General features: G+C 31.4%; 3 protein-coding genes and 1 long non-coding RNA gene across 41 annotated transcripts; 2 read left to right on the top strand and 2 right to left on the bottom strand.

Moving 5' to 3' along the window:
• The first annotated feature begins 11479 nt into the window (after positions 1 to 11479).
• LOC112274228 (microtubule-associated protein 70-1) lies at positions 11480 to 16607 on the top strand. 2 transcript variants are annotated; one of them, XM_090245601.1, is made up of 11 exons: positions 11480 to 12169; positions 12621 to 12706; positions 12901 to 12966; positions 13062 to 13232; positions 13627 to 13797; positions 13963 to 14118; positions 14506 to 14652; positions 14902 to 14973; positions 15083 to 15757; positions 15862 to 16055; positions 16168 to 16607. In XM_090245601.1, the coding sequence occupies exons 1-11, from the start codon at positions 11857 to 11859 to the stop codon at positions 16175 to 16177; spliced, it is 2061 nt and encodes a 686-aa protein (XP_090101727.1). In that variant the 5' UTR covers positions 11480 to 11856; the 3' UTR covers positions 16178 to 16607. The 2 variants fall into 2 exon arrangements, with proteins under 2 accessions (XP_090101727.1, XP_024359278.1); XM_024503510.3 differs by having other exon boundaries at positions 16163 to 16607.
• A 4273-nt stretch (positions 16608 to 20880) lies between these two features.
• LOC141045059 (uncharacterized) lies at positions 20881 to 54535 on the bottom strand. The gene is made up of 3 exons (XM_090245725.1): positions 54387 to 54535; positions 21350 to 21591; positions 20881 to 21201 (listed from the first exon to the last, which is right to left on the bottom strand). The coding sequence occupies exons 1-3, from the start codon at positions 54533 to 54535 to the stop codon at positions 21020 to 21022; spliced, it is 573 nt and encodes a 190-aa protein (XP_090101851.1). The 3' UTR covers positions 20881 to 21019.
• A 659-nt stretch (positions 54536 to 55194) lies between these two features.
• LOC112274206 (microtubule-associated protein 70-1) lies at positions 55195 to 60810 on the top strand. 2 transcript variants are annotated; one of them, XM_090245650.1, is made up of 11 exons: positions 55195 to 55762; positions 56159 to 56244; positions 56443 to 56508; positions 56644 to 56814; positions 57113 to 57283; positions 57449 to 57604; positions 57992 to 58138; positions 58388 to 58459; positions 58569 to 59243; positions 59348 to 59541; positions 59654 to 60810. In XM_090245650.1, exons 1-11 carry the CDS (start codon positions 55471 to 55473, stop codon positions 59661 to 59663), a joined length of 2040 nt encoding a protein of 679 aa, XP_090101776.1. In that variant the 5' UTR covers positions 55195 to 55470; the 3' UTR covers positions 59664 to 60810. The 2 variants fall into 2 exon arrangements, with proteins under 2 accessions (XP_090101776.1, XP_024359240.2); XM_024503472.3 differs by having other exon boundaries at positions 59649 to 60810.
• A 1359-nt stretch (positions 60811 to 62169) lies between these two features.
• Positions 62170 to 64909, bottom strand: LOC149986772 (uncharacterized). 36 transcript variants are annotated; one of them, XR_016499843.1, is made up of 5 exons: positions 64345 to 64770; positions 64096 to 64108; positions 63888 to 63970; positions 63536 to 63610; positions 62170 to 63413 (listed from the first exon to the last, which is right to left on the bottom strand). It is a non-coding gene; the product is annotated as an uncharacterized LOC149986772 (long non-coding RNA). The 36 variants fall into 36 exon arrangements; XR_016499844.1 differs by having other exon boundaries at positions 63381 to 63413; positions 63536 to 63629; positions 63911 to 63970; positions 64345 to 64909; XR_016499840.1 differs by having other exon boundaries at positions 62170 to 63629; positions 64345 to 64909.
• Between the last annotated feature and the right edge of the window lie 7180 nt (positions 64910 to 72089).

The following is a 72089-nucleotide window of genomic DNA, read 5'->3' as shown; positions in this document are numbered from 1 at the left end:
ACAAGATGAAAGATTTGAAGAGAGAATAGGACCTTTATTAGATATTGTACATGATTTCAGTTGCACAATCTCTATGATAGCTAAAAAAATTTGTTTTTTGACACATTATCTTCTTTGGCAATCATGCTCCTCATTTTATAATTGCTTTACTTCTTTGGACAATATTGAGCAATGTGTTTGGCTTTACCACAATATAAGCACAAACCTACTTAATGACGTCAAGTCTTTTTTTGTTCAATAAAGAATTTAATATGTATCATGTTAATTTGTATTGATTCTAGCTTTAATAAATAAGTTTTTGAAAACTTACAAGCTACCATCATTATTTGTCTTATTCTTCTTCCACCAAGTTTTTGTTCATGATGCCTTTCAAATAATCAGTTGTGGCATACAATGGCTTGAACAATAAATTATTCTAAAGTTTTTGCTTTTGATATTATTAATAACAAATCTTTGATATTATTCTTTAATCCATTTCAAAATTAATTGATGGGAGCTTTGTTATTCTAGTTCATGTCACACTGAAGATTTTGGAATTTCATAGTATATATAATAGTTGATCGTGATCTTTGTTGTAAATATAAGTGCTTAGACTTTGCTACTCTATTTTATCATTATCTCCAAATATAGTTGTGAATATTTTTAAGAATGAATTCAAATCATAAAAGAGTTGTGAATCCTTTTTCATTAATGGTACAAACCAAAAGAGAGCACTTTCAGATAAAAGTGAGCTTATGAATCCAAATTGAGTAAATCCATTAGAATATTGAAAGGAATGTAATCTTAGATAGAGCTTGACTTATTGGAAAAATCTTCAAAATTTTGATCTTCTTCCATCAAATTTATCCTACATACTAATCTGTATCTCCATCATACTTTATAAAAGAAAAACTTCCTAGATTTGATTGTAAGATCAATCTACTTGCTTCTTTCAACTACATAACTTCTTGATATAGATATTGAACGTCTTCCATAGGCATAGGATTAGCATTTCTTTAGTTGATGCTAGTGATGCATGAAATTTTTATTCTAAGAATGTTAAAAAGTTTATAAAGATTTGCAATAGTTATAAATCTATTCACACTTCTAATAAGTGTAGAATCTATGATTTTTTTCTTCTATTTCAAATGACTTAATAAATCCATGACTCAAATTAAAGGAAGATAATTCACAACTTCTAATATTAAATAAAAATTTCTAAAAAAAAGGATAATCTGCTCTGTTTAAAGAAAAAAAAAAAAAAAAAAAAAAAAAAAGTGTTAGAAAACTAAACAGTTTGTTCAAAGATCGGTAATTCAAAACCTTCATAGTATAATAATAGAAGTGGAATAATCCATTCACTTCTAAAATAAGACAAGAATAATAACTTAGAACTCTTGTCAAAATATTAAAGATATGAACTTCAAAGAATTAAAATGTCAATACATTCTTGTGTCACTTAAAAAGACTAAAAAATCACTTAAAGTTGATATAGTATTAAATTAGAATAGCTATTGTAAAAGAAAAAAAGACTAAAAAGTCTTAAAATAAGACTAAGGACTAAAAAGACATTGAAAGCTTTACTCTTGCCTTCATATATACTGTTAACTAGAAGCTATGTAGTGATGTCCCATAGGACTTGCAAAACATGTTGACTTTTCAATACACATATCTTAACTTATAAGACAAGTTTTTTATATGTATGCTAGATAGCTTGTTCCATAAGCTACCAACACATGGTTAATTTGTTGACAAATTTTTTAACCTACCAATCAACTACAAATACATGTAAAGTCAAAGTAGTACCTATGAAGCTTCTAAGAAGTATCTCTAAAACATATTATGAAATAAATCTACTTTTATTTACTTCTATTTAATTATATAAGTAAATATTAGAATAAGTATGTAGGTTGGTGACAATTAAAAGAAAACAATTATATCTTATTTGCACACAACCTACCTTAAGAATAAAAGATGATAGAATTGTATGGACATCAACTCTTGGTCTGATTAGGATTTTTAAAGACAATGCATAAAAATGCTCAAAATTATAATACATGCAAGGTGGTATTGCATTAACATGTCTATGAAATAATTCCATGTACTTTCATATAATCTATGTGCCTTAAGTCAAGACTACAATCATCTTTATAGTCAAAGTGCACATGTTGAATTTTTGATCCACTGCTCACCACGACTTTAATATCTCTAACAATGTATCATGTTCTAATAACCATGCAAACTTGGCTTGTGGTTTATTGAATATTGAAATTAGAGCAAGATCCATAGCAATTGTTATTTCTATTTACAGAACTTTCTTGTTTTTTTTTTGTACCACTCTAGCACCTCATCTATTGCTTATTTCTTGCCTAGTATAATATATATAGCAGCATGTTATAGCCACACAAGGACGTGCATGTTTTCTATAGTCTTATTAGAAGAATTTCTTATACTACAATGTCGTATTAAGTGAAGTTTGACTTAAGAATATACTAGACATTTGGTTGTGGAAGATAAAAAAAAAAAAATTGTAACAAGTTCTAAGAACTCTAATAATTTCTTAAACAAATTATAATTAAAGATTAGAAAATATCATCAAATATCAATCAAATTCAATTAAAATTTCAAAAGAATTATACAAGAAACACAAAGAATTCTTGAAGCTCCTTTAAAAAAATCATAAAGAAATAATATAGAAATTTTTTTAAATATATATATATATATATATATTAAAATAAAAACCTTAATTAAATCATAGTCAAAATCTAATCAAATCTTAATCTAATCCTAGTCAAACCTTAGTCAAACCTTAGTCAAATCCTAAATGGTCCTAATCAAATCCTAGACAAATCCTAATCAAATCCTAGTCAGACCCTAAACAAATCCTAAATAAATTCTAGTCAAATCCTAAATAAATTCTAATCAATTCTAAATAAATCTTAAATAAATCATAACCAAATTCTAGTCAAATCCTAAATAAATTCTAATCAAATCCTAAACAAATCCTAATCAAATCCTAATTGAATCCTTAACAAACCCTAACCAAATCCTAAATAATTCCAAATAATTCCTACATTAGATTTAAACCTCAATAACTAATGAATGAACTATTGATTTTAACTCAAATTTTGCACACTTCTTAACAATTAAATTGACAATAAGCACAAATTTTTTGAAGAAGATCAAACTCACTAAAAAGAAGATCGACCCTAATATTTGCTTGGATATTGGTCGGCCTCCTTCTCCAATCTAAATGTTGAATTTCTAGCGCTGATATCTCCTTATCGAACCATTCATTTGATCTCAAATTTTTCAAATATGTAGAAAAATAATTCTACTATCCACACATATAATTTTCACTCCAATCCAATTAATAGATTGTAAGAAATCTTAGAAATCCTTATTAGATCTAAACTCTACTTTCCGAGATCCCGACCCATTTAAACCTCAATAATCCTTGATCCATCCATTTAATCAAGCTCAAACTCATAACATATATTGAACACATATAAATCCACAAACTTCTAAAATTTCATCTATAGATCTACATCCAAACTTATGAAATTTTCCAAAAAGTATCTCCCCTTTTATTTTACAAATCCAAAGTCACCCAAAACAAATCCTCACTTTTCAAAACTCTGACAAAGTTGATACAAATCCAAATCACAAAAAACCAATGGTTAAAAAAATCTACCAAATCAACTCCTAGATACTATCCTTTGATCTCCAAAATAATCCCAGAATTGTCGTTGAAGCTTGGTTTTGTGCCTTGGAGTCTGACTTCAAATATGGTTTATAACCAGCCCTCTCCAAGTATCAATATTTAGTTTTTTTTAGGTAATTTTTGCTAGAATTTACTCTTAAATTCATCCTTAAGATCCCTATATCATTTATTTTTCCAATCTATTTTGCTTTGCCTTATTTATGGCCCTACAAAATAATTAGAAGTCACTTTTCTAAAAAGATAGCATTACTACTAAAAGTTTTACTATGTTCCTATCTTTTATCCATATTTTTTTACTTTATCTTTTAACTTGGCTCTTCTATAATAAGATCGTTATTATCATCTTTCACCATATAGCCATGTTACAACATGACAACGATATATTATGCCATTCAGCAGAGAAGAATGGTACTTGATGATCATTCTAAGTTATCAATTTATGTTCATAGTTGAAGATAGCATGTCCAAATTCCAACTGCATTCTTTTGTAATTGATCTAAGTTTAAAAAATATATTTATATTTATTGTGGACTTTAAAAACAACTTACCATCATCTATAGAAAAACATCACGGAGAAAGGAGAGTGATAGGATAGTGATACAAAGAGAGAAGAGTAGCAAAGAAGTGACAAAATTTAAGGGCTAAGAGAGCAAAGTGGCTCTTCTTATAAAGGAAGGGAAGGCCAACTCAACCCTCATCTCAATAGGAAGCAAAAAAATGAGATAAATTTGTGGCAAATCCCTCCTTCTTTTAAACAAATAATTAAGGTTCTATAATTAAAGACTACCTCAGGTATCATTGTAGATGGCAGCAATGAAGATTTGATTATCATGATTGTAGATGAGTGTACTTTTTTTTTATTGGTTGTGGATCTAATGGTAGAAAATTGAAACTAAATTATTATTCTCTTATGTATATTAAAAAATATATATTTTTATTTTATAAGATTCAAACTTTTTGATATTTTTTAAGAATCGCTAATTAATTTTTTTGGTTATATGAAATATTTGGTCACCAATAATTGTCTTCTATTCCATTCATCTAATCTCAAATATACAATGAGTAACTTCAATGGATACCAAAATGTCTAAGAAGTATATCAAAATATCTATGTTTTTTATTAATATTTCAAAAATTAATTTTTTTATATATATTAATAGATTTTATGATACAAAATATACTATTATTTTTAATAAATAATCTACTACTATAAAAAAAAATATATCATATAAAATTAAAAAAAGACTTGTGATGAAGTCATTTAGAATAAATGATCAAGGTTGGTTTGGAATAGATTAAAGTTGGAAAAGTCTATAGAATTGATATTGTAGAGTCTTTGCTTAATGATTCATATCACAAGATTAATTAAATTCTTTAAAACATTTTTACATTTGAAGCCACCAAAATCACTTTAAATAAGCTTTAAAGATTTAATCTATCTAAAATGTCATATTGCTAAAAAATTGTGTTGTGCTTACAGTATATATATATATACATACATACTTAATCTTTTGGATTATATAAATATCTTTATTATAAAAAATGTTACTATTAAAATTAAAAATTTTAAAGCTTAAAAAATGTTATTTCTAACAAGAAGAATAAGAAGGATTACTAAATATACTTGAAAAAACTTCATGAAGGAAATTAGTATTAAATAAGATTTTTGACTTAATAGTCTAAAGCCACAAGAGATTTGATTTTAGAAGATCAATTTTTTTTAATCATCTGCTAAATTTTGTTCTTTTTTATAAGATAAAAATGTCCAAACAAGAAATTTAATATATATATTTTTTAAGTTGATATGAAAGATTAAATAAATTTTTTAATAAATATATATATTCTAATAAGCTTGAAAATGATCTAAGTCATATTTTAATATGAAATACTCAAATTTCTTATCATTATTAAAAACTTTATTTGGATTAAATTTTTTTTAGATAATATTACTATTCTAAAAGTTAATCCACATAAGTAAGAAGTTCTTTATTATAGATCTTATAATTAACCTTGATTATTGAAACTATTTTGAAACAAAAAAAATGGAATGAAGCCTATTATCTATATCCATATGTGTTTGAAATTTATTTGATGCTAAATATAATGCATGTATTTTTATAAAATCTAAGTAAAAGAAATAGAAGTTATAATGAAAGTCATTTTTAAACCTTAAAATATTATTTTTGCATCTCAATTCTATTTTAATTTATCTTTTTAGATTAATTTTATTAAAAAAGTAGCAAAATTTGATAGTTTGTACTTTTTAAAAATCTAATTGCAAAATAATATTTGAAATAATATATTTCAAAAATTCCACTTGAATTGTGTAAAATATTTGATTTATTATCTAGACATATAGTCTCATACTTCTAAGTTTATGCAAAATAAGACATACATGTTGATTACATTTTTTATATTATAAAAATAAATAAGAATATTATCCAATAAATTTACAATAGAACAATCTATTAATTTATGAAATACATTGTTTATCAAAGATTAGAAAGTAGTTGGTACATTTGTTAGTCTAAAAGATATAATATTATATTTAAAATATTCAAATCTAATTTAAAATATAGTGTTCAATTCATCCCTTTTTTTAATATATATCAAATTATAAGCTTTTTATAAATCTATCTTAATGTAGATCTTAACCTTACAATGTTTATCAAAAAGTGTTAGTATTTAAGTCAAAATATCACAAGTTTTGATAATAAATTTAATAAAATCATCACAATTTCTACACATTTGTAAGAATCTATTTCTTTTCTTTACAAAAAAGATTTGCACACTTGTAGTAGATTTTGAATGTTGAATAAATTTCTTTACAATATTTTCATCAGTACAGTCTTTTAAAAAAATAAGTTTATTTTGGAAAAAGTTATAAATTGGTCCATATAATAGTTGAGAGTCTTCTAGTAGTATAAATGAAAGTAGAATGTAAAATATACATATAAATATACATAAAGTTTTAGAGAAAAAGGGAATATATACACATAAATACTACATTTGTACATATATATATATATATATATATATATATATATGTCTCTTTTAGTTGTAAGAATGAAAGGAAAATGTAATCTTTATTATAATTTTAAGTTTTATACATACATATATATATATATATATATATATATATATATATACATTTAGTTTTGCCAAAATGTTAAATATTTTTATCAATTTCATCCTAACTGCTTTAATATTGACTATTGTTTTAGAAATACATCTATAACAATGACACAAATTGAACCAAGATAATGCTAATAAAAAAAAAGTGCCTATAAGTTTCACTCAAAAGAATTTAATAGAATAGCTTAAAGATTCAATCTTTAAAATAATTGATTCTACTTAATAAATCTTAAATGTTTCTAATTAATCCAAAATAAAAATTATATAATAATTTATACTTACTTTGTTAGTTTTCAACAATTTTTCCAAAAATATTTTTATGGCCTTTTATATTCTCTTCTTTTTCTTACTTACAAATCTTGTAATTATTATTTTGACTTGTTCAAAACATCTTTAAGATTTTGTAGTCATTACCATATAGTTGGACTTTGTGAAAATCTTTTGTCACTATAAGTTATTTAGAATTGCAATAATTCACTTAAGTTTCTTTGATTCAATAAACTAATGATTACTTTGTATGGATGCAAATCTTGATTGAAGATTCAATTATAAGAAAGAAAAAATAATTTTTATTAATTTTTATTAATTAATTTAATTTATTTCAAAAAAATTTAAAAATAATATATTTTTAAAGAATATAATTTACAGCCTCTCAGAAAAAATAATTTGGAAGTTTTTTAATAATTTCAATTATTAAATAAAATACTCAATAACTTATATAATTTATACTCTTTGAAAAGATCAAAACAGATTTCTAAAAAACTCAAAAAAAACTCTACAAATAGGAAATAAAAAAAAAGATTAAGAGATAAGAAAGATATCTTCTAGAAAAAATTAAGAGATAAGAAATATATCTTCTAGTAAAACCAAATTATCCATTGTCTTACCTTTTTATTTAAAATTGTATTTTTTAATGGTTTTTTAAATTTTTCCTAGAATCACAAAATAATATGTCACAAAGATTTTATATATTTTTATTTTATTTTATTAATTAAATAAATCAATTAATCTGAAATAAGAACAAACAGAAGTATATAGCACATATTGCCTATAGATCCATATTACAACTTGGAAAAATCTCAACAAGAATATCATGTGCAACTATACAAGTTATCTAATATAATTCCAATTAAATAAATTTACTATCAAACTCAATCATATAATTGCACATGACATAATTGAACCACCAAAATACAATAAAAAGTTAATCAATATGTTATATATATATATATATATATATATATATATATATATAATAATTAAATATATTCCTATAAAATTATAAAATTTCTAAATATGTAATTAGATAATACAATAAAATTTCTAAATTTAAAATTAAAATTTTATATTTAATTTCGTAATTTATTAGTATAGCAAGTTTAATTTATTTTAAATTTATAATTTATTAATAAATTTAATTTTTATATATATTTAATTTTATAATTTATAATTTTATTAGTACAATAAATTTATAAAAAATAATTAGATAATACAATAAATTTTCTAAATTTAAAAATTATAAATTTACTCCTATGTTAGAAAAATCTTCAACATAAGAAAATTTTGATATAAATTTTATTTTTTCTTATTTGAACTTCATAAAAAAATTATGTAACCGTTATGTATACTTGTGGCTAATTCTAAGGTTTGTTTATGAACTTCTTTATAGTCTTTTATTATGTTCGAAACTCTGTCAAACATGTCTTTGTTTGAATCAAATAGATTTATTCATAAGCATATGTACATGTGTATGTGTATACACATACATATAATCCTTGCTTGTAAAAAAAAGTACAAATGATGTCTACATATTAATTACGTGTGACTAAACAGATCTTTACAATGTGAAATCTATTATCATTTTTATTAACTCAACACAATAATATTATTACATTCATATAATAAAATATCAAAACCAACATGCTTTGTTATTTGGAATGGTGCAGTTGTTCAAGATTTGACGAAAGTCGTCCATCCTCTGGGTGATCTCATTCATCCGCTTCCCAGTGGCGGGTTCAAGGGCGCCGCGGTTGCCATGAAATCGATGGGGGTAGTTCAAATTTCGCAGATGTACAGCCAAGAGTTTTGTGAAAGGCTTGCAGAAGTGGAGTGCCCACGTTGCTGAAGGGGGAATTCGCATCGTCCTTTTCTTCAATCAGCGATAGATTCATAGACGCCGATGCACAAATCTACAGCACCTGCGCTACGCCTTCTGATCTATCGCCTTAGTTCTGGAGGAGGATGCTCATGGCTCAACAATGGGAATGCGTCGAGGAATGGTATAATTGACTGAGGCAGGTTCGAAGCTCTACCCCTGATTTAAACTAAGCCAGTGTCGTTGTGTATCAAATCGTTAAAAAAGCTTCTCAGTTCTCTTCAATTTCACTGTCGATTTAGCTACAGTTTTTGTCTGTCACTTGTGATCTAGTTTCATGGTAATCGCTGCACATTGTTAAGATGTGGCGCTCCTCGAGGTTCCTGATCTCTGTCAGCACTCGTCCACTTCTTCTTCCTCTGCTAACTCTCCTAGTCCCGTCATCATTCCGACTTCGCATTCATTTATCAGACTTTGCAAAGTCAAATACTCTTCGTATTTGACTTTTTAAAGCCAGCATTAGTTTAATCTTCGTTAAATTCCATCAAAAAGAAATAAAATTTTGAATTCTTTTAAAAAAAGAAAAAAAAAGAAAGAAAAAAAGAAAGAAATGAAGTGACACACAAATATATTCATGGATTTATATATATATATATATATATATGCAAATATATTAAACCATTTTTTTATAAAAGATATATTATTGTTGAATAAATATTGTACTTTAACTTCCTTTTTGTCTCTTATTATTTAAATATTATATTTATCAACAAAAAAATTATTGCATAATTCCAAAATAATTACTTGAATCATTAGTAACTAAACTTCTAATATCTTTGATATGAAGTAGGCCTGTTTATTGATAGAAAACACTAGAATAAATTATATATATATATATATATACATATACATATACACATATCAATAAATATATGTTATGTTTGCAAGCTAACCTCACAAATTTTATAAATCTAAATTCGTAATTTAAAAAAAAAAAAAAAATTCTAATGTCTTAATACTTTCATATTTCATACATGTATCATAAGATTTTATGAATTGTCTTACAAAACTTACATTTGCAGCCACTAATATTTTTCATCTGTTAATTTTGTTATTTTGCTAGAGCTAAAATGGTATGACGTAGAAAAATCGTAACATCTTTAGCCAATACAAGAGTATACAATTCTTAGAGGTTTTTACAGTAATATCTTTAAATGGAGTATTCACAAATTTTATTTTTAATAATTTTGTACTGAAGCGTTTTGATATGTGTATATATATAAGTATATAATTTTATCTGTGGTACCTTAAAAATGAATATTTTATTATTATTATTATTATTATCAAACATTAATACCAATAGTATGTATGAATTCATTTGTGTTTTCAGTATTTTTGGTATTTTTCTGTTCTTTATTTCAATGTTAAAGTTTCATAAAATAAACTATTTTTTTTTAAAAAACTTAGTTTAAAACGTACATTTTTATATATTTTTATATATTTTTATGTTAATTCAAAAAATATATCACTCCTGGGTAAACAACTAATTTAAAGGTAGGCAATTCATAAATTCTTTATTGTAGAGAGGAAATGGGAGATTTACGCACCTACAGAAAACAAACACACAATGCAATTACGTAATCAGAGCGTAGAGACAGACACACCATTCCCCAGCTCTGGGTACCCGAAGGGTGGTGCGCGTGCTCTGCCATTACTGGTGCTGCTGGTGCTGCTGATGCCCGGCACGGCACGGCACTCTCTGCTGCTACCTTGGCTTTGCCTTAGCTTAGCCTAGCCTTAGCGTGAACCTGGTAGCTACAGTAGTAGCCAGCTAGCTTCCAAACGCTCGCTGCCACGGCGCCTCCCTAACTCACTCTCACACTCCTCCATCAGCCCAGGCTCATGCACGCACTCGCACTCTCACTCACTCACTCTCCCGAGCCTGCAACCCCCCCCCCCCCCCCCCCGCCCCATGTCCTCGTGCGCATCGCGGTCGCTTCCTCTGCTATAACTCGCCTGCCTACAGCCTGAACACTGAGAGAGAGAGAGGGAGCGAGAGAGAGATAGAGCACAAGGGGGAGCGAGAGAGAGAGGGGCTTGCTGTTGTTGTAGGACTTGGGGGTTGAGCGCTTCGACGCGGCCTACCCATCGCTTATCACACCTTTCATCACCCTACTTCTGGCTTCGTTAGTGACTGAAAGAGACGCTCGGAGACCACCCACAGTCTGCTTACGCCCTCGAGGGGCGTAGTTGGTTCCGATCGTGGTTTGGGTTTGCGGGCTGTTGCGGTGGTGGTCTTGTAGGGTGTTGGGGTCTGGAGATGGGGTATGACGTGGGAGGGAGGGGGGACTAGGGTGGTGTTGCATCCATGGTGATGTGGGTATGATGTTATGTTTGTCGTTTCCCAAGTTGCATCTGAAATGGCGCTTTGTGGCAGATAAGTTGCATTGGAGATCGCTTTTGCTTGGGTGGTAGCTAGGTGTAGGGTTGCTTCTGGTGGGCATTTGATTCGCATCTCGACGCTGACTCAGAAGGAGGTCGGAGCTGAGCTGATGAGAGTATTTGCGAACGAAAGCGAGGGTTAGGGGCAGATGGGAGGCGCATCGGAGGGTATAGCTGGCCAGGGAGGAAGGGCATTAATCTATCCGTGCTGGTTGGTTGGTTGGGTGTCGGGAGGGAGTTTGTGCAAGTTCTGATGAACCAAGATAAGCAAGTTTAGGAAAAAAAGGAGTTATTTGAGGAGCGGCATGCCAATGCTCGAAGTGTAGGGGAAACAGGATAGAGCGGGATGACGATGAAGTTTTGTGCTTCGGCGTACGGTTGGGGTGTTTGCAGGCGCAGCCGTGTCCGCCTCGGCTGCGTCCAATGCTGTGAGGTGTGAGCAGGTGGAATTTGGGGCCAGAGGCAGTGAGGGTGAAAAAACATGACTTCTAGGGTGCCCAGGAAGTTGGTGGGAAGGGCAATGATGGATTCGATGAGTAGTAGCGTAGATGACGACGACAACTCCCTCGATGGGCGCAGTAGCTCGCATGGTGAAAGGAGACAGAGTCTTGACTACTCGAATGCGTATCACTCTCCTATCGTTCCGTCTCATTCTCCTACCGTGCCGAAGACGGACGAGAAGCCTAGACGCAGAAGCACTCGGCCAGTTTATGCCAGTGGGGATTTGATGAACCATTTTAATGGTTCGGATCCAGTACGATTGGAGCTGACGCGCCTTGAAAACGAAGTAAGGGGTAAGGTATCTAGACTAATGCTATCGAGTCCTCGGCAGCGTGCCAGAATATGCTGGGTACTCGACCATATGCAGGCTGACCTTAGGTCATCGGATGAGAACAGTACAGCCATTGTAGGTCGACCCTCCTTCACGAGATAGGAAATTTAAACGTTGTCTTTCTCGAATAGCTTGTTGCACGGAGGGCTATGCATGTGGAGAGATTGTTCTCCTTATCACATCCTCATCTCCCTGTCTAATAAGTTTTAACCTCCTAAATTGTACTAGATCTGTCGTAGTAATCTTACTGAACGAACCCGCCCAACTCCGCGATCGGGGTAATATTTGGAGATCTTGTAATTATAGCCCGGTGATGAATTGCTCAGTGTTTTTTTTGGTTTTCCTTTTCTTTTTCTGGGGAAGGTGGAGTTCCTGGAAACACAATCGAAATAACCTTGGTGTCATTTCATTAGATAAAAGTCGCGTATTGGCGGAAGCCCAAGCAGAGATCAAATCTCTCCGACTATCGGACCGTCAGAAACAAAAAGCAGTGGATGAGGTACATATTCAGTTGGTTGTGTCGACGCTTTTACAGAGTATTGTGAAATGTCATGTTCTTAGATTGTCACTTGGGTGGGCTTGTTTGACCGCCTGCTAATGATACGAGTGCCAAGATAATTGTCAAATCTTGAATTCTCCAAGAGAGTTTACCTCTGTAAAAAAAAACTGATTTTGTATGACTGTCATGTCCAGCTCTCTGATAAGCTAGAGAAAGTGGACGAGAAATTGAAAGGCACCTTGATTCTTCTTGACAACAAGGTACTCTTCTCGCTGCTTTATTTCATTTTTATAATCCTTTGAACTTTTATTTGTGTGTTCGCAATTAATGGTCATAAGTGTCCTGTGATTGGCAGAATCTAGAGATGAAGAAACTGAATGATGAAAGGAAAGCAGCCTTGGCCGCTCAGACTGCTGCAGAGGCAACTCTCCGAAGGGTACACGCATCACAGAAAGACAACGACATGCCTTCGCTGGAGGTTATCTTGGCTCCCTTGGAGGCTGAGTTGAAAATCGCACGTCAAGAGGCATGTCTGAAAAACTTTCTTCCAATATCTTATCCCTACCCCAAACTGGGTTCGTCGAATGCTCCTCTGTAGCGGTCCAAAAACAAGTACTAGGTTGTCAAAAACACGCCCAAAGCTTAGATCTCACCTTATCTACTGTTGCTCCACGCATCCTCAAAATACGAAACAACGTCTCAGGAAAAATTACATTACCGAAATTAAAATAAGAATAACATTGTTAACTCCGTTGCACTTCGCGCGGTTGCAAATCTGGGCCTAACATTCTTAAAAAATTCATCCCCTATCAGCTGTCACCTAGTTTACAACGGGTAGCACTCCTGAATCTAGTCCAAACTCTGTCATGTATCTGTGTGCAGCGGAAGGTGATAGTGCTGTGGTGGTTGTGACGTTGCAGATTTCAAAGCTACAAGAAACGAACAGAGCTCTGGACCGGTTGACGAAGTCGAAGGAGGCGGCCCTTATCGAGTCCGAAAGGGTGATCAAAGCAGCCGAGGCTAAGGCCTCTATGGTGGACGATTTGCAGAACCGGAACCAAGAGCTGCTGAAGCAGATCGAGATCTGCCAGGTACGTGGGCGTGAGCGGGGTCGATGCACGTATTGGTTGGTGCATGGAAGGTTGGTATTGTGGCAGAGTCGCACACATGTGATGTGCATGTGGATAGTTTGTCCGGAAAGTGTTGGGCGGGGGCCGAGGTGAGAGGCGTGAATCTAAGAGTCGGGGTGTTGGCAGGAAGAGAACAAAATCCTGGATAAGATGCACAGGAGCAAAGTGAACGAGGTGGAGAAGCTGAGCGCAACGGTTCGCGATCTGGAGGAGGCGGTTCTAGCTGGAGGGGCTGCGGTGAACGCTGCTCGGGACTACCAGCGGCAAGTGCATGAATTGATGGTGAGGAGGCGAAGGAAGGGGTTGTGTGTGTTTGCGTGGATGTGGGGTGGAGTGCAAAAGTGTATGTTAGGGGTGTTGACGAGTGGAGTCGCAGAGTAATGGGTGGGAGGTAGATTTGGAGGATGCGAGGGTTTGCGAAGGCGTGGTGCATGGACGGTGGAGTATAGCGAGGTGGAGCGTGGTTAGGTCCAGTGTACAGGAGGGGTGGGTGCAAATGAAGAAGCAGTGAGGGTAACATGGGATGAGGTGTGAGACGAGCGGATGGCAGGCGTGAGTGTTTGGGTGTGGGTGGGTATTGAGTGTGAGGAGAGGGAGGTGGAGCGGAGGTGGCGGTGAGTAGTTTGGAAGGGAGCGTGTGGCAGCGGAATAACATGGTTGGTGTGGCAGGAAATAAAGCGGACGTTGGAGCGTGAACTGGCACGAGCGAAGATCAGTGCGAACAGAGTGGCTACGGTGGTTGCGAACGACTGGAAAGACGAAAGCGAGAAAGTGATGCCGGTGAAGCAGTGGCTGGAAGAGCGGCGGTTTTTGCAGGTAGTGGGGTGAAGCAGTAGCGTGGGGTGAATGGTGGTGGGTGGGAGTCGGGGGTGTGGGGTGAGTCGGTGTTATGTTGTGGGGAAGGGGGAGGTTTGGGTAGGAGATGCAGATGATGGTGTGGGAAGCAGGGTGGGTGGATGGGTGGTAGGGGGTGGGAAGTGAATGAGGTGTTGTTGAGATAGAAATGTGCGTGGAGAAGTGGTGGTGTGTGGGAAGGTGACGGAGTGGGTGTATGTGTGGGGACAGGGTGAGATGCAGCAACTGCGCGAGAAGCTGGCGTCGGCGGAGAGAACGTGCAAGAGCGAAGCGCAGCTGAAGGTGCGGATGATGTGGGTGTGTGGTAGCAGTTGCAGTTGGAGAGGTGAGGATGGTGAGGGTGAGGGTGGAGAATGGGATGGTAACGGCGGGTGTTGGGGGTGAGGTGCAGGAGAAGGTGCAGCTCCGGCTGAAGGTGCTGGAGGAGGGGTTGAAGTCCGGGAACGGGACGGTGCGGCGTGGTGCGGGTGCGGGTGGGACGGTGGAAGCAAAGCGAAGCTCGAGCGTGACGAGCAACGGAAGCGTGCGGAAGGGGAGCGGGAGCGAAGAAGGAGCAAAAGTGCTTGCGAACGGTTCCCGAGCTCGGCGGTCTGCGGTAAGCCAGCTGAGGGCGATGGGTGGGCCGTTGGTGAAGAACGGGCGGTTGACGTCGAAGTCTTTCGATGGTGGTGGCGGGGGTCGGAGTAGCAGCGGGGGCTCGTACGACGCGGGGGGTATGGCGGCGCTGAAGCCATTCACGAACGGGTTTGAGGAGCTGCGGGCAGGGATAAAGACGGAGAGCAGGAGCTGCAGCGGCGAAGCGGGTGCAAGTCCCGAAGGCGCGAGCGCGCAGGGCGAGGAGGGTAGCGAGGGCGCGAAGGAGGAGGGAGGGGAAGGCAAGGCGGCAGCGGAATGCGGTGGTGCAGGAGGAGTGGGACGCAGCGGTGCAGCAGGGGATGCGGGAGAAGGAGCGGGCGACACGGTGTCGGGGGTGCTGTACGATATGTTGCAGAAGGAAGTGATATCGCTGAGAAGAGCTTCGCAGGAGAAGGACCAAAGCCTGAAGGACAAGGACAATGCGATAGAGGTGCGGTAGTTTGGGAATGGCGGGGAACAGGGGCAGAGCAGGAGGGGAGAGTGGAGGTGGGCGTGGATGGATGCGGTGCTGACGGTGGCATTTGTGGGATGCAGATGCTGTCGAAGAAGGTGGACACGCTGGGGAAAGCGATGGAGGTGGAGGCGAAGAAGATGCGGCGAGAAGTGACAGTGATGGAGAAAGAGGTGGCATCGATGAGGGTGGACAAGGATCAGGAACGGAGAATGAGGCGGCTGAGCATGATGAAGGAACCTGTAAATAGTTCACAGCGGCTTTCTCTTTCTGGAAGGTATGGTGGCGGAAGGCGGGTGGGGGTTTTGTGGTGTTGGGTGGCAGATGGGGAGGGTTGTGATTGGGTTGAAGGAACGTGCTGAGAGGTGGGTTGGTGGCGTGCAGAGCAGCGAACGGTAGCCTGAGGCAGGGACCGTGAGGAGCGGCGACATGGAGTGGGTTGCTGGACTAGACATTGATTATGCAAACCATGCAAAATGCAGAGACTAGAGAAGTCTACAGAAGGCAGGCGTGATGCTGGCGCGTGTTTTACGATAGCGGGATTGCTGCGTCATGGTTGGTGCGGTTGTGAATGAAGATAGAAAAGTGCGGGTGCTGTGGACATTCCAGAGACCCCAAGATTTATACAGCAGCAAGATTTCCGTGCGCCCGTAGGTTACCAGCATGAATGTACTGCTCGGAACAGCTATGTCCCTCTGATTAGCCAGCATTGCGTAGATTCTTTGAATGCCGTGCTGGTGAGATGTGGACGTTCTGGTGGGTTTGTGTCGAACTTTTTGCTGGAAATTGTGGGACCTCGAGTTCCTTGCACTTGGTTGCAGTTGATTTATTTTTCAGCCTGGAATATACAGACTACCTCTTGTTGTTGGGGATAGAATGGGTTTTTGTTGGCTGCTAGGTGTTTAGTTATTGGGTTTTCGAGGGGGCGTTTCTCGTCTGCTTGTATCAGTGATTTTCATATGGTGAAGGAGAGTGGTTTGTGCCAGGAGCCGAGTGTGTTAATTGTTATCGGATTCGTGCTGGTGTTTGCTTCGCTATTGGTATCTTGGTGGCATCAATTGTGTCTCCTCCAGCTTAGGTTCTATGAAGGAGTATTTGGATTTTCCTTAAGCTTTGCTCCACACTTCGGACTTGGTAGGGATGCTAGGAGGAGCAGTGATAATTGCGACCGTGCCCTTGAGTTATGTAGGATTTTACGAGGTCGTTGAGTTAGTATCATTTTTCCTTCTTTGTGGATCATGTACATGTACCGTAGATACTTTGTATGAACATAATATGGTTTTTCCTTTCTTTTCTCGTTTTTTCCTTTTAAGTACAGTTTGATAATGTTTATTTAGATTAGATCATGGACGTACATGGTTCTTTATTGGATTGATTTTACGTTATTTTGAGTGTGGTTAAGCTTGAATTAACACTGTGATCTGAGTCATGCTATTTGTTCCATTAGAGAACTTCAGTTTCTCGTTTTGCTCAATGTTCGAGTACACTGCCTGTACCTGTGAGCTCATTAGAGATTCTCGGTCCACTAGCGGTGCCTTGGTTGTGGTTTAGGCTGAAATGGTGTTATGTGAGACTTCCACTAGTTACTGCAGATTCCTACCAAGTTACCATGGTCCCAACAATGTTGAGTTTACCAGCACAATTTAACTACTTTTGGATACATCTTTCAGATTGAGATTCCCTACTTTGCTGCGTCTGATTTTTCTGGTGCATTTCACATAATGTGAGTTGCCAGTATGAGAGGCAATATACTGAAAGACAGAAATATACTGAAATCTGTAGTAGTGGCAGCACCTTGAATGTGCTTTTGCTTTCGTGCTGGATGTGAAGGTCCTTAGTGAAACCGCTAGATCGGCCTTGCTGTGCTTTACATCTCGGCAATGTACGTTGCTGTAAGTTGATGCAGCAAGTATGGTCACTGGTCGTTTTAGATCGGAATCAAAACAAATTACGACAAGTTGCGATGTTCTGTGTCATGTAATTGCAGATTATTTCATTATAAGTCTACTCTGACGAAAGCTTTTGCTTGATGCTGGTCATGAGCATGATAATTATAATAGTGACAGAGGGCAGCAGCTCCTTAGAAAACTTGAGCTTTTGACGTATGTTCCTATGTACTTGATTTGAATCCAAGGTTCGTAAATTATGCTCTTAAGGTATTTATCAGGTTTAAAATTTGAGGTTATAAAATCTGTTTGTATCTGCTTGGGATATACGCAAGCAACAACGAATGGAGAAAGGTTCATATTCGGGTGGAGGACCATGAGCGGTGCAGAGGCAACACTTGTGGAAGGATTGGAGCAATGGAGGTCCTAATGACTTGATTGGAGTAGTTAGCGAGGACGCCGAACTTAAATGGACCCTAAGTATGATTATGTATTATCTTGAGCCCTTTGTTAAACAAGCTGTTTGTTACTCATGTTTTTTTTTTTAAAAAATTGCTTTGGATATCGGTAGTTAGCAAGTTTCCACAAGTTTTCATTTTCGTCTCGAGCTCTTTTTCTTTTTCTTTTTTGTCTTTTTTGTCTTTATTTAAAAATATTAAATCCTCTAATTTTGCATTTAATACTCGGAAAACTGCCTTACCTAGCATCTGAACTTGATGTGTAACGTCTTGACGGAGATACAATAAAGTGGTATATGGATTTTCAGAAAATTGTGTGTTTAGTACATTGAACGTGCTTTTTAAAAAAAAAAAATCTTATTAACAATCTAACAGAATTGTTGATTACGATAGCATGCGTACGTCATGAATGTACAGTATCTTCCTATATGCATCTGGGTTAGGGAACTGCACTTGTGGTTATGATTTCTGCTTTTTCTTTGTCGTGTTGAGAAATCAGTCTGGAAATGACCTATTCTCATTGCCTCGAACTTTTTATAAGCTCCCTTCGTTAGTTCCAAGTTGGTATCACTATGATCGTCAACTCGCGGGGTGCCGATCGCCTCTTGTGATGGTTTTATCGCACAACTCCTTGGAAGTTACGCATGCTTGTTTGTGGGGTTGCCTACCTGCACTTACTCTAGTGAGCAGCCTCCCGCACCTAGTTACTCTTGCTACTGCAACTTGGAACAACAGAAGCCTGATTTTGGCTCTGCACCGAGAGATGTTGCATTGTGGTGGTAGCTATTGTCAGACCATCACCCTTGATGTTAGCCTCACGTACCAGCAGAGTAGGCAAGACCCCATGTTAGTTTCATCGTTCAGTAAACCGTGTGGCTTGTTGCATGTGTTACCATTTAACCATGATCCTTTTTTTCATGCAATATTTTCACGTGAGTTTATATCTGTAGTACGTTTAATTCCCTCATACTGAAGCACCTTGTAGAGGATGATACCCTGATGGCACATACACTGATTGCCTGTTGTCCAAACTGTCTTGGTGTTGAAGCACTCCTCCGATGATGAGACAGGATCATAGGTCTTTGTGTTTTTTGTGTTGTAATAACCTTTGTGGAGGATTACTACCCATACTGAAAGGGTGATTGTGGCTCAACTGATAGCAGACATAATACCATGAATCATCATAATAATCCATTTATCAACGCCAACCTAAGTGTCCATTTATGTGCTACATGATTGCAGATACGTTTAGGGTATTGCTAATGTCACCACAGTTTATTGTGCTACTGCCACCCTAACCTGCCATTTTGTAATATTTGTCACAATCACAGTTTAGCTCATAGTGATTGCAGGAGGTGTTAGAAAGCTTTATCACAATTATGTAACTTACATCATGGCTTGTAAAGGTGCTAACAATGTCGAGCTCCATGAAAGAAATAAACATCATTCAAAAAGCAAAAGTTGTGAAGAGAACGGTGAACACGTTGCATGCAAGAGAAGCGTATGAGAACATACAAGAGGAGCGTATGAGGAACATACAAGAAGAGCGTTTCAGATTATGAGGGACCATCAAATTATAGTGGCAAATTACAGTGACAGTAGCAAAATTTGTAGTGACATAAACAATTAACAATACCCTAAGTGTAATTGTAACTGTTTATTCTTACTTCTCCTTCTGTGTATGCTCTTCATCAGCTACACATGACCAACCTTCAACCTCTGATGATGAAATCATGATACTCTAAATTACTCCATGACGTTTTATAATACTTATGTCTCAACAAATGGTCGACCTGTACGTTATACACTGTATAATTCTGATTGAATTGTATCACTTGTACATTATGAAGTCTTCATCACCCGCTTCTGAGTATACTCGGGCACCTGCTAAAGGTTTCACAATCCCGACCAGTAGTTTGTACTTGGAAAAAGAGTAATACTCTGGGATAGACTCAGAAATTACAGTCAGATTACGTTTGAACCTGCAGGAGAGCAGTTCGAACCCATTTCGATATACGTTTTGCTGCTTTGCCTCAGATGTTTTGCTGCTTAAGAAACTAGTCCACCATTGTTTTAGTGGAGTTTTGTCAGAGAAGTTCGGGGGCCAAGTCTGCTCTGTCCACAGTTGCAGAGCTCTCAGCTGCTCTTTCCAATCATGCCTGCAGAGTAGAGTGATCACCCAAATCTTATAGACACAGCATTTTCACCTGTGTTGCATCTCCGTGACTTTCTCTATAGTCAGTTAGATCCTGGATGAGCTGCAGATTGATTGAGAATCACTTCACCTCTAACCATATCCATGAGCAGGTGTCTCTCTCAGCATGCAGTCCATAACAAGGTTTCTAATATGTACTACTAGCAAGAACCATCTTGCAAAATTATGGTGTACCATGCATATCATGCTGTCTGGGCTACTCCAAACATATTCTCTTCCCACTTTAAATTTTTTTTTTTAATAAAAATTCAAACCCCTCTCCTCTTATCCTCGCTTGTTGAACGTCAAACGCTCAAATTGCAGCCACCGTAAAATCTTTCCATCTTTCTACAAAGCAAAGTGCAACTACGAAAAACCGTGTAAGCTTTAGATTGAGTGTCCCACTAACCTTTACCCCCTTTGATTTGTTTGCTTTCATCTTTACCTTTAATCCGTGACCCACGGAGTCCACGGCTACAGCATAAAGTAAACACATTGCTCCTCTTTTAATCTGTTTCCAGGTAGGGTTTTTGAGAGAGGAGAAAGACCACCTCCCCTTTCTTATTTAATTTGTTATTTTTCCCCTCTCCCCACTTCTTCTGGAATACAAATCCTCCAACACATGGACGCGGGCACAAATAATTGAGGTTGGCTATCAACGTCAAAGGCTCCACAAGCTCAAAGCCCACACTAACAGCAAAGTTCACTCAAGCACTCCAGATGAAACAGCCAGCCCATCTCTTGCAAAGTCGGGCTCTCTCGCAAAGTCGGGCTCTTCTGGCATTTCTGCATACCTTTCCCATGGGACCCATTCGCTTGTCTGCTTGTTACACACATGCAGCCAAGTGGCGCGCCAAGTGGAAAAAGCCGAAGTTACACCCTCCCCTGGTCACACACACCAGCCAACAACATCAACAGAGATGAGAATCACTAACAGATCGATCAAAGCTTGACAGCTCTATGTGTGGAAGCATGCTCCCACACACACCTTTGCACCCACATGTTGAATTGATGAAGCTTTCGAAACAATTACATCGGAGACAGAGAGAAGTCCGAGAGAAGCTCAGCGGATTGCATTGAATCTCATCGACACGGGAGCGTGACACCCAAAAGGAGGCTTCCTCTTTCAGGCCAAAATTGCAACAACATCCATGATTCGCGTCTCTTGCAGTTAAAAACAAATCCTTATTATCCACGATCTGAATATGCACTACGGAGACAGGACTGGGGACGAGCACGGAACCAGTTAGGGGCCCAGGTAACCGGCAACCGGACCTAGCGGTTAACCAGTTACAACTATGACCGGCTAACCGGATAACTCAACCGTGAACATCCATTGGCAAGGCACTGCATGGGTTTCCGTGCCCGTGTTGGATGAAAGCGCTCCTATAACCGATTAGGGTTGATGATATTGGTTTCGGGCTTCTCATGATCAAAAAAACCTTTTTGTTTTGTTTTTTCATGGGCTGCTCATCACTTTCATTGGTAAAAAAAAAAAAAAAAAAAAAAAAGCCCTTTGAGCTTCCATGGGTTGTTGTGCCCTGTGGATGCTACATAAGCAATTGGAGCAAGTTCATCAGCATATTTGTGTGTATATATTATGTCCTACTCCCCATGCTTGGAAAAACTTTGACGTCATATTTGAGCAGCCAACTGTAGCGAGACAAATCAAAGACAATACCCCCAAAATTGTCTCCTCTCTTCTATGGATGCTTGCCATTTTTCAAGCCTCAAGTCAAGCCAAGTTAGGTTTGACCATTCCAATGCAGATTGGCTTAGGGCAACTGATTAAAAAAAAATTTAAAAAGCATTGGATTCTGTCTATTCAAAATTCTTCTTTTTTACAATAATTTGTGGGGAAAAAAAAAAAAAAAAAAAAAACTATAAAAACTATAAAAAAACCTATAAAAAACCTATAAAAAAACCTATAAAAAAACCTGTAAAAAAATTAGGTATACTTTTGTTTTTGTTGAAAACGATATTTTTAATACATCAAATAGAGGAATGTTTGACCCCATAAACTATAGCTTTTTTCCCACTAAAGGCCTTACCTATGGTGGGTAGAAAAATTGACAAGCTGATAGAGTTGGATCTGAGAATGAAGGAAAGTAGCAAAAACAGGCCACCGTAAAGAAAGATATTTTTATTTTTATTTTTTATTGGAATTAAACAAACACACACACGTGTGTATATCCATGTGAATATCAGGTGGAATGTGTGTGTAGATAGAGATTCAAAGAAAGATAACAAAATTCCATATCTTTATGTTCCATTGACATGGCACATGTTCCACCTGGTCAAGTTTGAATAGTCTAAACAAAGGTGAAAAAGAAACGTAAAAAAAGAAAAGAAAAGGGTGGGTATCACCATAAGGGACCTGAAAACATATTTATATATTTTTTCTCTCTCTTTTTCTCATCTACAAATAGTACTCATCTGTTGGGTCATGTGGTGAAATCAACTGTTGGAAATAGTGCTATTGGTGGGTGCAATGGAATAAACCCTCTAGTCTCTATTACCACCCATAAGAATATGACCTTCCTTGCTCTTCATAATCAAGTTTTAATATATCACAATATTATTATTATTATTATTATTATTATTTTGTTGGTATTGCATATCCCTTTTGTTGTAGAAATCATTTAAATTTTCATTATTGTGCAGATCAACAGTGAAAATGTTTGCTAAAAAGTTGCTTTTTAAGAGAAGTGATGAAAATAGTCTTCTTTGCATTTACTGCCAAAGGATTCTAGCCTTTAGTTTGAGAAATCTCCTTTGTGTTTTTTTTTTTTATTATTATTCTACTGATGAATGGAATTTTCATCCTTTCCTTCCCACCTTTGCCGATGTTCCATACAAAATTTACACAAAGCATTTAAAAGTTAGATGTACTAAATTTTTCCTATACAACATGTCAATAGCCTTTCTTAGCTTTCTTTTTTCTTCATAATTGGAGCATTGTCATTGATCCATAGATTCATCCGCAATTCTAAAACACCATTCCTCACCCCATTAGCAGAATCTTTAGATGTGTGCCCGATTTTCTTGTTGATCTGAGACAAAAGACTATGACTTTGAGGTACTTAAATTCTATTCTTCCATATAAAATCTTTCACTTTTTATCTTCTTCCTTTTCTTTAGAAAGAAACGAAAAGAAAAGAAAAACTATGGAGTTTTCTTTTAATTTTTTATCGTTGGAAATTCTGATGGTGCACATACATGGCAAAAGGATTGTACAGCAAAGTGAGCTTCATCTTGTATGTGTCTTTGTATTTTTTTCAGTTATTTTTACCGTTTGTGTTAATCCACCATATATGAAGTGGTAACTGAATATTTTTGTAATAAAACATGTGATCTTCCACATTAAATAAGTCTCTAGAGACAGAGAAACAAGTAAAAAGTAAAATGGAGGACAAAATCAATTGCAAAACACATAATTTGATAAATCAAACAAAACTACTTCAGCTTCTATTATGAAAAAAAAAACTTGTGATTAACATGTCCACAACAATTCAATTGCACCTCAAACAATACCTTCAATTCTAATCACATCACAAACACTCTACCAAATTTGGTTGAAGTTTCAAATCTCCCTCCCTCCCTCCCTATCTATAACATTCATAAACCATTCTATCTATCTATATATTCTAAGACCTAATTAGATGAGGAAGGGCCCCAACCAATTCATTGTTAAAGTAAGGAAATTGAATGAATTGGAGAGCCCTTTTATACTTGTATGGCACATCACCATTGGCATTTAGAAGCTTGTGTTGTAGAAGTACAAAGAATCCAAGTTCTAGTCATTCTCTTCTCTCCCTTACAATGCATGGATAGGTGTGGTGGGTTATAAATCCATTGATGTACTAAAGCCGACGTTCTTGTATATGGAGATTTAAGTTCCATTAGAACATCACGATGTCATTATATATGTGAAATAACCATGGGTATAGGTTCAAAATTTTCAATTAATGAAATGTAAGATTTTCTATTGGATATTTAAATATACATACATTCAACTTCAATTATTTTTCAAATTATCATATATTCATTTTTTTTCTTCTTATTATAATCAAAAGAATTCAAAAGTTACCAAAAGCATTTAAGAAAATCATCCCATACAATGCCGCATACTATATATGTACATATACATTGCATAATCAGATGCTTTAACAGAAAAATGTAATGATTTATGTGTTGATGAAAACTATGTTTACTATAATACAAAATGTAGTATGAAAAAAGTAAAGTTTGTCTAGTGATTGAATTTTAGCAATGATAAGCCTTGGCTCTTCATTAAATATTTTTAGTTAAAAATTGAGTTGAATATTTCAATTGGATATTGATGAAAATTGCTTTGGATTTGCATGGTTTTAAACTTCTACAAAACTTTATATTAATTACTTCTTCATGAAAACTCATTGTTGTTGCTAATATTATGATTGAAAATATTATTGGCTAAAAAAATTAATTTAAAAGAGAGTTTTGAGTTATTAACCAACTAGAGATATGATTCTTATATGAAAATTTATAGCATATTTCTAAGATTGAAGGTGCTTTATTATATGTGATGTATTTTTATGCAATTCTATCAATTCTTCTACAATACAATTTTTTGAGTTAAAAGCAATGTGGATACTATTACTCTCAGCTTATATATTTGTTCATAAATAAAACTAGAGGCCATTGTTGGATACTGAAAAAATTAACTATGTATTTATATCATGTTGGTGCTACCGTTACATGAGATAATAAGGCACTTAGAAGTTCATTAATTTTATAGGCCCCTATAGCCGTTCATAGTCCTAAAATCTATTTATTTATTTATTTATGCTATTTTCTAAATTTATACTGTACCTTCATAATAAAATTTGGTTAGAAATTTACATCTACCTTGCTAGTCTTTTACTTAAGCATTGTTTGTTTATTACATATCTAAAATCCATCTAATCCATAAAGAAGATAAATTAGTTTTGTGGACTTTTTTGATACTAAAGGCTATGGATAAATATTTCTTACATGTGGCTGTATAGTTGCATATAATATATGTCAATTTTTTACTAGCAAAAACTACATTATAAATTTAATTATTATCATCTAATTAACACAAAATACTGCTTATTTCTACTTCTAAATATTGAAATAAATATGAAAAAAAGTATTCTTAATTAAACAGAAATAAAAGATAGTAAAAAAACTTAAAAATTAAAAAATAAAAACTTGTCAAATTTTCTTTAACAATTATAAGTCCATTCAAGTTTAATGATTTTTTTTGTTTGATTATTTAGTAAAGTAATATATATATATATATATATATATATATATAATTTAGTTAAGTCTTGATATTATTTCTTATATTCCAAAACCTATTGAATTTCTTTTACATCATTTAAGGTAGTATTTTATAATAACTTCTATCTTCGTAGAATTTGGTTTATTTTCATTTTTATTCTTTCAAGTACTCATCTGAATAGCACTATTTAAATTACAACCAAATTTTCTAATTTAAGAAATTTATTATCTTCTCACAATTCTGGAAGCACAATTTAAGACTTATCAATTAGCCAATTGTTGATAATTGATAACTAAAGTTGTAAATAAATGTCAATATATATTTTATAAGGAAGAAATAAAAACACAAAGGTTATTACTTGTTGAAAAGATACATGAGAAATATAATGTATAGACCAAAAAATATAATAAATAAATAAATAAATAATATATATATATATATATATATATGCTAAAGCAATTTTAATCTTGTACTAATTTTTTGGAGCTCTAAATATCTTATTTTAACCAAATTATGTATCCATGAGATTCTATAGGTAATAATTTGTAATCTTATTTTATATAGAGGTAATAAAAGATAGTAGAGAATAATATTTATTAATATGTTTATTACCACTAAACATCTTAGGTTTATCACCTTATAACTACTTTATAAACGGTTTATAAAATAATAAATGTGTGATCTCAATAGATCTTAAAAAGTTTAACTTGCAGCAATTATTCAACTTTTATTTTATGACTATACGTATCTTTAGATTGATAAAACTTTATTTATTTTACGAGTATTATTTGATTTTTTATTAAAACTTTAAAAAAACATTATAAATTTATTATTATTATTATATGAATCATTTAAAAATATAAATTATGCTAGAATTTTGACGTAATTAGGCACTGTAATCCAATTATGGCTACATAAGGATCTAAAAATAGAACTATATCTAGAAGCATTTTATTTTGCTATTAATTTTAAACATTTTTACAATCTTTTTATCTGAAGTATTTATTAGATTTTTTACACAGATATAGCATATTAAATAAAACATTATATAGTATATACTTTAAACTCTCATATGAAGATTGTAAATTTTTTCCAAATATTGAGATTTTTTTTTATCAATAAACTTAAACTTAAACTTAAAATTTTTCTTGTTAATGATTTTTATTTCTATCTTATTCATGGTAGATTCAAACATAATTTTAAAATCACAACCATCATCTAATAATAATTTTTAAATTATTTAATCTAAAAAAAATGTTTCTAATTTTTTAAACATAATCTATTTTTTTCTTCCTTATTCTTTATCTACAATATATTTTAAAATTTTAATTTGTTAATAGTTGTTTCATAAATAAATTTTAATTTTTTATAGATATGAATCTTAAATAGAATATTATTTAGAATAATTATTACTTAAAATATATTTTTAAAGTTATAACATAAAATCCCTTTTTCTATCTAATATTGCCGAATTAAATAGAAATTTTGTGTAATAAGACATTCATCAAGTTTATTCTTTTGAATTAAAAGAAAATAGTTTCATATATTAGATAGACTTATAAGATTGGATTATTTAATTATTTTTTTATTAATACTTTTTTTAGTAATAAAGAATAGAATCAAGCCTTGAGATTTATTTTTTTGTAGTTAATACTTACAATCTTGAAGTTAAAAAATCAATTTTTTTGTGTATAGATTCTATGTATTGGTTTTGGCTTTTAATAAGATAAGTCATTTGTTTATTTCTATTCTTTATTGTATTCATCACATTATTTTTTAATATGTCATTTTTTTGTAAATTCTTCCAACCTACTATTATGTAAAGAATTTATTTAAGAGGCTTTAAAAGCAAGTTTTATGGTCAAAGATGTTGCTTTAAAGATTAATATATTAAATTTGAAGAATTAGATAAAATTATATTAAAATATAATAAGTTAATATTATAAGAGTACAAATGATAATATTATTTTTTTATTCTTTTTTAACATTTTATTAATTTTTATAATATTTTTTATTTTAAAAGCTATTTAAATAACTATTTTTAAAACTATGTATTTTTTAATTTAACATATTAATATATATATATAAAGCTTTTATAGTATAATATAAAAAAATATTTTTTCTTAAAAATATTATTTACTTATCAAATACAAACTACTTGAAATCAACTAATATAATTAATAATTTTCTTTGATAGATCTTTTCTAATTTTTGCAAGAGTACTAACTACTTATTATTGTTTAAGTATAAATTTAAATTAAAAAAAAACTCATTATTGCTTCTAACAAGTAAGTTATAATTTTAAACATGTTATTATCTTAAAAAGTGGTATAATATATAAAAATAATATAAAATATTATAAAAATTTGGATTTAAAATTTTTAAAAATTATTCTTCTCTTTATAAGATTTTTAGAAAGCTCTCATTTGCTTCAAGAAGAATTACTATGAACTAGTAGTACCTTTTTAGATGAAGAAATAACTAGCCACTCTTCAAGGTTTTTCTTTAGTAATTTTTTATAGTATATTTTGAACTTTAGATTGATATATTAAGGATTTTGTTTTTCTTTATAAGCTTTTTAAAAAAGCTTTTAGATACTTCAAGAGAAATTACCATGAAATTGTAGTGTCTTTTTGAATAAAGAAGAGTCAATTGCCTTATGTTTATATGAATAATATATATATATATATATATATATATATATATATATTTTAAAATATATTATAGAGAATTTTAGGAAGTGAAATTTGGTATGTATATGTATAGGCTAAGTAGCTTTCTAAAGAGCCATCATATGCTAAAATCTAATGAAGTATGGAGCTATAGCAATTAATTGTCGAGGATATGAATTTTAAAGAATCAAAAATTCAATATACTCTTATGTAATTCAAAAATTATAGATATTCATTCAAAACTAATATAGTATTGAAACTAAAATGGCTATTGCCAAAGACAAGAAGACTAGAAAGTCTTGAAATAAGACTAAGAATTAAAAATGAGTTGACAAGAGTGAAAAAGACTTCATTCTTGCTTCTATATATACTATCTAATTAGAAGTTATATGGTGACGTTTTATAGGACCTTTGACACATGTCCAATTAGCAAGACTTGTATCTTAACTTATAAGGTAAATTTCCTATATGTATACTATATTGTTAGTTTATTCCAAAAAATATTAATACATAAAAAATATGACTAACTTATTAGCTAAGTTTTTAACCTATCAATCATATATAGACATGTGTAAATATGAAATTAAGTCTATAAAGCTTCTTTATATAAAATTATCAAATTAAACTAATTTTATCTATTCATAATAATTAGGTAACTATTAGAGTGAATATGTATTTCTATGATATTACTATTCTTTTTAGAAATGAGTTCTACAAAGAGTGGCAATCATATGTTGAAGAAGTCTATGAGCTAAAAATCCTCTCTATCCACTTTTAGAAGAAAAATAACTACACAACAAGTTTGGAAGGTAGTAGGCATTAATTGTGTGATTACTTTAATGGTTGATTAATTAATCAAGTGATTATAAATTCAACTTTCTAAATAATGCCTTTCAAGTAATGATTACTATTTATTTAAATTTATAATAAGTAATAAAAAATGAAATAATTAAAAAATAATAATTAGATAGAACTAACAAAATGGAAGTAGCGAGATGAAAAAAAAGATGGATAGAACAAGCACTTGGATGAAAATAACACCACTAGATGAAAATAGGCCTAATTGGATGGAAATAATGATATTGGATGAAAATATGTATAATTAGATGGAAATAGCGCTACTAGATGAAATAGGCATAGCTAAATGAAAATAATTCTATTGGATGAAAATAGGCATAATTGGATGAAAATAGGCCCAGCTAGATGGAAACAGTGTCGTTAGATGAAACTAGGTACTATTAAATGAAAATAGTGGTATTAGATGAAAACAGGAATCGATGGATGAAAACAACATTCAAGGATAGAGTAGCACTAGCAGCAACCTCCAAGATAGAGCAATAGCAACCTCAACAAAAACCTCCCAACTTCAAATCCTCATAAATTTTTTATTTCAATTCCAAATTTGATGATTCTTTCATCTAACCTTACTAATTCTCTCTCTTCTATACAATGGATATGTCTAAAAATGAAAATAATTCTACTAACAATGAGCTCTAAAAGGACCAACAAGAGTATGAAATAAACAACTTATAACATAAGTTTATAACAAATAAGAATACTACAACTCTTTGGTGCATCAATGGGCCACCCTTACCTAGGGCTCAAATCAAAGATAAGAGAGGAAGAACAAGGCTTTGAAAGGGCCTTATATACCCAAGCCCTCAAGTTATTTATCGGCAATTATCATTGCTGATAACTTGTAAGAAAAAACTAATTTAAGAGCCTTCTTATAAGCTAATCCATAAAATAGTACAACTTATCATTAAAAAATCAACTTACACCTCCCATGATCTCTAACCAATGTCTTTTATGGAAAAGACCAATGGTTGGCATCCATTTGTCATAAGGTGATGAAAAATCACCATGGATATCAATCAATGTATAGATTTTTAATTCCCAATAACTTAATTAGCCAAAAATTATGTAAAATAATTTACTAACTTAGAAATATTAACCTTTGAAAGAGATACTCTAGGAAACAACTTGATTTGTTGTCATGGAAGTAATGGTTGAAGAATAGAATAGCTCTTTGTCTTCTTCTTTCATCATCACTTACGGCTTGAAGAGCAAAGTAACTCTCTAACTTCTTCTACTATACTCCAACCACAACTAACTTCATTTTTTCCTAATAACCTCTATTTTTTCACAATTAAAAAATAAATAATATTATATCTTATCAAAACACCAAAAATTAACTAAATAAAATTTTGGTGCATTATTTATGGTTCTTAAAGCCTAAAATATAGAGAATTGCATTTGCCACATATTCTGATCTTTGTTTCCTTTAAAGATAGTTAATAAGTCCTCTCATCTACTAATAATGTCTCATTCTACAGTGGAAATACAATCCAATTATATGATTATTGTTGAGGCCTTCATAATTTTCTTCAAACAAAATATTTGTAGCACCATTAGAAGTTGTTTTTACTTCTAATAAAATCATCAAATATTGGGAGTCTCTTCCAATGTCATGATATCAAATATATTATATCTTTCCATCTATTAAAAAAAATATTATTCCTAAAGTTCTTCATTTCAATTATGCAGATGTCGTACTATAATTGTTCATAGTATGTAAAAATTAATTAAGACATATAATATGTTTGTAAGTCTTAATAAAGATTAGAGTGGTTAGTAAATAAATTTAAAGAGAATTAATATAGGAAAATTTATTTGGAGATTTATCTATTTTGATTATAGTATTTATATTATGTAAGATTTAGATATTTAGTATAAAGTTGAAGAGAAGGTTGGAGTTTAAAGATGAAAGTCTAAACTATTAGGAAGCTTATTGGAAAGGATGAAAGCAAGGTATAGTTGGATGAAGGCAAGTGGTGAAGGGTTTTACTTTTGAAGGCATTCGAGCTTTGGAGGCTAAGGTCAATAAGTTCAAGATTTTGGGTATAATTTGGGTGAAGAATTTGTGTGATTTCGAGTTTTTGTAAAGGAGATATATGTATTCAAAGTTAAGGTGTCAAATTTGTACCTATTGTCACTCTTTGAAGCATAACATATGCATACAAAGAGCAATGAAAGATCGGCGACTAGAGTTGGAGAGAACACTTTCTTCGCTACACTTTACATATACTATTTGACGAATTTCAAGTTTAAATGAAGGAGTTATAGGGCATTGAAGACAGCACATGTAATTCAAAGGCAGTAAGTAAGTCATTTTGTTGATAGTAATGGCTGGAGCCATATCTTGAGTTTTTGGACGAATTTTTGGCTCAAAATTTCTATAAGTGTGAGTTATTAAGTTAATAAGCTATAAATCAAATTTTCATGGTATTTGAGTACTTATTTTGTGAGATATGAAGAAATTAGCACACGGGTGTATGTAAGCTAGGATTTAAAGCTATTATTAGGATTTTGGTGATATCTCAAGATCCGTAATGAATTTGTAGTTGAATTTTTTTGTGGTGGTTTTTGAAATTATATCAGTACTTTATGTAAAATATTAGGTTTTTTGGATAGTCCGATTGTGAGATATAAGCTGTTGAAATTCAGATAACATTTTTGATAAGGATATATAAGGTTTTATGATACTTTATGATACATTTGGGTGTTTTTTGGTACTTGGCTTGTGTATTGATGTTATTGCCCTAAAAGAAAAAATTTTATATATATGAACTTGGTACTTTTATATCTTAGACTTGATTGAGCATTTAGTGGCAACGAGAAGTCCAATGCTTTCTTGAAGTAAACTCTCTCTACCTCGACACCGTCTTAAAAGTTGTAATAATCACAATGTCTTGTCCGATAAGTCAGCAAGTAATGGCTCTTAATTTGAATCTATTGATTTTCCATCTCTTTAGTGCCACAAATATATAAAAATTATAAATAAGAATAGAAGATTGAATGCAATCTTTTTTGAATTGCAGTTCTTTTCTAGTATAAATTTGTTATTTTTTATCTTAATTTTGATGGATGTCATTGATGAAAAGTATCAATCTACTTCATTGTATTTACAAGATTCTTAGCTAGTTCCCATGTATGTTTACTAATATCATATCTATACTAATGAACTAGATATTCTAACCTATTTTAGTATTGCTATCAAATTACATATATTCTTGCTTAAGAAAACATTAGATACTTAGCTGTGGAAGGTACGTAGGAATGCAACCATAATGCTACTAAGTCTAATAGAGTCTTAAATAAACTTTAAGTAATTCTTAATAGCCCTAATAAAACTATAACCAATTCAAGTAAATTAAAAAGAAGTTATAAAAGAAATACAAAGAATTCATAAATTAATCTCAAAAAAATATAATAAAAAAATATTAAAAATAAAAAAATAAAAATAATAACAATAAAAATTAAAAATTAAATAAATAATAAAAATTATAAATAAATATTAAAAATAGAAATCTTAAATAAATCCTCAATAAATCCTAATTAAATATTAATTTATTTCTAATTAAAATCTTAATAAATCTTAATCAATCTTAGATCAAATCCTAATTAAATCCAAATTTAAATTTAAATTTAAATCTTAATAAATCTTAACCTGATCATAAGTCAAATCCAAATGAAATCCTAAATCCTAAATCAATCTTAATGAAGTTCTAGCAAAATCTTACATCCTAATCAAATTTTAAATCCTAAACCAATTCTAATAAAATCCTAAATAATCCCAAAAAATCCTAGGTAAATCTTAATCAATTACTATAGTTATTTGAAACCTTAATAAATATTGATTAAACCACAGATCTTGACTAAACTTTCACCTAAAATTGAACCAACAACCAATCAATAATTAAATAAAATTTGAAAAAGAATCAAATTACTAAATATAAAAAAAACTTCCAAAACCTCTTGGTTGTTGGTTGCCTTCTTTTTTTGACTTGAATGTTGATCTTTCAACAAAGATTTTTCCTTGCTAAACTATTTAATTTCTTCAAAAATTACGTTTTATATAGATATTTAAGTCTAATTTTTTTTTACCAATTTTTGCTTGAATTCAATTGGCAAATATTGGCAAATTATAAAATTCCTTATTAAAAATAAATTTCAATTATCCTAGATCATAATTCATGAAAATAATTTCTCAATTGATCTAAAATTTTTTATACACATTCAAAATAAGGACAAAAATTAACTACCAAATTTTCACCTATACACATGCAATGAACTCTCAAAATCGTAAAATTTATAGACTTGTTTTATTTCTTAAAATCTAAATCTATCAAATACATTATTAATTTTGAAAATCCCTCAAAACTTCAATATCAATTCAAACAACATTAAATCAACTTTCAAAAATTTATTCACAAGTTTTCATTCTAATTTTTCTCTTCAATTGACAAAAAAATCCTTGAGTCGCAATAAGTAAGTAGTTTTGCATCTTAGGATTTGATTTTGACTCACATTTATAATTGGTCTTTTTTAAATAATTTTTTTTGGTAATTTGAGATAATTCTTACTTAAACTTATTATTATTATTTTTAAAGATGTCTAAATTATATACTTATCTCATTTACTTTTATTTGAGGTATTTATATTCTTACAAGATAAATAGAAGTTTCTTCTATAAAAGTAATAATAAGACTAAATTTTTTATTAACTTTCTATCATTTATCTTTATTTATTTATTACATCTTTCTACTATATTGTTTTATAATAACATCAATATTATAAGCTTTAATCTTTCTATTATAAGCTTTAATTAATATTTATATAATTAGTAGATAACGACATTTATTTTTTATATTTTCTTTAAGATTATAAGTGATAGTCAATGATAATTTAACTCCACTTCTTTCAAAGAAATCATGAGCTTCTTGTACATTTAATTTTCTAAGATTTGCAATGATTTTTCTTATACATCTATAGTAGCAAATAACATCTTCAAGTAAAAATCTACAAATTTCTATTATAGACTTTGCTCTCAAGGTTCTATCTTCTACTTGATTTGATAAATCTTCACAAGTTAAGAAAAATATTTTATTTGCTATAATTCAATATTGCCATAATTCAATTAGCATAATTCAATTGGCATAATAATCAAATCAATAACCCATTTAAATGAATAGTCAAAAGATATTTAGGAAATAAACCATCTTAATATTGTATATTAGAATATGCTTAATAAGTTTCACACAATTTTACAAATAATAATATATCTCAATACATATTTTTGTTTACTAATATTATTCTTTAAGTTTAGCAAAAGTAGCCCAAATTTCTTATATTCTATCCATAAATTATCATAAAATTCTTTTAATAATTTTTGTTGCTCTTTTTTATTGCCTATCACTTGTTATGGCATTCCAATCCCTTTTCTTTAATTTCTTCTATAAGAACCTTTTTGAAGCAAAATTCCATATGATTTTTTTTATTTATTTAAATATTTTTATAAATAAATTTTCTTATTTAGTCAAGATATTCAAATAATGACAAGTATTTAATAACTCTTTTTTATAAAGCTCTTAAAAAAAAACTTATCTTCATTGTTACAATTTGATATTAAATAGAATTTTGATTGACTATGATCAATGTCTTCAACCATCTTGTCTTTTCTTTCATATTTTATTTGAGACAATATATTTGCTACCAAATTATCCTTTTTAGCAATATACCTAAATTTTAGATTTAATGATTTGATATAAGCAATCGATTTGAACATTGCAATATTTGGTAATGATTAATTAGTAATTATTTCAAGCAAAAGCAAGAAATTTGTTTCAATTACTATTACTACACTAATAAAATAATCTTTTTTAACTTTTATAGCCAAAATAACTTCATATAGTTTTCTTTTGACTTAAAAATATATAAGTTGACAAGTATTTAAAACTTTAGTTTTGAATCAAACTACAAATTTGTTTTTACTTAAATCATCTTGATCCACATTCCATCCAATAGGAATAGGACTAGTATTTATAATAAGTATTATTTATCTATTATATTTATAATTAATTATTCTTAAAATTAGAGGTATCAACAATAAAATCTTTAGCTTTTAAATTGGTTTAGTATGTATTCTTTTCCATTTAAATAAAAAAATCTTTAGATAATAATTTATATAATGGATCTATTATATGAGTATAATGAAGAATCCATATATGATAAAATATACAAGTTCCTAAAAATCTACATACTTTTATTAAAGAGTTACATGTATCCTTCATCCTTCCAATTCCATCAACTTTACTTGGATTTGATTTTTTCCTATAAAAACCATATAAATGCCTAATAATGATAATTTTCAATCTAAATGTATATTTTTTTTCAAAAGTATAAGATAAACTTCTTTAAGTCCAATTAAAATCTTTTCACAATCTTGCATATGATCAACAATAACTTTTATGTAAAGTCTCATCTTTTCTTCCTTCTTTACATTGTTTGATAGGAACATCATCTAAAAAAGACATAGTTTTTTTAGGAATGAAGTCTCTTAATACCTTATTCATTCCATTCATCATATATGTAACTAAGTTAGTCACACCTTGTAGAAGAGTACATATTTTATGTACTCCAAGTAGCATTCTCATTATTGCTAGATCTCTGCTTCCATGTATGAGTTGAAATTGATCATGGCTCTATTATAAATCATTCATTGAATAAATTGCTCTTCCTGCAAATACTTCAGTAAATTCATCTACTAAAGATCTTATACTTGCATTTCTAATAGTTATTGTATTCATTGACTACATATTTTGAATAAAATGTAATGGTTCATTTTTCTTAGGCACCATAAATTAATGACTAGAATATGGAATAAAAAAAGAGTCCAAAATCTTCATTTGTATCTTTTCCTTCAATAACTCTACTAATTTAGGCAAGCGTATCTTTAGCACAAGAATTGGCCTTAAGTTCTAAGGCATGTGTGGTATTATGAAGATAATTATAGTGGTAATAATATTAAGATCTATACTTCCTATTTTAAGAGGTCTAAAGGCAAATAAATTTCTTTTTTTTGCAAGTATTTTTTAAAATATTCAATTTCTATTGATAACAAAGAACCATCGCATCCAATTTTTAATTCTTCATAAGTCTCCTTTGTAAATTGATGTCTAATATTCTTTGAATCTTTTAAACTTTATTCTTTTGATACTTCTTTTATTTTTTCTATAAAATCTTTTAATTAAGGTCCAAAAATAGATTTTATTTTCTTATTTATTATTTTATATTTTATTTTCTTATTTATTATTTTATATTTTATTTCTAAAATAAGTTTTGATGCTTGAAAAGATTCAGGTATAGAATAAGCCTCTTTTGTATGAATTTCTATAATCTGATCATTATCTTTTGATCCAATAGATGCAATTAACTCTAAAAAATATTTTAATCTATTTATTATAAACACCAAAAATCCTCTCGTCAACTTCTAATGTTTTTAACTTACACAATTTTTTTTCAATATTACACCTTTTTTTCTTTTTTTTTCTTTTTAAATCTTCAATTTTTTATATAATACTTCTGTTTTTAAAAATACTAATAAAGCTTGTATTAAAATAATTTATATCTTACAAGAATATCTCTCTTTATGTACCTCTATAATCTTATTTTACAATAGTACTTCTCCAAAATTCTTAAATTCGTCAACAACTTTTTGCAATGGCTTTTCCCTCAACTTATTTTGATTTCATTCATGATTAGAAGATATACTTAAAAATTGTATTATTTTCCTTCTATCTTTATTGTATATCCATATATAGGCCAAACCATCATTAGGTACTTTTGTTTCCATTTGTGTTGCTGTAATATATAATTGTCCTAAAATCATTGGATAAGACGTATCTTGAACAAAGAAATGCTATTCTATTGTAACATCTCTAATCTAAATTTTCACATCCATGCAAGTTATATATAATTCACATCATGTATTATTAGTTGCTTATATTACCTATCAATGCTCTATATCAATTAGCTATCTCCGCTTCTTATAAAGATCCTTAAACATAAGATTAATTTCAAAACTATAGTCAATTAAAGTAACAATCAATTCTTTTACATCTTTTATATTCACAAATATTTTTGTAATTGCCTTTACTCAATGCTTCTTAGTATAATGCCTTGAAGCTTCTATTTTCTTGTCAATCCTCAAAATGCACTCATTGATTATAACCATTCTTTTTACTTATTGATTGTTTGTAACAATTATCAACTTCAACTTCATTCTTGTATATCCTTTTATCAATAACATGCATCATTCTAGTTTTATTCTTTAAATATCTCTTGCTTTTGATATTGTCAATAATAACATCATAAAACTCCTTTGTAATTTTTAAAATTTCTTTCAATGTGTACTCTGCATTAGCATTTAATATATTTTCTTTCAATATTCTTTTTATATTTATTATTGCCTCAATATTGAAAAATAGTTTATTAACTATTGATTTATTTTTATCTTTTGTTTCTTCTAATATTGTTGAAGTATTTTTTGTGAGAAATTCTTTTAAAGCCGCCTCATGAGTCTTATCTCCTCAAGTTTGCCTCTTAAAAGAATTTAAACTTCTTTTATCATTATTTTATTTTATTTTATTTTATTTTTTCTATCAAAGCTTTATATTGACTTTTAATAATGTATGCATGAATTGAAAGAGCCTCTATAAGATCTTTTCAATTTTTTACTCCATATAATATAGTTGCAATTTTTAATAGTACTTTTCAAGGCATTTTTTTTCTTTTTATATTATAACAATGGCAGAAGTCTAAAATCCACCTATTTCTATATTTCCATCAAAGTCATCATATACTCTAGTACTATAACTTGAAATTTCTTGTGTTACTATTCCAGGTACTACTAAATAATCTTGAATCAATGCTTTCATATTTTTCTTGCGAAAATAGGATTGAAAGATATTGCTTGTATCTTTTAATACCACCTTTCCATCTTTCTAGATAATAATTTCTTGTTGCATCATGTTATTAAATTCATTGCAATTCTTCCTAATATGAGAAGTATCATTATACCAAATACATCTTTGTATATTTTTTATTTAAAAATAGCCTTAAAATTATTTATAGAAGTCTATTTTTTAAATCTTGCAAATTTGATTTGAAGATCTTTCATCCCATATACAATCTCTTCAACTTCTATATCTTCTTTCTTTAATGTAGATACTAAAGATTGAATAATAGGTATTATTAATATGTATAATATCAAAATTTGAGAAGAATCAAACTTACCAATTACAGAAAAAGATCCTAAAACCTCTTAGTTGTTGGTTGCCCTCCTTATCTAACTTAAATATTGATCTTTCAATAAATAATTTTCCTTGCTGAATTATTTAATTTCTCTAAATCTTGTATTTTATATATATATTTAAATCTAAATTTGTTTCACCAATTTTTTCTTGAATTTAATCGATAAATAATATCAAATTATAAAATCTTTTACAATAAATTTTAATTATTTTAGATCATAATTCACATAAAAAATTTGCTCAATTGATCTCAAATTTTTCATATACATTCAAAACAAGCACAAAAATTAATTACCAAATTTTCACCTATATACATGTAACAAACTCGCAAAATTGTGAAATTTATAAACTTCTTTTTATTTCTCAAAATCTTAATCCACCAAATACACCACTAATTTTAAAATCCGTCAAAACCTGAATATTAATCCAAATGATGTGAAATCAACTTTCAAAAAACATTCTTAAGTTTTCCTTCTAATTTTCATCTCTAATTAACAATAAAATCCTTGAGTCACTGTAAGTATGTAATTTTATACCTGAGGATTTGATTTCAACTTAGGTTCACAATCAATCCTCTCTGAATATTAAGTTTAGATAATTTGAAGTAATTCTTACTTAAATATATTATTGATTCTTTTTTAAAGATACTTATATTATATACTTATTTCATTTACTTTGATTTAAAGAACTTATGCGCTTACAAGATAAATAGGAGTTTTTTCTACAAAAAATAGCATTAAGACTGAAATTTTTACTATCTTCCTATCATTTATCCTTTTTTTTTTTACATCTTTTTATAAGGCTTTTTTATAATAACATAGATATTTTATTTTTTTACCATATAATCATATTACTGCACAACATTGCTCTAAGTCTAAGACTTCTTTGATCATATATTCTTAATTATTATTCACATCTAAAAAAAAGAGATAGTATTTTTTGTCTTTTTGATATATCTATTATTTTATATGGCTCAAGAAAAGATACATAAAATATTTGATAGACTTTCATAGACTTTGATAGGTGTAATTGATAAGCAATTGGATTAATCTATTTACATATAAAAAAATGGTTCAAATTTGTAGTAATCTAATTTGTAATAAGAATAAATAATCTTGATATTATGATGAAGTAACTATATATTATTGCCAATATGGAATTAAGATTATTCCTTAGAATAAGCATTTGTATTGATTATTTGTTGTTTTTGAGTTTTTTTTAGTTGAACTTTTATTATTACATGTAGTTCTAAGAAATAATTTGTCAAATCTTTTGGTACAAGATTATTAACTTTTAAAAATTTAAAAATATAAAGTTATGAATGATAACCATAATTAACAAAGAAATGAGTTTTTTAAATAAAAGAATGTACTAAGTTATTATAAATAAATTCTACTAATGATAAAAGAGTTGTTGAATCATCTTTTGATAGTTGATGATATACCTCAAATTTTGCTCCAAAACTTAATTCACTCACTTTTTTTGGCTATTAATTTGAGAATGAAAAGTCAAAGATAGTTCATATCTATCTTCAAAATATTGAAAAGAATTCTTCAAAATCTTGATACAAATTGCATCCTATTATCTGATATAATATCTTTTGGCAATCTATGATAGCAATAGATGATGTCAAAGAAAAGCTTAATTATTTCTTTACTTGTAATAGATTTTTTACATGGTATAAAATGTACCGTTTTTATAAAGTAATCTACTATCACAAATATAGAATCAAAAGAATCAAATATTAAAAGATCTGTATGAAAGTCTATGGAAATAAAAGATCATAATTTTCTAAAATAGAAAATAGCTGAAGAAGTCCATAAGATTAATAATGATGAGTTTTTTATCTTAAAAAACTATCACATGATTATAAAAATTATTTAACTACTTTTTAAATTTAAGGCTACTAAAAATCTCTAGATATTAGCTCCAAAGTTTTATTGTATTCAAAATATCCAAATCTTAGAAAGTCATGACAAACATAAAGAAGATATAATTATACTTTATCTTTTGGAATGTATAATTTTTTCTAAAAATAAAATATATTATTTTTAAATTCAAACATAAAATTATTTTGAAACTTTAAAGAACTATTCTAATATTATGAATAAGAAGATCAAAAGACATAACTTCATTGAACTTGTTTGAAAAAGATTGAATCAATAATTAATATCATTTTTATTTCTTATAGATGGAAATGCTTCAACTTCAAAATTATCATTCTTTATTAATCAAAAGATGCATTTTTTTTCTTTTGATTTAAGATAAAAATATATAAAAAGGGCGTTTGACAAACCTTACTATTTTTTTAATAGATAAGAGATTTGAAAATCAAATCTTGATAAAAACATGCTTTGATGAGCTTGGCAACAATTCAATATACATATCAATATGAAGTACTTGACATTCTTGTGATCCATATAAATAATGACTAGATTAGAAGTCCCTTCTAAATAATGATGGTATTCTTCAAATGAATCCATAATTAAAAGAAATTCTTTATTATGAATCTTATAGTTAATTTTGGCTATTGAAAGTTTTTTGGAATGGAAAGCTACCAAATAGAGCTTATTATTTGCTCTCATTTGTGATAAATTTATATTTGTAGCAAATTTTGATGCATCTATTTTTATAAATAATTTCTTAAAAAAATCAATACAATATAAGATTGGTACAAAAATAAATGGAGTCTTTAAGGCTTCAAAAGATACTTCAATTTTTTTGCTCCATTCAAATTTGACTTTATATGTCACACATATAAGAGGAGCCACAATTTGAAAAAAATTCTTGATGAAGATCTGGTATTAATTAGAAAAATTTTAAAAATAATATATATCTTTAATTATTTTTGGAATCTTCTAACCTATAATATTTTGAATTTTTTTAGGATCCATCACAAGGCCATTATTTAAAATGATGTATCTTAAGAAATTAACTTGAGTTGTGTAAAATACATATTTTTTTATTTTGGAATATAATCTTATATTTCTTTATTTGATTGAATTCTTCAAAAAGTCCTAAAATCAAAAATAAAAAATACTTATTTTTTATGGTGATTTTATTAAGTCTTTAATAGTCTACACATATCTATACAGATCCATCATTTTTTTTTAAAACTAATATAGGAGTCCCTACTAGAGATTTAAAATGACAAATAAAGTTTTGAGACATGTTCTTATTGATGTATTCTTTCGGCAATTTTTTTTGTAATATGCTATAGATTGGTCCAAATGTTGGTTGAGTTTATTCTTAAAGATTGATGGAACAATTATAGGAATAATGCTCTAAAAAATATTTATATTTTTTTTTCAAAAATATCTTGATAATCTCAATATTGGCTTGGAATGCCACTTAAAATCTATCAAAAATAGGTGTGGCATATATAGCAAAAATTGGTCCTTCTTCTACAGCATAGATGAAAGTTCTTCAATCTATCAATAAGGATTTGGATATATTGGACTTATAGATTTCTACTTCACTAACAAAAACTTGGATTAAATTAAAAAAAAAAAAAAAAAAAAAAAAAACAAGGTTACAAGAAATCTAGTCTATTTGGAGATTATATTTTTTAGCTATAATAATTCTAAAATAATTAAATTCAAAATAAATTAAATCACATTAAATATTACTAAGCTATTATGATTTTTAGTTATTACATCCAAAAGAATAATTTTATGGATCACATCTCTAGAAGAAAATGAACAACCATCAATTACTTCCACATGCATAAGTTTTGTTCTTTAACTAAGGATATTTTTTGTTTATTAACAAAGTCTTTGTCTATAAAAACAAGTTGAGGTTCTTATATCTAATCAGACTAAAATTTTGAGATTTTTTAGTTGTAAACAAATTTCTACTCTAAAATAAATTGAAATATCTTAAGAGAGAATAAAATCTTTATTAGGTATCACAAAAGATTTTAGTCACATAGTTCCTATTGTAATTGGAGAAACTAATTTTTTGACACATTGTTTTCTTTGATAAACATACTCCTCATTTTGTAGTTGTATTAATTCTTTGGATAATGTTGAGTAATATGCTTAGGTTCTCTACAATATAGGCACAACCCTTCTTGGTAGCATTGAGTCTTTTTTTATTTAGTAAGAAGTTTGAAACATACCATGTCAATTTACATAGGTTCTAATCTTAATGAATACGCTATTGTAAACTTAGAATTTATTGCCATGATTTGACTTGTATCTCTTTAATCAAACTTTTGTTCTTAACATCTTTTATAGAGTCGATTGTTGCAAATAATGACTTAAACAATAAATTTCTCTAAAGACTCTACTCTTAGCATCATCAATAATAAATCTTTGATGTTATTTTTTGATCCATATCAAAATTGATTAATAAGGGCCTTGTCATTTCAATCTACATTGCCAGCAAGGTTTTGGGATTTAGCAACATATATGGTAGTTGAATGTAATCCCTGTCATAAAGATAAGACTTTGGTCTACTACATTTTTTGATCATTTTCTCTAAATGTGGTTGCAAAGACTTTTAAGAATGAATTTAAATGATAGAATATTTGTGAATTCTTTTCTATCAAAGATACAAATTAAGAAAAAACTTTTTCAAAGAAAAGTGTACCTATGAACTTAACTTGAATAAATCCATCAAAGTATTGAGAAAGATATAATCTTAGATAGATCTTTACTTGTTGTAGAAATCTTCAAAACTTTGATCTTGTTCCATCTAACTTTTCCAACATACTTATCTTTGCTTCCTTTATATTTTTAATAATAAGTCTTTTTGGATTTAGTTGTGAATTTCATCTATTTATTTCTTTCAATTGCATAACTGCTTGACATAGACTTTATACTTCATTATTGACCTCTTGTGTAGGCATCAGAATACTACTTCTATAATTGATATTAGAGATGTATGAAATTTTCTTCCTAAGAGTGTTCATAAGCTCGTGAAGATTTGCAATAATTACAAATTTAATCTTATTTCTATTAAAAGTAGTATCTATAATTTTTCCTTCCATAGTCATCTCAAATCAATCTATAAATCAAATTAAAGAAAGATAATCTATAATCTTTAATATCAAATAAAAAATTTTATAAAGAAAGATAGTCTATTTTTTTTAAAATCATTATTAGAAAATTAGAAGTGTTTAGTCTACAATATTTAAAATACAACAAAAAATTATAGTAGTCCACTTACTTCTAAAATAAGATAAAAATAATGATTTAGCACTCTTGACAAATTATTAAAGACATGAATCTTAAAGAATCAAAAACTCAATATATTCTTGTGTAATTTAAAAAAATAAATATTCATTTAAATTAATATGATATTAAAATTAGAATAGCTATTGCCAAAGATAAGAAGACTAAAAAGTCTTGAAACAAGACTAAGGACTAAAAAGGCATTGACAGGAATAAAAAAGGCTTCACTATTACATCTATTTATATTATCTAAGTAAAAGCTATATAGCAACATTCTATAGAATCTCCAATACATGTCTAATTTGCAAGACACATGTCTTAGCTTACAAGACAAGTTTTCTATATGTACATCATATTATTAGCTTGTTCCACAAGTTATCAATACATGCAATACATGGCTAATTTGTTGGCCAAATTTTTAATCTACCAATTACTATATACATGTATAAAGATAAAATTATGTCTATATAGCTTCTAAAAAGCTTTCTTACAAGTTATTATGAAATTAATTTATTTTTATTTATTCATAATATTTAGATAATTATTGGAATAAATATGTATATCCATGATATTAATTGAATAAAAAAGAGATGACAAGTCCTACATACTATCATGAGTATAAGATAGTCAAATTCATTTGAATGAAAGATATTAATTTATTAAATCTAATTGTAGTTATAAATCATTTATTTTTCTAAAGAAAATGCTCTCACCTTGGCATTTGGTGCTTCTATTGAAAGAAGATTCAATGTTGTTAGGTTGATCAAGGTAAGATGGAAGATACATAGCAAAGAGGCTCAAACAGAAGAGGTGGTTAAAACCTCATAGAGGAATTTTTGAAGACTATGCAGATGTTCATGGGCTAATAAGTTACCAATGCAAATAGACAAGGAGCGTCAAAAGTATTAAAGAATGTTATTGGCAAAATAGAGAGGTTTTATGGAAAGAATATCATTAAATTTTTGAAAATCTATACTTGTAAAGTAGAAATCTATTAAGTTCCAAAAGACTAGATGATTGAGACCTTTGATGTAAAAAAATGTTTTAAAAATCAAAGAGAGAGTGAGATATCTATATGAAAGCATCAATCTGAAAATATAGACTAGATTTGAGGAGAGATTGAGAAATGAATACTTTAATGAAGATATTAAAAGAATGTCTTAGATTTTTTTTTTTTAATTGAGTGGAACAACAATAATATAAATTTATGGAACCAAAAGAGCTACTAAAGGAATTTGAAAAAAAAAAAAAAAATAGACAACTTTTATTATCTAAGAAGTATCTTTTAAAGGTCAAAAAATTGAAGTTATTTTTACAAGTTGCAGATGAAGAATTATAAGATAGATTACTTCTCTTTCTTCAAGATGGAATGACAAAAAGTAATTTTACTACCAATTGGTAAAGGCGAGAGGAAGCAATGAGCCTCATCGTCAAGCAATACCATATGAAGGCTAGGAGATTAAAGACATGAATAGAAATAATATCAATGATAGTTATAAAGGCTCCCGCAATAAATTTGCTCGCTTCTATTCCATCAAGTTCTTCAAAAGATAAGACTATAGACAAAGACATTCTTAAAGAGTTAATGAAGTGGCATAAAAAAATTGATAGAGGATAGATTTAAAAGGAGCAATTATTTACATGGTAGAAAAGTAAGGACTTTTATCATTGAAGCTAAGCATAGCAAGGTAGGAAACTCTACACATGTATCTAAAAAAGTAATAGTGAAGAGAGCACAAGTTCTTTGAAGTCTAAGTGGGTAGAATGATCTAATTGATACAACCACTATCAAAGCCTATTTGATGGATGAACATAATGAGAAAGAATCCTATGATGCATTAGTAGAAGTCAAGAAGGTAGAATTGGTGAAAGAAAAGAGGTAGAAGAGTCAGTTAATAAAAAAAAAATACTCCAAATAATAAAAAAGATGCTCCAAGAGATAGACCAATAAGTAACATGAGACAAAAAGTGCGGTTTTTTGTTTCACATCTAAGAGCTAATATTCCACTCTCAAAAGAAAAGTAAAAGGAGAGGATGAGCAACAACAAGGACAAAAAAAAAATAGACAATATCAAGAAAAAAAATAAGACACCAGATTATAAATTCCAATCTAATATTGAATTTTTAATTAACATAAGAGATATTTTAGAAGAAAGGATTTTTGATACCAAGATTGAATTTTTTTTGAATTTCTTTTAAAAAGCTCTTAGTCACTTTAAGATGAGTTAGTATGAAATTGTAGTGTCTTTTTGGATAAAGAAGAGTCAATTGTCTTGTAATAATATAAACAGTGGCTTTGTTTGCTCATAAAATATATTATAGAAAATTTTAGGAAATCAGATTTAGTATGCATATGTATTGGCTGAGTGATTCTTCAAAGAGCCATCACATATTCAAATCTAATTAAGTATGAAGCTATGGCAAGTAGTTGAATAAAGAAGAGGTGACAACTTCCATATACTATCATAAATATGAAGTAGTGGAATTCATTTGAATGAAAGAAATTATTTGACTATATCTAATAATAGCCATAAATCTTATATTATTTTTAAAAAATACTCTTATTTCAATAATTTTTAAATATTATGTGAATTTTTTTAATAAAGATGATTAAAATCTATAATAATTATTACCTATGATTGATTATTATATTAGTGATTAAAATTTCTATAAAATATTTATATGAACAAATGTCATGGACATAATCAACACTAATAATTACCAAGATAAGAAGATTTAAATAGAAGTAAATAAGGGTATGTAAGTTACATAGTAGCTTGTGGCAAAGCTTCTAAGAAGCTTTACAAATAATAATTTGACTTTACATGTGTTTCTAAGTGATTAATATGTTAAAAATTTTGCCAAAAAATTGGCCATATGGCACATATTTAAAAAACTTATCTTATAAGTTAGATATATGCCCTCCAAGTTGGACATATGTCAAAGATCCCATAGAATATTGCCGCATAGCTTTTACTTAGATAATATATAAAAAAATAAGAGTGAAGTTTTTTTTTTTTATATGTCAATGCCATTCTTATTTTTAGTCTTATTTTACATAGCTCCTAATTAGATGGTATATATAGAGACAAGAATAAAGCCTTTTTTTACTCTTATCAATACATTTCTTATTTTAATGTAATTCAAAGAATCTTTAATCTTATTATCTTTGGTAATAGCTATTTTAATTCTAATACTATACTACTTTTAATGAATACCTTTCTTTTGAATGATACAAGAGTGTATTGAGGTTTTTATTGTTTGTAATTCATATCCTTCACAATATATGAGCTTTTAATTAATATTATTTAATTATTTGGATAATTATAAGATTATTATTATTAATTCTATTTTATATATTATTATTTCAAATTATAAATAGAATAAATTTAATTTTTAGTTTAAAAAATAACCTTAGATATAATATATTTAAATATAGGCTTATAATTATTATTTTAAATATTTTTTCTAGTTTTATTTGAATTATTTTTATAAAAAATATTCTTAATTATTTTTCATGATGAATAAGTTTTTTAATCAAAAGAAAAAAAATAATAAAACAAAAAATAGAATAAGTCTTTAAAATATTTATTATTAATAAAAATTAATTTTTATTACAAATAAAATAAATGAATCCTTTAAAAATTAATTTTAACAAAATCAAGTCAAAATTTTAAAAGCATGTATAAAACTCAAATATTATTTTAGATGAGATGATTTATTTTGAATATCCAAAATTATCTATTTTGATGTTAAGATGAATTTTGGCACTATAATGACTAATGAATTATGATAATTTATTTTTTGTAATATTATGATATTAATTTCTATATCTATAAAAATAAATTATTATTAAAATATAAAAAATAAAGAATATTTTTTATTTTAAAAATTAATAATTTTATTATAAAATAATCTAAATCATGGTTTAATTCTTGTTTAAATTTATATTAAATTATAATAGCAAGATAAAAATTTTAAAAAAATCTACTTTGTAAAAATAATAACATAATTTTTTGAGATAGAAGTTAAAAATAAGAATTAAATTATAATAGAATTTTAATTCTATAATACAAAAAAGAAATTATTTTTTTTGTAAATTATAATTTATTTAATTTTAAAGCTTTATTAATAACTAATTAAATATATGTAAGTTAAATGATTTAATTTTTTATAAATGTTATTCTTTTTACCACCTAAATAATAAAAAATTGTAATATAGCATTTTAACACAATCTTGAAATATATATAATAATATTTATCAACTTACTAAAATTCAATGACTTTCTAATAAGATAGTGTGTGGTTATAAAACAAATATCTATACTACTTCTTGGAAATCTACTTCTTTTTACATATATAGATGTTTATTTCAATAAAAAATTAATTCACAAACAAATTAATACAAAAGATTACAATTCAATTTATTTTTTCATTCTCTTTGTTTTAATTTAGTGAAAAACATAATATTGTTAAAAAAAACAAAATATGCTACATTTTTTAATATTTGAAAAAATATAATTTTAAAATAGTTTTGGCAATGCCATTCTACTATACATTACTTATTATACTTTATTATGTATTTATGCCTTCAATTATATCTCTTATTTTTAGAATTTTTCTATTAAAAAAATGTAATTAATTAGAATTAGTTATTATTTTTTAAAACATGATGTTAGGATTTTTCATTTATTTTTTTCTTTACTTTTTTCTTTTCTAAAAGCTTATCTGACATTTTCAAAAGTTAATTTAGATGTTTAATGTACAAATTTTCATGGTTGCTAGCTATTTCCTTACAAAGAAGTTATTTATAGTTCATACAATTTTTTTTAAAATCACTTTATGTTGAATAGAAAAAGGTGAAGCTCTCATGCTAATTCAAAACTATTTGGTTATGTAAAAGGACTATTTTCTTTTATAAATAATACATCATTATTTTTTTCTATTCATTAATTAAATTAAATTAACATATATTTAAATATTTAATTAATAAGACACAATTTTCTTTACTTATACTTCTAAATATTTTCATATGAATCATATATGTGTTAATCTTTCTCTAGGTAGCATTTATGATTTTGATTTTACAACAATATTTTTTATATATAGAATGTAACTTTTCCAACTTCTTGCTAAATTATTTTGCAATCATTTTATCTTGCATTGACTTGCTTAGTCTCTCATCCTTCATCATACTTTTATTGAGTTTAGTTTTATAATTATTTTATCTCTTATTTAATATTCAATCTTCCATCTCTTTTTTTTTCAATACTTTATATAAACACACTGATTTAATCTTAAAAGATAATATCCATCTCAATCTAATACCATCTTTACCTACAATTGAATTATATTGTACAACATAACACCTTATGATATTGCAATAATATTGAAGTGTGGTTAAATTTTACTTAGAAACATTTATTGTTGGAAAAAATATTGATTAGTTAATTTGGAATTTTTTGAATTCAATTAATAAATTCCAAGTTCTTTTTTGTAATTGTTAATACAACTACAAAATCTTATATTATTAAGAAAATTAATTGTAATACAATTTTCACAATTCACAAAAAGAATATGGTAGATTGAGTGTTTGGATGGTATTATGGTAGGACCAAATTGTATTAGAAGAGACTAAAGTAGCACCTAAAAAGTTTTTTGTTGCAAAAAAATGATGAAATTTTAGATTCATAATTTATTTTGATAAAATTAAGGTTGGACATTGAATAAGAATAGAGATAACTTTGTAACAAATATATAATATGAAACCACAAATAAAAACTAACAAATAAAGAAACTTTTGTAAGAAAGAAACATTGAAATATTAAAATTGTGTACAAATAATAACATTGATATATAATAAAGAGCCAATATTTTTGTACCAATAGTAAAGTTCTAAATTAAGATAAAATATTAAATTAATATATGATACAAGATTCTATTGAAGTGTAGGTCTAAGAATCAAATTCAATATTTTAATAAGTAACTAAAATTCATAATTATAGTAGTAACCAATCATTATGGTTCAATAGTGACACAAAGTCAATAAGACACATGTGTCTTAAAATTTAGACGAAAAAAAACTTGATACTAATATAAATACAATAATAATAAACTTAAAAAATTGCTGAATTTTTAAAAATTTTAAAACAATTACATCCATAATTATGATGTATTTTAATTTGGTTATATACTTTAATTATAAATTTACTTAAATACTTCTTTGTTTGTATCTAATTAATTTAGATAAAAAAAATGGCTATTAATTATTTATTTACAATATGAAATCATTCTTTTTAAATATTTTATTTATTATTTATTTTAAAGACTTATAAAGAAATAGATAAAGCCAAAAGTTTATAAGAAATTAATTTTCAATGCATGATCTTAATTACAAAATGAAAGTTGTACTAAAGATAAGGATACTAATTTTTAGTTTAAATCTAATTTTAGAATACATTATTATTGGCTGATTAATTAATTATCATTATTTGAAAAAACAAATATCTTTTTTTTTACAAAGACAACTATAAAAATATTTAAAATAGAGATTTTATTCTAAATATGATGTTACCACAAACAATTTGTGTTCTCAAAAATCATAAAGGATATACCTATACCACTTAAACAATAAAAGATAGAATGTTAAATAAGTGCATAATTCAAGAAAACTTTTTTTTTTAATTGTCTCATAGATTTGTAAAAAAGAAATAGTGGTATTAAAATTAATTAATTTATTTATTTTAAAAATATTATAATATGATACTGTAACATTTGAAATAATAAAGGAAATCATGAATTGTAGCTTTTATAAGTTAAAAGCAAAGTAATTACTTGATAAGAATTTTTGATAGTCAAAATATTAGTAGAGCTACAAAAAAGTAAAAACAGTATTAATCTAATAGATTTGTTTAGTAAAATTAGTATTGAATTAGTAATGTCATTGTAAAAATTATTAAACTAAAAAATTATTTATGTATTAGAAAAATTAGATAGCCAATCAAATATAAATTAAGTATATTTTAAAACTATAAAAATATTTTTGTAGATAATTATCATAAAAATTGTGGATAATTCATTAATATCATCATCTTAAGATATGCCATTGATTTATATTTTATTCAAAGCTTAATATGTATAATAAACTTAAATTGTACCTAGATAGATTTATGGTAGAAAAGTAAAATATATATATATATATATATATATATATATATTTAAAATACCAAAAATATAAAAAGAAATTAATTTAAATTTTGTATATATATTTATATTTAAGAAATTTGAAGTAAATGTAGAAAATCTTATTTGATATAAATAAAGTTAGTATATTCCATTGAAAATAGATTTTATGAAAAATTAAAATCTTAGATATGGCAAACATAGAAGTAATTTATTTTACATCTGTTGGCATTATACAACAACTAAATGAAGTGCTGTCTACTATTTAAATAAATCACATCTATTGAAAATAGAAATTTAGAAACCAAATGTAGAATATAATAATAAAATAATGGAACAAGAATATAAAAAACAGACATTAAAAAATTAGGATTCTATTGTAATTTAATTAAGATTTTAAGAATCTCTAAGAAATACATTAAAATATAGATCAATTTTGTGACTATTTCTTCTTTTTTTGAAAATATTACAGTTATAATAAAATAAATAAGAAATTTAGTATTACTAGTATTAAGAGAATTTTAAATTTGAAAGATTAATATAGTCTATGCATTAAGCAATATAATATCTTTTTACTGTATCTTTCTAAATCAGACAAAGATGTAACTTTAATGTGATTATTAAGTAAGCAAATAATTAATTAGAAATGTTATGTCAAGTCTTAAAGAAATGTCTAATATTTTGGATGTTTAAATGTATTATATTTGGATTAAATTATAGTCATAACTATTTTCAACTGATAAGAAATAAAAAACTTATAAGATATATATATATATATATATATATATTTATACAGCATCAAATATTTTATTGAAGCAAGTATATATTAATCACATCTTGCAACCATATATAGATAAGTATTTTGGTGAAATAAAGGATATAAAATTATTAGAGAGATATTATAAATTATAAGCTGCAACAAGGGCATCAAAATAATGAAGAATTACAATGCCAAAAATAAAAGATTTTTTCTAATAAGAAGTATTTTTACTTTTTTAATATATTTTTTTAAATCAAAAATTTAATGTGTTTATTAAATTAAAAATTCAAGTGATACATAGCTTTTAACAAACTTCACAACATGTAATGAACATTACATTATTTAAAAATTGTGATACGTATAAAATCATATTTTTATAAATGAGATTTTTATGATCACAAATACAAAGATGTGAACCAAGTGACTATCTTTACATTTATATTACCAAACCAAGTGATTTTGATAAAATAGCAAGAAGATTAATTTTAAAAATAAAAAGAATCTTCTAGTTCGTGTACATAAATCAGTAAGCAAAGATAGAAGGGTTTGATTGATTAAAAAATTAATTATTTGATGCTATTGTATATGAAATTTCTATTAAAAATAGGTTTTCTTCAATTAAATACAATGAAATAACTAATTATTTAGTTACTCTAATATTTATTTTTAAAATAATATGTTAAAAGATTTCACTAATTTAAGTTGTATTATGCATTTTCATATAAGAAGGCCAACTAAGTAGAAATTTGTTGTGTTAATACAACGATTGGAATTTAATTTTTATTTTAAATAATTATATGGTTCTTTCAAATATAATTATTTTAAATTAATGATAGTTTGAGATTATACATATGCAAGTACATATGATTAGAATAATTTTATAAATACATATACTTAAAATAGATTTTTTTGTTTTAACTTTTTTTAATATTATAATGTAAATAAGTTTTTGCACTAAGATTTTGTGTTCAATAAAGAGTATATAGTTAACATGTAATCAGTATTATTTAAAATTATATATATATATATATATATATATATATAATTTAAAATAATATTGATTACATGTTGATAATATATATATATATATATATATATATATATCTGAAAATGGAATCATATATTTGCATGCCTACATGATGAGAAAGAATGAATGAAAAAAACAAAACAAAACAAAACAATAACAACTTTGTCATTCAAATCAGTATAAATAACAGTTTTATACATGATATTGAATCAATCCTAAAAGTTTGCATAAACATTAAATAGACAAAGTAGATGTGTAAGATCTAGTACATCTACTTTGTCAAAAATAGACTTAGTGCAAAAAATACTAGATCTTACACATCTACTTTGTCTATTTAATGTTTATGCAAACTTTTAGGATTGATTCAATATCATGTATAAAACATACTAGATCTTACACATCACAAATATTTCTACTGATTTTCCAATGAAAATAAAGTGAGTTGCGATGAGAGAACATTAATTTTTTTTTATTTTAAAGAGTGCCGCAAAACATAATTCCTGAAATCTTAGTACAATCAGAAACATTATTTATTTATTTATTTATTTATTTTGTGTATGTGTGCGTGATTGAGAGAGATTGTACAAGTGCAACATATCAAGTATATATGGGGGATAAAGGGTTCATATATGTGTATGTGTGTATATATATATATATATATATATAATATTCCAATTGGGTTAAGAGATGAGAATAAGCAGCGTTCACACTGGAGAAACAGATGAACAGATCTAGGGTATTTTGATGGGGCTTCATCGGTTGGCACCCACCATTGAGTGCCAGTATAACCAACTCAAGCAGCAGGATTATCTAGATCCTTCTACTACCCTATACCCGTGCCAACAGAGTTTTTAATTTGCCTGATTGACTCCCATGAAGAAAGGTTATTGCAACATATAGAAAGAATACAAATACCCAGCACGGTATTCAGGGACGAACGGACATAGGCCCTGCTTTGCTTCATCCAATCTGGGGGGAGGGGCAGTCAATGAATCAGGCTGTGTTGGTCTTTGGTATTCGTGTTAAGGGTCCAAAGCTGGCTTGACTTCATTCATTCATTTATCTATTCGTTCGTTCGTGATTTCATTCGTTGATGAAAGGGTGGTATGGGCCAGTGCCCACTTCCTCACACGGATGAACGTACATCACTTGGATGGATGGGGAAAATACATGGGGAAGGGGTTCCACCTTTGTGAGAGACAAAGTGGGTATTTGATCCCAAAGAATGCAGTGGCTGAATGCATATTGTTCAACCCACTTTGTTTGTTTCTACTTGTCCTAGCTCTGCTAATTGTGCCCCTCCCCTCCCCCTTCTGGATGCTTTCCCTTCGGGATCCATTATTTATTTATTTATTTATTTATATTATTTATTTTTTGCTTTCCTCAATAGCAATTGCATGGCATCTCATCACCAAGTGAATGTAGTGTGACATGGGGGGGGGGCTTCCATTCAAGTTCCAAGAGCTTAAAACAAGACAAAAACTTATTCTGCAACTTCGTCTTCTTCTTCTTCATCTTCAAATTTGTAATATGAATATACAAGATGCGTAGTGTGCCAACAACTTTAAGCTATCAAACACTTGAGTGGAGAGGGCCAAGTCTTGTAACGCTAAAGCCAAGGGAGTTGGCCTTTCATCCATCCACCAAAAGCCGTTCATCCGAAAAATCATCCATCCATACATCGGTCCCATTTGGGTCACCAATCATCTCAACCCCGACATGAGTCAAGGGAAAAGGGGCCAAGTTTGCTTTGCTTGGTCCCACAGCACACCCAGCAAGCCCTCCTTCCTCAACACTACATAAGAGACCGCGAGGGGGAGGCTTGTTTCATGGTCGGAACAGGCGGATGATTCTCTGTGGACAGAAGCAAGGAAGGACGGAAGGGCACTATAGCACCAGAAGAAGAGTGGTGACAGGGGGCGGCGTTCTCTGCTACTACTCTAGTAGTCAGCCCCATTGCTGCTGCTGCTGCACATCTTTCTAGCCTCTAATCCCCAGCGAGCTCTCTCACACACACGGAGCGAGGGACAGAGAGAGAGAGAGAGAGATTGAGAGATTGAGAGAGAGGAAAAAGCGGAATTTCAATCTGGCTTCATCCTACTATGCCATGCCATTCACTGATGAGAGACTGGTATTCTTCTGTTGATTCTCCTCACTTACTCATTCACCACACCCCCAGCGGCGTGGCTGGCTGGCACTCATCAGAGAAACCCCAACATCATCGCAACCAACCTGACATCATTGTTGGTGGTGCTGTAGCGACAACCGCAACAGACAGGGAGGAGGCAAAAAGCGAGTGGCTAGCAGCGAGTGGCGGGGGCCAGGGCGTGGTGGTGCTGTGCTGCAGTTCTCCTCTCTTCCTGCTGCGTACCTCCAAAACTTTGTTTCTTTCTTTGGGTGGAGAGGTCGAGAGAGAGAGCGGCGCGTTGCGATTTCCTAGAGAGATGGCTGCATTGGTGATGTGGGTTTAGTTAAGGGGTGAACCGAGAGGTGGGTATGAAGGACAGACTAGAGGGAGTAGGAAGGAGAAGTGAGTGTTGCGGTGATTAGTGGGGTAGAATATGTGACGTGCAGAGCAGCAGCCGATAGGAGTCTTTTTTATTCGTTGATGTGAGTGACATCGTGGGTTGGGGGATGTTTGTTTGGTGGGGCAGAGGGGAGGTTGTGATGAGGAGAGAGAAGAAGAGGGTTTCTCAAGAGGGTTAAGGTCTTTGCCAGATGTAGAAGGGAAACAGGTGAGGAATAGATGACGATGACGGAGTTTTGCGATTCGGGATGGAATTGTTGCGTCTGCAGGCGCAGCCATGTCCGCCAAGGTCGCGGCCGATCGTTTGATGTGTGAGCGCAGGGGTTGAATTAGAGGCCGGAAGGTGTGAGGCGGGGCCAGGAACGATGACTTCTAGGGTGCCTAGGAAGTTGGTAGGTAGGGCAATGGCGGATTCGATGAGTAGTAGCGTAGATGACGACGACAACTCCCTCGATGGGCGCAACAGCTCGCATGGCGATAGGCGGCAGAGCCTTGACTACATAAACGTCTATCATTCTCCTACCTTCCCAAAGACGGAGGAGAAACCTAAACGCAGAAGCCCGCGGCCAGCTTATGCCACTGGGGATTTGATGAACCATTTTAATGGCTCGGATCCAGTGCGATTGGAGCTGACGCGCTTGGAAAACGAATTAAGGGGTAAGGCATCTGCACTACTATTATCGAGCCTTCGGCAACGTTTAAGATTTAGCTCGGCACTCAATCACATGCAGGCAGGCCTTCTTAGGTCACCGTATGGGGACTATACCGTCATTGTAGGTCGACCCTCCTTCACGACATAGGAACCTTAAATCATGTCTTTCTCGAACCTCTTATTGCATGCAAGAACCCTTTCTCATGGACATCCGGTTTAAGAGTTTCATTTTGCTGGGTAGTGATAGATCTATACAGAGTAACCGTAGTGTGCGAGTCCCACCCCCCACCAAGCCAGCGGTTGGGTTAGTTCTAGGCGATCTTGTTGCCATTTCTGGATGACGAATTTCTAGTTTAATTTTCTCGAGTCAGAATTGTAACAATGTGATGTCATTGATTTAGACAAGAATCGCTCATTGGCGGATGCCCAAGCAGAGATCAAATCCCTCCGAATATCAGACCGTCTAAAACAAAAAGCAGTGGATGAGGTACATATTCAGCCACTCGTGTTGACGCTTGTATGTACTAGTGTGAGGATTCCATGTCCCTAGACTGACAGTTTGAGGCTGAAACAGTTCAGCTGTGCTTGTGACTCTGATAAGCTCGCCCGTTCATTTGCTGAAGCTTCTTATTCTCGAAAGAAGCATCTCCATCAAGAGTTAATCCTGCTTGACTGTCACGTGCAGCTTTCTGATGAGCTGGAGAAAGTCGACGACAAACTCAAAGGGACTTTGGTTCTCCTTGACAACAAGGTACTGATATCAGAGACTCCTAGACTCATTTTTTGTATTGTCAAAGTCCCCGATGCGGCCATTTCTTTAGTAGTACATCGGTTCTATAATGTACCAGATGCAGTCAACAATTTGAAATTCGGTGCGTTTTCACAGAATCTTGAAGTGAAGAAAATGAATGATGAAAGGAAAGCAGCACTAGCAGCACAGACCGCAGCAGAGGCGACTCTAAGAAGGGTTCAGGCGTCTCAAAAGGACAATGACATGCCTCCGTTGGAGGTTATCTTAGCTCCGCTTGAGGCTGAATTGAAATTGGCGCGTCTAGAGGTATGTCTGAACCACGACACATAGCACAGAAGTGAATCATCAACACTACCAATCTTGGAACTATGTCACATGTCCTCCTGAAATTCAAAAGTGTTTCAAATCAAAGAGGGACCAGAACTTCCAACCTGCTCTAGTCGTGTTCCATTAATCCATATCGCAAGTCATGATTTGGTCCTTATAAACGCAACCTCCTGTCAGTTAGTTTACAGGAGACAGCACTCCTGAATCTACTCCAAACTCTGCTATGTATCTCTGTGCAGCGGAAGGTGATAGTGCTGTGGTGGTTTTGACGTTGCAGATTTCAAAGCTACAAGAAACGAACAGAGCTCTGGACCGGTTGACGAAGTCGAAGGAGGCGGCCCTTATCGAGTCCGAAAGGGTGATCAAAGCAGCCGAGGCTAAGGCCTCTATGGTGGACGATTTGCAGAACCGGAACCAAGAGCTGCTGAAGCAGATCGAGATCTGCCAGGTACGTGGGCGTGAGCGGGGTCGATGCACGTATTGGTTGGTGCATGGAAGGTTGGTATTGTGGCAGAGTCGCACACATGTGATGTGCATGTGGATAGTTTGTCCGGAAAGTGTTGGGCGGGGGCCGAGGTGAGAGGCGTGAATCTAAGAGTCGGGGTGTTGGCAGGAAGAGAACAAAATCCTGGATAAGATGCACAGGAGCAAAGTGAACGAGGTGGAGAAGCTGAGCGCAACGGTTCGCGATCTGGAGGAGGCGGTTCTAGCTGGAGGGGCTGCGGTGAACGCTGCTCGGGACTACCAGCGGCAAGTGCATGAATTGATGGTGAGGAGGCGAAGGAAGGGGTTGTGTGTGTTTGCGTGGATGTGGGGTGGAGTGCAAAAGTGTATGTTAGGGGTGTTGACGAGTGGAGTCGCAGAGTAATGGGTGGGAGGTAGATTTGGAGGATGCGAGGGTTTGCGAAGGCGTGGTGCATGGACGGTGGAGTATAGCGAGGTGGAGCGTGGTTAGGTCCAGTGTACAGGAGGGGTGGGTGCAAATGAAGAAGCAGTGAGGGTAACATGGGATGAGGTGTGAGACGAGCGGATGGCAGGCGTGAGTGTTTGGGTGTGGGTGGGTATGGAGTGTGAGGAGAGGGAGGTGGAGCGGAGGTGGCGGTGAGTAGTTTGGAAGGGAGCGTGTGGCAGCGGAATAACATGGTTGGTGTGGCAGGAAATAAAGCGGACGTTGGAGCGTGAACTGGCACGAGCGAAGATCAGTGCGAACAGAGTGGCTACGGTGGTTGCGAACGACTGGAAAGACGAAAGCGAGAAAGTGATGCCGGTGAAGCAGTGGCTGGAAGAGCGGCGGTTTTTGCAGGTAGTGGGGTGAAGCAGTAGCGTGGGGTGAATGGTGGTGGGTGGGAGTCGGGGGTGTGGGGTGAGTCGGTGTTATGTTGTGGGGAAGGGGGAGGTTTGGGTAGGAGATGCAGATGATGGTGTGGGAAGCAGGGTGGGTGGATGGGTGGTAGGGGGTGGGAAGTGAATGAGGTGTTGTTGAGATAGAAATGTGCGTGGAGAAGTGGTGGTGTGTGGGAAGGTGACGGAGTGGGTGTATGTGTGGGGACAGGGTGAGATGCAGCAACTGCGCGAGAAGCTGGCGTCGGCGGAGAGAACGTGCAAGAGCGAAGCGCAGCTGAAGGTGCGGATGATGTGGGTGTGTGGTAGCAGTTGCAGTTGGAGAGGTGAGGATGGTGAGGGTGAGGGTGGAGAATGGGATGGTAACGGCGGGTGTTGGGGGTGAGGTGCAGGAGAAGGTGCAGCTCCGGCTGAAGGTGCTGGAGGAGGGGTTGAAGTCCGGGAACGGGACGGTGCGGCGTGGTGCGGGTGCGGGTGGGACGGTGGAAGCAAAGCGAAGCTCGAGCGTGACGAGCAACGGAAGCGTGCGGAAGGGGAGCGGGAGCGAAGAAGGAGCAAAAGTGCTTGCGAACGGTTCCCGAGCTCGGCGGTCTGCGGTAAGCCAGCTGAGGGCGATGGGTGGGCCGTTGGTGAAGAACGGGCGGTTGACGTCGAAGTCTTTCGATGGTGGTGGCGGGGGTCGGAGTAGCAGCGGGGGCTCGTACGACGCGGGGGGTATGGCGGCGCTGAAGCCATTCACGAACGGGTTTGAGGAGCTGCGGGCAGGGATAAAGACGGAGAGCAGGAGCTGCAGCGGCGAAGCGGGTGCAAGTCCCGAAGGCGCGAGCGCGCAGGGCGAGGAGGGTAGCGAGGGCGCGAAGGAGGAGGGAGGGGAAGGCAAGGCGGCAGCGGAATGCGGTGGTGCAGGAGGAGTGGGACGCAGCGGTGCAGCAGGGGATGCGGGAGAAGGAGCGGGCGACACGGTGTCGGGGGTGCTGTACGATATGTTGCAGAAGGAAGTGATATCGCTGAGAAGAGCTTCGCAGGAGAAGGACCAAAGCCTGAAGGACAAGGACAATGCGATAGAGGTGCGGTAGTTTGGGAATGGCGGGGAACAGGGGCAGAGCAGGAGGGGAGAGTGGAGGTGGGCGTGGATGGATGCGGTGCTGACGGTGGCATTTGTGGGATGCAGATGCTGTCGAAGAAGGTGGACACGCTGGGGAAAGCGATGGAGGTGGAGGCGAAGAAGATGCGGCGAGAAGTGACAGTGATGGAGAAAGAGGTGGCATCGATGAGGGTGGACAAGGATCAGGAACGGAGAATGAGGCGGCTGAGCATGATGAAGGAACCTGTAAATAGTTCACAGCGGCTTTCTCTTTCTGGAAGGTATGGTGGCGGAAGGCGGGTGGGGGTTTTGTGGTGTTGGGTGGCAGATGGGGAGGGTTGTGATTGGGTTGAAGGAACGTGCTGAGAGGTGGGTTGGTGGCGTGCAGAGCAGCGAACGGTAGCCTGAGGCAGGGACCGTGAGGAGCGGCGACATGGAGTGGGTTGCTGGACTAGACATTGATTATGCAAACCATGCAAAATGCAGAGACTAGAGAAGTCTACAGAAGGCAGGCGTGATGCTGGCGCGTGTTTTACGATAGCGGGATTGCTGCGTCATGGTTGGTGCGGTTGTGAATGAAGATAGAAAAGTGCGGGTGCTGTGGACATTCCAGAGACCCCAAGATTTATACAGCAGCAAGATTTCCGTGCGCCCGTAGGTTACCAGCATGAATGTACTGCTCGGAAGAGCGATCTCTTCTTCTGTTGGCAGTGCTGACAAGTAGGATACAAGCCAGCATTGTTTCGTTTCATGGTTCGATGTCGTTGGGTGCAGCCTGATGTTTTCATTTTGTCGCTCTTGGCACTGCTCATTTCAAGCGTTCGGTTGCAGTTGATTTAATGTAGTCTGAAGTTCGAAGAGCACTATATGATCGTTACGTTAGGGATGTCGGGGCAGCGGCTGCTCGGTTATATTTGATACTGGTTCGGGTTTCGAATTTCTCAAATCCGCTGAGTTCGGTGATCTGCAGCTTGTTGTGGTGGGTGGTTTTCTTGGAGGGGATGGTGAAGACTGTCTGGTTCTTTAGTGGAGTTGGCTTCGTAGCTGGTACTGCGTCTGGCATAGCTTCCTCTAGAGTAGGATCAATAGTTTCAAGTATTTGGAATTTCTTTAGCTTTTTAGGTGGGGCATGACCTTGGTGAAGCTGGTAGCATGGGTGGCGATGGAAATCATGTGTGCCCTTGAGCTGTGTAAGGGTAACGAGGGCGTTTAGTCAGGATCTTGTTTCCTTCATTTCTGATCATGTACCTGTACCGTAGATACATTGTATGAACATTATGTGTGTTTGCAGTTGAGAAGCTTTAGCCTAGTAGTTGGAAGTTGTTGGTCCAGTCTTCAAATATATAGTGCGGAAACGAACCGTGTAATTGTAATTTAGTTCAACATAAGATGCTGCTGTAGGTGATACGTTGTATATCATTGTATAGTTAGCAGGCTGTCGGTCTTGGCTCATTCTTGCACTGTTGCAAGTCTGACCATTTCCTTGACTTTTGTGTAACCGAGGCTCCTTAGTCAAAAAGCTATAATGCTGTGAAGTTCACTTTCTTTAACGGATCAGTTCTACTCAACAGATGAAGATGCCCTAATCTCTTCGTTGCATTCAGTTGGCATTTAGTATCGAAGTCTCTGGTCACAATGTGGTACTACCACGTCATGATGGTTAAATCTTTGCACAATGTCAGCTGGTACGCTGCTTTTAAGTTTTCTCTTTATTATTACCGGTCAGCGTTCGGCTTTTCCCTTTTAGTCGCAAAGCTGTGATTCTAGCTACCAGAACGAGGTTCGGAACGTGCTGCCTGACTTCTGGTGTTAAGCAGAGTTTACATGTTTAACGGCTTTGTCAGTCTGGACGCGCTGCAAAGTAATCCATACACTCTCCCAGGTGAGGACTGTGAAGTATCACTGCGATGAGTCCTTTGACCGCATTCATTTGTCCAAATTGTGTGTACTCAGTGAATGGTCCAAAGCCCACTCAGGATGTAAAGGGCATATTTGTCATGAAATTTTCTCTTGGGAGCGCGGAAATTGCTTAGTGAAGGTCTGCTTCGAGCGGATCTTTCAGGATTCGATGCGACGACTGCAGTGATTTTCAAAAACATTTGGTCCAGCTTCAAAGAATTATCGCTGTTTCATTACGTACTTTGTAGTACCTCGACTATGTTATCATGTTACTTCAGTTAACGATTGAAAGACCAGGGTGAAGATCGTGCAGTATGTATGGATTCGAGCAAAAATCTTTCCACGTACCACGAAAAGCAGATCAAATTTAGTAGAAGGCAAGTATCCCGTTCAACTTACCGAATAATTTGCAGATGTTGCTGTCGCAGTATATGGGTGTAGGTTTGGTTGAATGCAGGGTATGTGAAAGGGTTAATATTGCAAGCATTTCTAGGACGTAAGTGAGAAGGATTGCCGATTCCCATAGAGCTACTGGTTTTGGTGCCAACGGTCTCCGGTACCGTAATCTCGAGCCTACTTCTGCCATCGTCGACAGTTGAGCTAGATTTTTCAAACAACGCCTCACACCTTGTCACCCTGTTAACTGGATCAAATCCTGTTGAAAAATCGTTTTGTTTCAGATGAGCGTCGACACAAGGTCTGCATGTCGAGAGCCAAGGCACAGTATATCTTGCATGTGGAGTCCACTCATTCCACTGTTACATCAGAATACTGTTTCTGAGATGAAAGAATTCTGAGGATGGCATCACGAACACAATTTGATGTGATGATCATTTATTCCGCTCCCTTAAAAGCCGTTTCGAGGACTGAAATTTCATCTCTACAATTCTCTGCTTCTCATTCTAAGATTGAATATCTTCGTGAAAAACCATTTAGAGGAACTTCCAATCGACGAGTGAGCAATCGAAGGCAAATCATCAACTATCTCTGGTCCAATTCAATTAAACCGATCGCATTGAAACCTTATTGGCACTTTCTTTATAAACTCAATGTTTTTGACCAATTGACCATGCTAAGAGAATTCTCTATAGACGCCTAATTCATGCTATCAATAGGTTCCTTGTTGCTGAGCAAAAATCGAGGCACTTCACTACACAAAAAACACTGTAATATGACGAAGGCACATGACTATAAATGCCTTGAACATGCAAATAATGTTGGTGTAGGGAGCTCGGTAAAATCCTTGTTGCGTTGTAAAGCTTACGATAATGACAGTTCCTCACAATTCAACTTTACAGCCTGCACATGATCACAATAAATAGCTGATTCCATGCGTGTAACACGCCGTTTCAGTTGGGGACCACCATCACACCATAGCGGCAAATAGTGCATCTGCACTTGCACGTAATGAGGCTCCAGAACTGGGCGCTTCAATATAGCACACAGTCAACTGAGTCTTCCTTTCAACATGCCTTCACCTTTCTCTCTTTGAATAGCAATATATAGCTATTGCAATTCCTTTCAAATGCTTTCAAATTCTTGGTTCAAGAATTTGCAGGGTTTTTTATTACGAGATGTTGACTATTTACAATAAATGCAGCTTAGCTTCTCTATTACAATGAGCTCCTGCTAGTTCCGGAGATCTTGTCAAAAATTCTTCACGATCATGTGAACTAATCACTACTGTGAAAATTGAGAATGCTTCAGATTATAATTGCTTGCAGAAGATCATTTGCAAGTGTCGGTGAACTATGACCTGCAAGGGTAAAGGAATAGCATGGCTTTCATAAAGAAGGCTATCCACTACAGGACTAAAAGCAATTTCATGACTGTATATTCCTTCTGAAATAGTTGACTATGATTTTATTTGTATTCAGGGGGGGGGTGAAAAAGACAAAAGAAAAAGAAACTCTAATATATTTTTGCGTAAAAGTAGGTCGAGGGTGTGACAACTCTAAATTTGCTTGAGTTGAAACACCTGAAAGCCGCTTTAAAAGTTGAAGGCGAGACTGAGACTGTAGAGCAACTTGCAGAGTGAAGTGGACAGGACGCCCAGACAACGACCTTTCAAGCAAGAGAAAACTACGATGAAACCTAATATGATCGCACCAATATTGACCAGAACTTTGACAGCCGTTCCAATTGCAAGGTCAATCTTCCATCAGATAATCTCCTGAGCTGAATATGTGTCTTGGGGATCGATTTCATGGAGTTTTTAATCCAGTGATTGATTTTCCTCACAATCCGTAAGCCCCTGTCACAAAAAATGATCGGACCTCGATAATAAAAACAATAAAGTGTTATCAGACATTAAGCGAGAAGGATTAATACGAAATTAACATATGCAGAAAGACCTGGCCAGCACTTAGCATGCACCTCCAGTACACCTGTGGAGCACACCATGCTCACTGTTGAAAATGTGCAATCTCCAGCCAGACTTTAGCTCGGGAACTGCGTTGAATACCAAAATCTGTGATGAGATCAGTCAAAATATCGAGGTAATAGTAATGACGTCTCCGCTGCACTCGATTGCGTCACAAACGCAGAGTATTAAATTCAATCGTTAAACCCTGATCCTTTCGGACGCACAGTGAACGTGTTAACCAAAATAATTACTTGTAAAACTACCTTGAGATTCAACAGTGAGTGTGGCTGTGGAAGCCGAAACGACCTCTGCAAACTACACTCTATTTCTCTATAAACTATGAGGCGTAAAAGAGTAACGAACCAGTGGGTGAAGACAGGTAGTACCGAACTGCGATCGACATAAAAGCCTTAGTCCTCGCTTCTTCTCCCTACACCCTGGTTCCTCTGACGACATTTGCAGACCAAGACGTCAGCAGCACAGAATACAGCGAAATCGAAGAAGCGGAGCTGATGCAGAGGGCATTGAGCTACGACACAACAGTAGGACCAAAAGCATTCTTCTACTCCACCTGCAAGTAGAGCCTGTCGTCATCTGAAAGTTAAGCCACGACGAATAAATTTTTAAAACAATAGACACCAATTTTCCACGCGAAATCTTGAGGTTCGAAACTTACTGTGCAACTGTCTTAAAAGTGCAGCATACAAACAGGCAACTGCCGCACTCCAAGGAAGAAATGCGTGCGAGAAGAAGTGAGTCCGGAACTACTCGATTTGTCCTACTTTATGACCAGACAGTTAGCCACCGTTAGGCTTTGTACCTATCGTTGCTGTAGGCGTTACAAAAGCCATAGCCATAGCCACAGCCATCATCGCAAAAGCACCAGTCGGTGCAGAATCCAAACATGAGCAGAAGCATGGATTGGTGTACCGGTTGCCTGACAAGCCAGAACCTGCACATCAGCGTGCCCGACAATGATATGTATACTGTTCTCCGTACTGTGGCTACATACGGTTGTTGCAGGGAACCCCACGTATGCCCTGCTTGTTGCCCCGGTACAGCATTGAGCACTCAGGCTTCCCCCACCACTACGCAAAAGGAGTAACAAAGTATGTAACAATTTACAACTTCGAATTTCAACACATAAGTTAATATAAAACGCTACTAATAATACTGATAATCATTGTGTTGATATTTTAGATAAGTATAAGATTAAAAGTAGGGAAAGCAATGCATCATAACCTGACAAAACATTAAGATGGCTACTTCATAATACTAAGTGTGAAGAATCATAAATTAGCAAAATTGCAAAACAAATTAATAAAATTGATTATTGCTATCACCTTCAAATTATTTATGATTTACACATAAAAAATGTAATAGTTATAATTTTACTTATGATTAAGTTTTGTTTTATTTTATTGAACATTCTTTTTTAGAATTTGATTTAAAAATTTGAAAATTAATCCTCTTTCGAAACAACAATGATGATAAAATAAAGTGAAATACGGTGATGAATATGAAAAGGTATAGTTCAATTCATATTATTAAAAACCATTTATAACATTGACTTCAAAAAAACTTAGATATATATATATATATATATATATATATATATATCTACCACAAATAATCATTTTAAAATCTTAATTTAAACTATGAATTAATTTAAAGAACACAACTTGAGAATGCTTTTGAAAAATTTGATTTAAGAAATACAAATTATAATTGATCCAAAAAAGATATAGTTTTGACCAGTTATGCTTAAATTATTTGATTTTGGCTAATAAGAAGGCTTCTTTATATCTTCATCTTATAATTAAGCTTCCTTATTAAATATATTGGATGACATTTTAGAATCCTTAGAGTATATAGTCTTAGTAGAGAATACTTAATATTTTTTTAATATATATAAATATAAATATAAATATAAATTTATTTATTTATTTATTTACGAGGACATAAAATGTTAGAATTTGAAGAAGTAATAAAGTTTCAAGATTATTAAAACTCATGAAATATTCATAATGAAAGTAATTCCACATTGCATAAACATGCAAACAAACTTGATGAAAATAGAGCTTCAATTATATATTTGAATAAATAAAAAATATATGAAAATTATCAAAAATCAAATATGTATATATATATATATATATATATATATATATCTATATATCTCTCTCTCTATATATATTTATTTATTTATTGATAATAATAATTTAAAAAATGATATATTATTAAATATAGAAAAAAATATAAAAAAAAATTATACAAAATATTTTTTTTGACAATGCTTTAAAAGAAATCGTATATCCTTTTATTATATCAACAAAAAATATCATCAATTTATAAATAAATAAAATATCTATATATATATATATATATATATACTAAAAATATATTAAATATACATCATTCAATACTCTCAAAGCATGATACAATCAAACAACAATAAATAATAAAGAAAAGCAAAAGACATTATGTACTAAATACATAAATTATTTAATTATTTCTATCATGTTCCAATTTCAACAACATAATATGCATTCTAAATTATAACCTATGAGCAATGCCAACACTATTCTCAATACAAATAATTGAAGTCTCTTTATAAAACCGAATTGCTTCTTTTGATATTAATTAAGATTATACTTTCTATAAATATATCCCAAAATATATTAATAGATATCAAAGATATGATGATAATGTAAAAATTATTGCTACATATTATTGACTACATATTGGATGTTCTTCTAATTTGTAAAATAATATTCTCTATTATAAAAGCGCACATATAATGCTCTTTCAAACTAAAAAATTATGATAGCAACAAGAAAAAATTGTTCCTCATTAGCAAACTGCAAGTATAGAAACATACTCTAATAACAATGACAATATAATCTTTGTTGACACTTCCTTCTTTTATTAATATTTATATAAATTATGTAAAGGCTTAGGCCATAAATATACTCCAAATTATTATTTGCACACCAATTATGCCTATAAACACATTCAAAGCTCCTAATTGGTTGATATAAATTCCTTCTTATATATCCTTGTATAGGTCTTAGATCTCTTTTTCTTCTTCCTTATCTTGGCTCAAATCCCATTTCTCTCTTTAATTATTACAAATTCAGATAAAAAAAAGGAATCTGGATTAATTAATCAAAAGTCTTCGATGTGTGTATAGATAATCATGGATGTATGTATAACAATTTGAAATATGATTGTAACTTAAACCTTAAGTAAATCATGTAATAAATTAATGTTATCAATGGTCATAGCTAAAATTGGCATTGCCTTACTAAAAACATGATCTAATCACATCATAGCTTAATGCACCTACACCTCAACTTTGTGTGAAAATTAGGTTCCTATTGTGCCTAGGTAATACAAGGCTCTAATTGAAGCAATCTACTTATCAACTCCACCTTTTTAAAGGCATACAATTGAGAGATTGTCTAGCATGACTAATTATAAGATCAAATCGCTAATATTACAGCTTGTGCTATAAGAACATGGATGGAAGAGAACACATTGTCATGTGGCATGATTTTTTATCTCAGAATATATAGAGTATTTAGATGTAGAAAATTTAGCTGTAACTTATCAAATAAGTTCTAATAAGTGATATATTCTTATTAAAAAGATAAATAAATATAATAGTATCAAAAAATATTCTTTTAATAAAATTATTTTTATATTTAAGAAGATTTATACATAAAGCTTTTTAATGCATCTAAAAATGTACTAACATCAAATCATAACTAATTATTTGCACATAAGTTTGATTTCCATAAGCTCAAAGAAATTCCATAATCATTTAATAAAAATCCATCTTTATATCATAATTTTTTCATGGCTCTATATTTCTATTATTAATACATATGTAAAGTCTTGGCTTTCAAAAATCCCTTTATTTTGTATAAAATTTCTAAATTGTAGCAAAATCCTTTCAAACTATTTTTCTCCCACAAAGGATTTTTTTTTTCTAAACCTTAGAAATTCATATCTCTTGATTCAACTATTCATTTTTTCTCAAATTATTAGATAATGTAGAATTTACCTCTAAGCTTTAATACAAAAGAAAATAAACTATAAATTTACTACAAATTGTCTGATATCTTAAAAATCCTAGTAGATACTTTAAATCCTAATTTATAAGTATCTAAATACTAGTTTCTCTGTATTTCAAAAATCCAAACTCCAAATGCTAGAAATTTTATTTATAAAATTTATTAATATGATAATATATATTTTTGGAAATTTTTAGCTAAAATCTTATCAAATTGCTCAAGATATAGCTCAAAATACAACCACTAGTAAATTAAGTTACTTACTATTTTTATATTGCAAGCACTAACTTCAACTTCCTATAACTCTTTTATCTTAACTTAAAATTCATCAAGCAATATGTAAAAAGTGTAGCTAAAAAAGTACTTTCTTCAATCCTACTTGCTGATCTTTCATTGCATTTGTTATACACATTATATCAAAAAGAGTGACAATAGATACAAAATCTACACCTTAATTTTGAGTGCCTATATCTTTTTTATAAAAACTCCAAATCATCCAGATTTTATACCAAAACCATAGCTAAAAATCTAAATTCTTTGATTCTAATCTTTTAAGTTCAAATGACCTTGAAAAAATAATCCTAAACCTTAATAAGGCCTTAGGTAACCTCCTTAAAATCCATTGGACATGAATTTTGGCCAATAAGAATGGAGATTTTTATCATCCATTTTTATTCAATTATATGGATGCCTTAATTACTCTTTTTGCTATCAAAATCATATTACGGATATATACCTATTATAATCGTTACCTAAGTAGGTAGAATTAAGCAAAAGTAAATTAATTTCATAATACCTTTTAGAGAAGCTTCCTAGAAGATTTTTAGATGTTTTTTTGACTTTACATATTTTTGTAGTTGATTGGTAGGTTAGAAACTTAGTCAAAAAATTACTCATGTACTATATATGTTAGTAGCTTGTGGAACAAGCTAACTATATGGTGGCCATATAGAAAACTTGCCTTGCAAGTCAAGATACATGTCATAGAAAGTCAATACATTTTTGGAGGTCCTATAGAATGTTACCACATAGATCCTAGATAGATAGTATATATAGAGGTAAGAATAAAGCCTTCTTCAGTCTTGTCAATTCCTTTATTGCTTCTAGTTTAGATTCAAGAGTCTCTAGTTTCCTTGTCTTTTGGCAATAGCCATGCCAATTTCTTTTTAATATACATCCTATTTTATTTCTATTTTTTTACTTTTCTTTTGACATAGATTTCTTAGGTTTATGTATATTCTTTCCATTCATATCTTTAACAGATTGACAAGAATATACTTACAATATTAGAGCTTTGTCTTCTCTTGATTAAGAATTGATTACCTTTTTTTTATAAGACATAAGCATATTAGAAGTTGTAGATTACCCTCTTCTAAACTGATATTATTTTTAGTATCTTCTTTATTCTTAAGTCTCTTCTTCTGCTTATCTTAAGCAATATTAGACATTTTTTTTATAAGTGTCATTATGACAAAGCTTCTTAAAATGATGAGTGCAATAATACAAATGCAAGAGCAATTGAGGGAGTTGATGCTTGCGATGCATCAACTCAATTTATCACTACCTTGAACAACAAAAATGATAACAAGTAAAGATATAGAAATGATTAATACACTTCTTTCAAGTTCAACATTATCATAGTTTTATCTTTTCTTAAATGAGAAGATCCAATATTGAATAATCTAAAGGTTTTTTGGTGGAGTTTTGATCTATGTATGGAGAACATGATGCAATTTGTGTTGCAATCAATAAAATTCATATCTTACAATGAGGCAATCGATTAGTGACATCATATGCTTCACAATTTAACAACTAGCGATTGATGTCAAGTAAGATAATATTACCTTTATTAGAAATTTTTTCTATGGATTATAGTATGAAGTAAAGAACTTGATGCTCAACTTACGTGATCCTTTGACATTGAGTCAAGCAACTTATTTTGCTGTAAAATGTGATAATTGGCTTTTTGAATTTCAATTTGAGAATTGTGTAAGAAAATCCCTATGCTATTATAATTCAATGGAAATACTGACAACCTCTCAATCTAAATATCTAAAAATAAAAGACATGCAAATTGATGTGGTACATTTTAAATCTCTTACCGAACAAGAAAAGACTCGTCCTCGTCAAAAAGAATTATGTTTAAATTATGAAGAAGCTAAGCACACTACTCAACATTGTCCAAAGAAATGATGCTACTACAAAATAAAGGGTGCGATTTTCAAAGATGAGCAAATGTCAAAAAAAAAAAAAAAAAATCCATTTACAATATGTAATATGCAACTAGAATCTTGTACAAATGAAGGTCTTATCTTCTCCTCAAAATCTTCTCCTTGTTTTATAATAGATATATATTTAGAATCTAATAATCTCAAAGCCTTTGCTTTAATAGATTCAAGAGCCTTAGCTTATTTTTTAGATGAAGATTTTGTTAAAAACCATAGAATATTGTTAGTACAAAAAATTAAATCCATACATGTAGAAGTAATAGATGGTTGTCCATTATCTTCTACTGATATTACTCATTAAATACTTCCTATAGATGTAGCAATAAATAGTCATAATATTTGCATAATTTTTAATATAATTAAATCTCCCTTTAATTTGATTATTTTAGATTTATCATAGTTAGAAAAGTATAATCTTATGATAGATTCAATTTCTCATAAACTTAACTTTTCTCAAAGCACTATTAACAGTTTTGTAAGAAGCCATGAGTCTAGTATAGCTAAACTTATACTCGTAGGTACAAAAGTTTTTTTGCATATTGCAAAAGAAGGATCATATTTTGTTATTTATGCCACACCCATTTTTAATGATGGAAAGACTTCAAATGGCATTTCAAGTCAATATCAAGATTTTCAAGATATTTTTGACAAAAAGAATGCATATATTTTCTTAAAGCATCATCCATATAATTGTTCAATTGACCTTAAAGAAGAAAGTCAGCCACCATTTGGTCCAATCCACAATTTATTACAAATTGAGTTGGTTGAATTCAAGAAGTACATTGACAAGAACTTGGCTAAGAATTTCATACGTTATTTGAAATCTCCTGTTGTAGCTCCTATCTTATTTGTAAAGAAAAAAGATGGATCACTACAAATGTGAGTAGATTATCGAGAACTCAATAGGATTACCATCAAGAATAGATATCTTTTATTTTTGATATCTGTACTTTTTGATCAATTAAATCAACCTAAGATCTATACAAAAATAGATCTATGAGGTGCATATAACTTCGTCTATATTAAAGAAGGAGATGAATGGAAGATTATATTTAGAATAAGGTATGGACACTTTGAATATAATGTTATACCTTTTGGACTAAAAAATCTACTAGCTACTTTTCAACATCTTATAAATGATGTTTTATGTGAATTTCTAGATGATTTTGTTGTTTGTTACTTAGATGACATTTTAATCTATTCTAAAAACATAAAAGAACATGAAGTTCATATTCGTTATATGTTGCAAAAACTTAGAGATGCGAGATTGTATGTTAAGTTGAAAAAGTATGTATTCTATACTACTTAAGTTTACTTCTTAGGATATATCATTTCCAACAAAGGACTTATAATGGATCCGAAGAAAGTTCAAACTATTATAGATTAAAAGATTCCAAGAACAATAAGAGATATGTAATGTTTTTTAGGCTTTATCAATTACTATCAGATCTTCATTAAAAAAATTTCTTAAGTTGCATCTCCTCTTACACATCTTACATGCAAAGATAAACTTAATTGGAGCAAAGAGGCTGAAATATCTTTTGAAGCTTTGAAGTCGACATTTTGTGCACCAATCTTGTATCGCAATGACTTTTTGAAGGTATTTTTTATGAAAATAGATACATCAATTTTTTTTATAAGTACTATTTTTTCACAAATAAGAAAAGATGACAAGCTCCACCCAGTAGCTTTCCATTTGAAGAAATTCTCAGCAATCGAGATTAACTATGGGATCCACAACAAAGAACTTCTTACAATTGTGGATTCTTTTCAAGAATGGCATCATTATCTAGAAGGGACTTCCAATTCAGTCACTATATATATAAATTACAAGAACCTCAAGTATTTCATGTCAGCACGTATTTTGAATTATCTTTAGACTTATTGGAATATGTCTTTGTCAAGATTTGAATTCTATATTACTTATCAGCTAAGAAAACAACAAGGTTTCTTCAATACCCTTTTTAAATGTTCTTATTTTGTTTCTAAAGAAAGAGATACAATTTTTGATTAATAAAGGATAATTTCATTGAAGCCAAAATAATTTCATCTTCAAGCAATGAAATCAACATTGACTATTGATTCAACTTTTTTCAAACAAATTCAATCAAGTATGTCCTCTGGTCCTCTTATTTATAATATCAAAAATATTTCTTTTAAGTCTTGTGATATTTTTAAGTTCAAGTTCAAAAACAACCTATTTTATTTCAAAGGATGCTTATATGTTCCAAAAAGAAAAATACGTCTATGTATTCTTC

Source organism: Physcomitrium patens, chromosome 21 (assembly GCF_059467195.1).
Source record: "Physcomitrium patens ecotype Gransden chromosome 21, ASM5946719v1, whole genome shotgun sequence".
NCBI lineage: Eukaryota > Viridiplantae > Streptophyta > Bryopsida > Funariales > Funariaceae > Physcomitrium > Physcomitrium patens.
Note: the sequence above shows the minus strand (reverse complement) of the source record. Positions and strands in the feature narration are given on the sequence as shown.

What these genes read in the sequence shown, in the direction of transcription:
- LOC112274206 (XM_024503472.3), top strand. Translation starts at nt 55,471, where the DNA reads ATGACTTCTAGGGTGCCTAGGAAGTTGGTAGGTAGGGCAATGGCGGAT. An exon ending in AGCAGATCGAGATCTGCCAG is followed by an intron (nt 57,284 to 57,448) that starts GTACGTGGGCGT and finishes GGGTGTTGGCAG; the next exon opens with GAAGAGAACAAAATCCTGGA. An exon ending in ACAAGGACAATGCGATAGAG is followed by an intron (nt 59,244 to 59,347) that starts GTGCGGTAGTTT and finishes TGTGGGATGCAG; the next exon opens with ATGCTGTCGAAGAAGGTGGA.
- LOC112274228 (XM_024503510.3), top strand. Translation starts at nt 11,857, where the DNA reads ATGACTTCTAGGGTGCCCAGGAAGTTGGTGGGAAGGGCAATGATGGAT. An exon ending in TGATTCTTCTTGACAACAAG is followed by an intron (nt 12,967 to 13,061) that starts GTACTCTTCTCG and finishes TGTGATTGGCAG; the next exon opens with AATCTAGAGATGAAGAAACT. An exon ending in GGCAAGTGCATGAATTGATG is followed by an intron (nt 14,119 to 14,505) that starts GTGAGGAGGCGA and finishes TTGGTGTGGCAG; the next exon opens with GAAATAAAGCGGACGTTGGA.
- LOC141045059 (XM_090245725.1), bottom strand. Translation starts at nt 54,535, where the DNA reads ATGGGGCTGACTACTAGAGTAGTAGCAGAGAACGCCGCCCCCTGTCAC. An exon ending in AAACAAGCCTCCCCCTCGCG is followed by an intron (nt 21,592 to 54,386) that starts GTCTCTTATGTA and finishes GTTAACCGCTAG; the next exon opens with GTCCGGTTGCCGGTTACCTG. An exon ending in GACTTCTCTCTGTCTCCGAT is followed by an intron (nt 21,202 to 21,349) that starts GTAATTGTTTCG and finishes GTGTGTGACCAG; the next exon opens with GGGAGGGTGTAACTTCGGCT.